General features: G+C 42.6%; 2 protein-coding genes and 1 long non-coding RNA gene across 6 annotated transcripts in view; 1 reads left to right on the forward strand and 2 right to left on the reverse strand.

Moving 5' to 3' along the window:
• Positions 1–8273, reverse strand: part of Rbm43 (RNA binding motif protein 43) — a 10487-nt gene extending 2214 nt beyond the window's left edge. The window contains exons 1-5 of one of the 4 annotated variants that reach the window (XM_052182465.1): positions 8166–8264; positions 5732–5871; positions 5179–5296; positions 2728–2917; positions 21–100 (exon numbers count right to left, since the gene is read on the reverse strand). In XM_052182465.1, coding sequence (XP_052038425.1) covers positions 21–100; positions 2728–2917; positions 5179–5181 — 273 coding nt within the window. In that variant the 5' untranslated portion in view covers positions 5182–5296; positions 5732–5871; positions 8166–8264. Of the gene's footprint in view, positions 1–20; positions 101–2727; positions 2918–5178; positions 5297–5731; positions 5872–7888; positions 8067–8165 lie in introns of those variants that run through there. The other 3 variants (XM_052182466.1, XM_052182463.1, XM_052182467.1) reach the window with 3 other exon arrangements.
• An 11754-nt stretch (positions 8274–20027) lies between these two features.
• Nmi (N-myc and STAT interactor) lies at positions 20028–47728 on the reverse strand. Its single transcript, XM_052182468.1, has 8 exons — positions 47408–47728; positions 34599–34688; positions 32903–32998; positions 30475–30637; positions 27192–27298; positions 26914–27100; positions 21554–21660; positions 20028–20322 (listed from the first exon to the last, which is right to left on the reverse strand). Exons 2-8 carry the CDS (start codon positions 34680–34682, stop codon positions 20122–20124), a joined length of 945 nt encoding a protein of 314 aa, XP_052038428.1. The 5' UTR covers positions 34683–34688; positions 47408–47728; the 3' UTR covers positions 20028–20121.
• Positions 47729–51208: 3480 nt separating this feature from the next.
• On the forward strand, positions 51209–52351 carry LOC127684161 (uncharacterized). Its single transcript, XR_007977738.1, has 2 exons — positions 51209–51559; positions 52256–52351. It is a non-coding gene; the product is annotated as an uncharacterized LOC127684161 (long non-coding RNA).
• Positions 52352–72089: the final 19738 nt, after the last annotated feature.

Below are 72089 nucleotides of genomic sequence, written 5' to 3' on the forward strand. Positions count from 1 at the left end.
ACCCCAGGGCCCACACTCACCTTTTCACTGAAGCGAGAGACTGTGAGCAGAGGCTCTGAGACTGGAGGGTGTTTCTTCTGTCTGATGACATCCTGTGCAACTAGGGAAACATTAGCATCATCAGTAGGTACCTTAATTTACAAATGGCGATGTTCGGTTCTATTGTTTGCAAAGTAAGATTTTTTTTTGGCAACATTTTTCTCCTAAACCTGACATTCAGATAACCTTTCCTTTGTGCTTTAAGACACTAAAGTTCACCATAAATGTGTCAATAGGATACTAATTCTATTTTTAAACAAACACAAATCCATACATGAGTAAAGTAAAAAGCAATAACCTAACGTCAATCCTCCAGGCCATCCATCAGAGGAACACTGCCTTTAAGAAACCCCACCCTGCTGAAGTTGTCCTCCTAACTCACTGCTGGCTCTTCTTTCGACATTGGCAAATCCAGACCTCGGGCCTCTTTGCTCACTATGACCACCCGCGGCTAATCTCAACCTCTAAGGCTTTAGACATCTCTACTCGCGTATCACTTCCAAACTTCTGCTCCTAGTTCACGGTCCTAAGAGCTGTCGCAGGAAGGGCAGCTTGCTTCTTGGTCAGTGTTCCGCGAGCATCCTGAAACATTTGTCCTTCATACTCTCTGGCTCCGCCCCAGTCTCTCTCCAGCAGCAGCCCAGGATAGATTCTAGTATTCACACTGCAACATTGTTTCAAAACAGCAACTCCATTCCACAGTCGCTCACTTAAAACCTTAAACAGCTCCCACCTCACCACAAACAACCCGGAAACCTCTCCTGGACCACAGGCTGCTCTGCACGCGTGGGTCCAGGCTCGCAAGCTCCCCACACCCATTACTTTGCCCACACTCATTCGATGTTCCTCCCTCTATCCCCATGAATCCCTTTCTATCCCCTTTGCCCCTCCCCACCACCCCTTTTGCTTCATTCTGGTCTCTGCTCAACTGTTATATAGAGTATTTCAGATCTGGGAACACATCTAGTTGGTACAGCACATGTCTTGCATAGATGAAACCTTGGGTATTATCCCCAACATATCTAGTATACACGAAACCTTGAATATAATCTGCAACACACACACACACAGAGAGAGAGAGAGAGAGAGAGAGAGAGAGAGAGAGACACAGTTTCCCAACCAGATCTGGTGATGCAAGTTTGTAATCCCAACTCTAAGGGGGATTACAAACTGGAGGCCCTCAGTTCAAGGCCAGTCTAGGCATCCTGAGCAATATGATAAAATGCCATCTCAAAAGGTGAAAAAAGAAAGAGGGCTGGAGAGACGATGTACCAGGACAGAGGACCTGAGTCTCGTTCTCAGCACCCACATCAGGGATTCACAATCTCCTGTGTGTAATGCAGCTCCAGGGATCCAGCTCCCTCTTCTGGGCTTCTCAAGCACCTCTGTACATATGGTATTCAGACACTCATGCTCACGCACACATACACACACCATAAAATAAAAAAATAATAGAGAGAACTTTTTTCAAATAAAATGTTAAAAGAGCAGAAGAAATTTCCCAACCCAGTCTACGTCAAGCAGTACCACCCATCACTTTTTATCTCTTTATTATTTGTACTTTTTCAAAACATTTATGTTAACTATAAACAAACATAAACATAAACATATGGATATAAATAAAGCACAAACATACATCTGTTGCCGTAATAAATGCCCAACCTCATTGATGTACGCCTCACGAAAACCAAAAAGGCTGCCTATTCCATTCATGGTCGGGCTCCCACCTCCTAGAACAGCACTTAGCAATATTCATCATCTAAATTATCACCTTATACCACCACTGCCGACATTTTAAAGATGCGGCGAGCCCCTGCCACAATCCCATACCTGAACACACATGGCCTTTTTCTCTAACACACATGCATGGAACTGTCACTCCTGATGAGCATGGAGCATGTCCTCTGGCACCTCCTCCTCTACTGTCTACGCCTCAAAAGGACTGTCCCTCCTCCAGGCTGTAGTGGCAAGGACAATCTGTAGCCACCAGCTGGTTATTTCAAGCTGAGGTGGAAGGCAGAAGACCTCAGCCCTATTTCAGGGGCAGGCCGCGGTACTCAGTTCAACGTTATCCATAGCAGAGCAGATTCTTCATTAGAATTTCCACTTGATGGGCTAGAGAGACTGCCCGGGGGTTAAGAGCACTGACTGCTCTTCCAAAGGTCCTGAGTTCAATTCCCAGCTACTACGTGGTGGCTCACAACCACCTGTAATGGGATCCGATGCCCTCTTCTGGTGTGTCTGAAGACAGCTGCAATATACTCACATACATAAAATAAATAAATCTTTTTTAAAAAAGGAGAAGGAGATTTTCCACTTGACAGTTTGAGGGAATAGAAATGGAGAGTGTAATTATATTTTGTTGCTACCCCAAGTCTTATCTAGGAGATTATATGTAATTTAACTTTATTTTACACATGTTCTATATCTGACTCCTAAGATATACACACACACACACACACACACAAAAGCAAAATACTTTTTAAAGCCTTCAAATTTTTTCACTCACTAACACATTTTCATGAACTATTTTCATATATTTTTGCAAATATAAGACTAGCCAGTTTTCAGAATAATTTTTAATGCTACTTCAATCACTGACAATCCCATCAATCATTTTAACAATACAAAATTTTAATGTCACTCAGAAAGCACTTCCAAGATGATAAAAACTTGGCTAAGAAATACCTTTCTTTTCCTTGAAGATGATATACGCCACTCCTTTGGAACGTGAGGGATATATCACTTCTTCCACCTGTCCACCCTCGTCTGGGAAGTAGCGCTTCACTAACTGGTCCTTTAAAAGGCCAACTGGAAGTCCAGAGACTACAACTGCTCTCTCAGAAACTGTGGGATCTTTGACCTTCAACGCTGATGCCTGCAGAAAAACCAGAGGGTACTGTTTAAATCTGGGTCTACTGAAAGGTAGCATTACATCCTTGAGATAAAACACCTCCTTCCACAAAGATGGCCGGCAGGAGTTTGTCTGCCTCATTTCATCTACCAACATAGACCTCAGTGAAATTTGAGAGTTCTATGCACAGTGATCCCTTTATTTTTCATTTTTTTAAAGATTTATTTATTTATTATATGCAAGTACACCGTAGTTGACTTTAGACATCAGATCTCTTTACGGATGGTTGTGAGCCACCATGTGGGTGCTAGGATTTGAACTTATGACCTTTGGAAGAGCAGTCGGTGCTCTTACCGGCTGAGCCATCTCTCCAGCCTCCCTTTACTTTTCTAAGAAGTAGAAAAGAGTGTTGAATATTTGATTTTAGGAAGGCCCAAAAATAATAATGTCACAAAAAAGAAGAAAAGAAGAGAAGAGAAGAGAAGAGAAGAGAAGAGAAGAGAAGAGAAGGAAAGAAATATTTTGTTTGCTTTTTGAGACGGGGTCTTTCTGTGAAGTCCTAGTTGGCCTTGAACTTGCTATTTAGAGCTGGATGACTTCAAACTCAAGAGATCCTCCTGCCTCGGTCTCCCACGTGCTGGGATTAAAGGTGTGTGCAACCACACCCAGAGAGATATACCTTTCTTAGTTTTAACAGTTTAAAAGTGGTTTTGGATACAGCTCAGTGATGGAGAACTTGAGTCATGTGTGCAAAGTCCTGAGTTTATAAAAATAACTACAAAAACAGTTACATTTGAAAGAGGCTATGCATTTCCTGGATTATGGAGACCCAAGTATGGAAGCCAGTGAGAAAGACTTGCAATGATCTGGTGGCTGCATAGACTACCAGGGATCCACCAGGGATCTGGAGCACGGAGAAACATGCTACTGCAGAAGCTGCTGCCCTGTGGAGTACACGGCAAAAATCCTTCATTCAAATCCACCTTTCAAAGCCACTTCTACTTAACGCCTTCACTTGTCTCCACCTCAAGTTAGGAAAGTGAATCCATCAGCCTCAGCCTTACCCAAGATGTGTGGGGTTAGTCAGGACCAGTTGCAGCAAAGTTCAGACATAATCCATCTTAACTAGCTGAGGAAGGACGTCTCCTGGGCTGGGCTGACGGTTAACAAACCACAAGGCAGTTCTAGGCTCTGGGCTCTCAATGCAAGGATTATCTCAAATAAGATCCGCCTGGGGAAGAAGTCTACTTCTAGCTTCCCAGAAGGACAACAAATGAATGGTCTACGTACACACGCACGCCGTGTTCCCTTCACCCTGACAACCTTCAGAATGAAAGTAAAAGATTAAAATCAGTTCGCTGGGACAGACTTCAACCGTTTTCAGGGAGACAAAAATGTACACAGGTGTATGTGAGGAGGAGACAGGAGAAACAACATAGAATAAGGAAAGGGGGGTTGTGGGGTAAAGGTGACAGTCTGAACAGCAGACCCTAGGACATGAAAAAGAGGAACACGCACAACAGGTCATGGGTGGCTACCAGTAAAATAATCACTCCAGCTTGTTCTGAGCACAGTCCAGCCCCAACTTAGATACACACACACACACACACACACAGAGAGAGAGAGAGAGAGAGAGAGAGAGAGAGAGAGAGAGATTTGAACACACAAACCCCCTAGTGACAGACACTGGGACAGACCTCAGTGAAAACTGAGGATCCTTTTCCTTAAGAAAGATACCTAAATTAAGTCTCTAGAGACTCTAGTTAGCCTGGGCACACGCGAGCACTGACCTCTCTTTTTTGGTATTTGAAGGGACCCCAACCTAAAGATCACAAGAGAACTAAATCTTAAGTAAAAGGGGAAGGAGAAAAACGGCATCACTAGAAACATTTCCCTTTATGTGGCAAAGAAAAATTACACATGACATGAGTCCAAAACGGGGAAAACACCTTCAGCCATCGATTAGACCCTGCCGGAACCGTATTTGCTCCTTAGGATGCACCACTGTTGAGTTTTAACTTTTAGACTAAATGTGCCGAGTCTTCGCAATGCCAAAAACTCAAAAATGACTACAAAAGAAAATGAAAATATCCAAAGCCATCCATGTAAGAATAAAGCCAGCACTAACAGAAATGAAAGGGGAAACAATGCAAGCTACATTACAGAGAATTATTGTCAAGTACATTACAGAAGGTTACAAAAACAGCCTGAAGAAAAATTTAAGTGAGATTACACAGTACGGCTCCCAAAGTTGAATCTGGAGGAAAGCAGTGTTCCCCACTTACCATGGTGGGGTTCAGGGAAGGACTAAGCCGGCAGCGGTGATGGCCCAGAAGATGCAGTCTCAGAATCCCTGCCTTTCACCCGGTTGCTGAGTCAAGATGACGAGATGGCGTGCAGGTCCTATCTCACAAGATGATGTTTTTAAGTTTACAATGCATATATGACATTCTCAGCACATGCACCCAATCATTTGCAACATTAATAAAAACTATTCATCGAACAAAACCTTCCACATCCCACAACACGTTGTGCGCAAGTGACCGAGCAGAAAAGAAAACTGCAGCACTGAAATTCTGTTCTCTTCAAAACCTACGTACTGTAGGGGGCTGGGAAAACAGGTCAGCGCTTAAGAGTGCTCGCTACTTTTACAGAGGACCTAGGTTCAATCCCCAACACCAGCATGGTTCAGTACTGCCTGTAACTCCAGTTCAAGGGGCTCTGACACCCTCTTCTGGCCTCTGAGGACACCAGGCACACACCTGATGTACATACATATATGCAGGCAACACACACACGTAGAATATGATAAAATAAATGTAAGGAATAAAAATATACTGCGCCGTCTTTCTGTCATGGAGCATTCCAAGGGCTTTACAGTTCGGTCATATGGTGGGGATGTCCAGCTCGAGGGTGAGGAGGACAATTAGGTCATTTCAAAGGAGCTTGGTTTGCATAAAAGAGTGTTCTTTATTGCTCTACAGAAGGAAACAGAACACCTCATTTAAAGCACACATCACCCACAATAAAATATTGTAAAACTACAGTAAATGCCATCCAGGATTAAGAAGCAGGATTAATTCTCGCTAAAGTACAAAAGGCCCCATGAACGAGAGGCCTTGGAGGCTGAGGTAGAGCTGCAGTCCACACAACAAAGTATCAAGTAAAAGAAGTTTTCAGGCTGGATGGTGGCAGTGCACACCTTAGATCTCAGCACTGGGAGGCAGAGGCAGGTGGATCTCCACGAGTGGGAGGCCAGGACGGCCTATAAAGCAAGTTCCAGGACAGCCAAGGCTACACAGAGAAACACTGCCTTGGACAACCAAACCAAAAGGAGGCGGGAGGGGAGGGGAGGAGGGAAGAGGGAGGGGGGGGAGGGAGGAGGGGGGAGGGGAGGGGAGGGGAAGAGGAAGAGAAGGGAAGAAGGGAGGAAGAAAGAGAAGGGAGGAGGAGAGAAGGAGAGGGGAGGGGGGAGAGGAGGAGGAGGGAGGGGGAAGGGAGAGGAGGGAGGGGGAGAGAAGGAGGGGAGGGGAGGGAGGGGGAGGAGAGGGGAAGAGGTTTTTGGCACACAAAGCTGGGACAGGGATGTAGGGGACGGGGCATGGGTCATGTTGATAGAAAACAGGACAAAGGGAGACCTCCTATAAAAAGTAAAAACTTCCTGGGTATATGACAAAGAAGATACTTTAATGGAAGTAAACGATTTGTCTTCTAGATGGTATAGTGAAACAATGAAAATACACCAGACCGGAGTGTCTCTCACTTAATAATTTTCCCTTACAAGAGGGACTTTTCAGATTTCCAGCCTGGGTGACTTCCTGGCTTTTTGTCTCTGCCGCACAGGCCCCTGACTGCCCACGCCAGCCTCCCCGGTTAGTGGCTTGTGAACTACCGTCCTTCCAGCCGTTCATCAATGTCGAGGACAAAAATCCATTTGAGCTCAGGAAAGCTCCACACCTCATCAGCATTAATGTGTGTCTTAATTCCAGTGTCTCTCACACTTTATCTTTAGAATCAAAGACGTTCCCTGTAGCCCTCGTTTTGCAAGACCTCACTTCATTCTATGATCTCTTCAATGTTCTGCACATTCCTCCTTAACTCACTTAGGTCTGAGGACATATGGCTACAGGTCGTCTCCTGAGACCCGTTATAAACAGAGAATTACCAGTCTCCTCTGTGCACAAGAAAGAAGAAAAACGAGTGTCCTGAAGAAAGGCAAACCACTCAAAGACTGTGAAACAAGGGAATTTCAGCAGAGGTGCGGTGGCTTTTCGTTTTCATGCTCTGCTTTAAGAGGCTCTGAGACGTGATGTCGGGCCGTTATGTAGGAAAGGAAAGAAGGAAAGGAAGGGAAGGGGAAGGGGGAGGGGGAGGGGAGGGGAGGGGGGAAGGAAGGGGGAGGGGAGGGGGAGGGAAGGGGGGGAGGAGGAAGGGGAGAGGAGGGGAGGGGAGGGAAGGAAGGGGAAGGGGAAGGGGAAGGGAGGGGAAGGGGAAGGGAAGGAAGGGGAAGGGAAAGGGAAGGGGAAGGGGAAGGGAGGGGAAGGGGAAGGGAAGGAAGGGGAAGGGAGGGGAAGGGGAAGGGAAGGAAGGGGAAGGGGAAGGGAAGGGAAAGGGAAAGGGAAAGGGAAAGGGAAAAGGAAAAGGAAAAGGAGAAAGGAAAGGAGAAAGGAAAGGAAAAGGGAAAGGAAAGGGGAAAGGAAAGGGGAAAGGAAAGGGGAAAGGAAAGGAAAGGAAAGGAAAGGAAAGGAAAGGAAAGGAGAAAAGAAAGGGAGGGAAGGAGGGAAGGAGAGGGAGACAGACAGACAGACAATGGTGTAAAGTAAAACTTAAGTGTGGCACTAAGAAGAAATATTTCATTTGCTGTTTTAGTTTCTATTTGCTTTCTCAATCACTTGTTTATTTTCACACTATACCTTGACTCTCACAAAGTAAAACACACACACACACACACACATATTCATCGGGTGAAACAAATACAGAAAAACACACACGTACAGTAACTGCTCCAAAACATAGTCATCTGGACAAAACCCGGAGTCCCTGGTCAAAGGCCTAGCTCCCAGGAAGAGAGGGACAGCAAGGCAGTGCCCTCAGCCGGACCCTTCTTTCTAGTTCCTTCCAGTAGTTAGCTATAGCCTCCATTTCGGTGTCACTGTCCTTGCCCCCGCAGTCCCGCCCAAACCACCTTCCGGACTAAACCCATGAGTCCCCTGCCTGTTCAGTGGGGGTGGGGTGCGAAAGGAGCCAGTGCTCCCACGCGTGGGAGCCAGACCTGCCGCACCCGCGATGGCCACTTCGGGGCGCGCGATCGCGCAGGACACGTGCTGCAGCAGGACCCTCGGTGCGCGCCTCCCAGCACCGCAACCCGAGGAAAAGCGACTTGCCAGGGCTCCGAGGAGATGCTCGGGCAGCGAGAGGCCTAAAGCGGGTGGTAAACAGGTTCTGCTTTCGGTTTCCTTTTCCCGTTGCCCTGGAGACTCAGCTTGGAAGGGCGGGGCCCGGCTGGGTCAGTCTCTCCGCGCCTTTGAGGTTGCTGCGCAAGACGACCCGAGGGCTTCTGGGCTTCTCTTGGCACTCTGGACGATTCCAGAGCCCCGCATCGGTCTCTCCAGCGCTTTGTCACGCCCGATCTCCCACACCTCTTTCCCGCCAGCGGGGTCTGCCCAGACTCATCACCTAAGGAGCGCAGAGCACACGCCCTCCTGCTCATGGTAACAATGTGCCACCACGTTGACACATTATGTCAACCACCTGGCCGCTGGCACTGGAGCCTGGGACACAAGAAATCTAGCCCAGTGAAATCAAAGAAATACGAAGGCAAAGGCGGAGCTTGAACTTCAGTGTAAAGAAACAGAAATTGAAATCGTGATATACCAGTTTTCAACCGGCTTGCTCAAATTCGCAGATACGACAAGCCCTTTTAGGTGCAAACATTTCTAAGGATTTGGGCATCTCTCAAGGACTCAAAACACTGCTCCCCACAGTCGCCCTTTAGCATACCCTATACCTGAAGCCCTCTGACCCCTTCCTGTACGCTCTCAGACCCTAAGCCAGTCTCCGAAATCAGGATTCCTCTTCCCCTAAGTGGGTCATATAAAACAGACACCTCTCATCCCAAACAAGCTATGAAACCTACTCCCGTCTCTGAGGGAACTCATTCCCACAGGAAGAAATGCTGCACAGAACAGAGATGAATCCAGACAGGCTGGGTTGGCTAATCTTGACTGTCAACTTGATACACTTGCAAAACTGAGGAACTACCTCTATACTGTAGGCATGTCTGTGGCATTTTCTGTCCTTTTTTCGTTTTTGTTTTTTGTTTGTTTGATTTGAGATAGGGTTTCTCTGTATAGCCCTAGCTGTCCTGGAACTTGCTGTGTAGACCAGGTTGGCCTAGAAACCACAGAGATCTGCCTGCCTCGGCTAGAATTAAAGAGGTGTGCAACCGCTATTAGAGATTGGCATTTTTCTTGATTGCTAATTTATGCTGAAGAGGTGAGCCTACTGTGGGAGCACCATCCTCAGGCAGGAGAAAGCGGGCAGACAGGAGGTGGTCAGCAGCAGCCCTGCCAGGCTCCTGCTTCAGGTTCCTGGCTTGCTGTACTGTAACCTGTAAACCAAAACAGACCTTGATCTTCCCAGGTTGCTTTTGGTCATGGTGTGTATCCCAGCAATAGAGAGACAATCAGAACACAAAAGCAGAACTTCTGTCCAGTCACCGTTCCCGAAACTGTCCAATCTTTATCTGCCTTGAGCATAAAAATTGCTTTCTTTGGGCCTCTGGCTGCCTCTTTCTGACGGCCTCTGTGTCACATTCAATACTGATAAGTTATTAACAAAATTAGTATGCTGTTCTGTTGCTCTTTTTTTTTTTTTCAGTATGTTTGGTAGCCGTGAACTTTACCGTGGCTAAGGTAACGGTCTTCTCATTCTAGCCTCATCAAAATACAACAATGTGCAAAAGCACAAAGCTGCAGTTAACCCTCAAACTTAGAAGTTCTATTCTTAGACATCCCCCCTCCAATGCTAGTGCATGAGTGACCATAAGAAGCTGTACAGAAATTAATGTATGCTGCTTGTAGTGCGGAATCCACTCAGCTTACCAATGAAAGGACCTACTTACATACTTAATGGTACTTCGAAGCTATGAAGATTTTAGGACAGAATGGGATAGCTCTCCATGTAATTATATAGTTGCTCACTTTATAGTTTATTTCCAGATCTTCCTGCCTCAGCCTTCAAAGTGCTAGGATTTCAAGCTAATGCCACCATGTTGACACATCCCCACTACGTCAACTTGAATGCCTAATAAACATCTAAAATGTAATGAGAGCAACCAGAAAGAACACTTTTTCCCCCTATATTTTGGATTGAAGCCAGTGCAGGTGCATGATAGGCAAGTGCTATCCACCCGACTTCCTGCTTCAAACTCCCTCGTCTTGTTTTCACTCCACATTTATGTTCTTGATACAGGATGGTATCTTCATTTTCTTTCCGTTTACTGTTATTAAATACCTGGGCATAATCAGGTTAATGGAGAAAGGTTTCTCCTGGCTCACAATCTCATCTGCAGGAAGTCAGGATGTCAGGAACTTGAAACGACCAATGGCACCACACCCACAGACAGGAGCAGTAAGCAATGGGCTAACAAATGCTTAGCTTGATTTCTCCTCTTTTATGCAATCCAGGATCCCTTGCTCAGAGAACAGCACTACCTATAATATAACCACGGGGACCCAGTAGCCTAGACAATCCCTCATTGAAACTTTTCTAGGTGATTCTAGCTACAGTGTGTCAAATTTGTTGTGGTAAATCCCCAACCCAAAAAATCCCGTGCAAAGAAAACACAACTCAATTAATATGAATATAAGTTGTGCGCCTAGATTGGGCGGATCTATCACAACACTGCTATATTCCCCAGGTATGAGATAGATCCCTTATACCTTGTGTGCTTCTGCTCCATTTTCCTTCTGCCTCCTCCTCCACCATCCTCTCTTCTCTCCATCTCCTCCTTCTCCCTAAAACATTTTAGCTCCACCTTCCCTTCCACCTTCCCAATCACCACTCTAGCCTTTATTTTACAAGTTAAAATGGGTAGAAGGTTCACCAGGAGTCACCTGAGTACAGCATTCACTCCTTGTCCCAGGCAGTCCCTCTTGGGGAAGTAGAATTAGCATCAAAATAGAAGCAGCAGCAGAGCAATTCACAACACAAATTGAAAAAACTAAACTTAATACATGATCATAAAGACCCTTTCTAAAGTTTTAAAATATTGAAATAATGTTTGACATTTTCATAAATGTGTTTGCATTTATGTTGGCAAAAAAAGAATCACAAGATGACACTGTAAGAAGTTTCCCCCTCTCCCTAACATACTTGGGAATAGCAAAAGGGAAATTTTCTTCTTTTTTCCAAGTCTGATCACTTATTAACCTTAAACAGTTGTTTTTTACTGGACTCAACATTTAAGTAGAAGCTCTCAGCCTCCTTCATTCTCAGACAAAAGTTTAGCACAGTCTGCAGCCTGCTCTTTAGTTTTGGTACCCTGTTTCTTCAGAACCTCAGGAGCTTTTGTGTGATAGGTCATGTAGTGTAACAAGATGCCAGGTCTCTGTGGCTTTGGTCTTGAGCTTCTCCCCTTCTCTGGTAAGGGTCATCCTGCCACCATACTAGTGGACAACGTCATCTCTAGAGAGATTGAGGTGTTCAGATTCTTCGAGCTCTTAGGGTCCTCAACTGCCAAGGTACAGTGGTGTCTCTCAGCATAGTAGTGCCCTTCTCTTCTCTTTCTACAATAACCACGTTGAGAACATCACCCACAACCCATCCCTGAACAGATTTGTGCTTCCTTTCTTTGGTCTCTCCAAGAGTGTCCCTTTCTCAACAACAAAAGAGGGTCTGCTGCGGCCAAGATACCCTGCTTCATAAGAAATCCTTGTTTATGGTTCCCCCCACTGATTCAGACCCCGTAGCCCTCCCATCCTTCATCTAGAACAGCACCAGGAATGTCTTCCACTATTGGCTTCTCGTAGAAAGTGCAAAGTTTGTGTTCACTGTCCATTATAGTGCACTTCTGACAGCTGGCGGCTGGGAAGGGGAGACTCATCTTGATCTTGACACGCAGCCCACAGCTCAGGAGACAGCACAGAAAGGGGTGGGACAAAGCAAAGGAAAAATTTCAATCACCACCTCTTTAATAAATTTTAGACATATTCTCTCTTTCATGTGAAAGACAGAGACAGAGACAGAGAGAGAGAATGTGTGTGTAGGACCAGTAAGATGTCTCAGTGGGTAAACATGCTTGCTGCCGAGCCTAACAACCTGAGTTGATCCAAGGGCTCCACATGGTAAAAGGAGATAACTAATGGACTCCACAAGTTATCTTCAGATCTCCAAATGTGCTATGTGGTGTGCATGGACACACACACACACAGACACACACACATAGATTCAATGTTGTTCTTCCCACATTCTCTAAAGCACTGTATATAGAAACTGAAAAACAAGTGTAACAGGTAGAGCCACCATAAATGGTAGCACCATTTATGCGGCTAAGGGTTAATGATGAGTTTAAGGACAGCCTGGGCTACATAGAAAGACTCAGTCTCAGAGGGAGGAGGAGGAGGAAGAGGAGGAGGAGAAGGAGGAGGAGGAAAAGAAGGAGAAAGGAAGGACAGGAGGAGGCAAGTAGAGGAGGAGAAGGCAGAAGAGGGAGAAAAGAAGGAAGGGAGGGAGGAAGGGAGGGAGGGAGGGAGCAGCTGAGCTTGCCTGCTCCTTAGTTCCTCCAGATTTTATTGGATCACATAAACAGCTTCTTGCAGGCTGACCACATCACTTCAAGTCCCCAAGCCTCTAGGCCTTTCCCAGATGCTTGAGGACCAAACAAAATATTTTGAGCATTAGAAGAGGCTGGAAACCTCTTCTATATAAAAACACAAGCTTGCAAGGAATCTTCCTAAAATTTAGTACAGCATAGGGACCAAGTAGAATGAATTAAACGTTTTTCAGTCTCCTGGAGAATGGTTTGTGGCAAATGATACAGAACCCATTTTGAAAGCTCTGGAAGTATAGCACCCTGGTGCACAAATGACATCACGGCCTCTCATGACAAGAAGTCGGAGGTAGCATGAACTCTGTTCTGCTATTTGCTGGAGCCCTTCCAGAACTAGCTGAATAACTTCTTAGGGCTAGCTGATCCATTTTAGAGATGATAGAAGGTTATGAAATAGCATACGCACAAATAAAAAAGCTCATGAGCATCCATCCTTCTGGTTGGAAGACAGAATCCCGTAAATCTCTTGGGATTCTGATGAAGCATCATCATTATTTCTTACCCCAATATGAGCACACACTATGGAAACAACACAGTTTTGGTCACACGTACTGCTCATCCATCTGTATCCATTTCCCCTTATTCCAGTAACTTCAATGGTGAACACATCAGAGTTGTAAACTTCTGGGATCTGGTAATGCATGTGTTGGTCTTTCAAGGAGGAAACTGAAAATACTCTTGTCCTTTTGAGGGCGTGATAACAGAGAAGAGGGAATGATGCTGAGAAAGACTGCTGGGGGGGGGCTGCTGGATGTCATTAAAGAAGAAAAATCTCATGAGGGCACAAAGCAGCAAAGCTACTGTTGGAAATGGTGAAAATATCATTTTAACAGGTGACAAAGTGGCAAACACCATTCTTCATTATGCAAGCAAATACAATACCATGTTGGTAAGGCTCAACTCAAAATAAGATCTCAGGAGACAATAAAAGTTGGAGTGATAGCTCTCCCCAGATTGATTCCTCTTACTCTAGAAGAAATAGAACATTTCCTCAAGGTATGTCGGTAACAGCATTTGCCTCCATTAAGTTAGAGATGCATGGGTGGTTGTTTTCAATCACGAAAAGTAAGGTGGCACCATTTCTACTATACTGTGTTGAAGTTCTATAGTTGATCTAATGGTGGATATAGGAAGAGCAAGAGATGATGGTATTAATGCCTTAAAGGTCTCACAGGGGATGAACATCTTGCTTTGGGGTGGAGGATGGTGCAAGATCAGAAACTGAACTAGCCAAACACATCACACCATATGGAGAGCCAAGACCTGGACTTGAACAGTATACTAGAAAGAAGCTTGTTGTAGCATTTGAAGCTATTACATAGACATGGTCAGAAAATTCTAGGGTTAAGGCCCAGGACATAATCTCTAAAGTCTGTGTAGTGAACCAAGAAGGAAATAAAACTGCTGGATTAGATCCTAAGGTGGAAGTTCTGCTGTAAAAGCCACATTGGAAGCTGGTATTCTAGATAAGTACTTGGAAAAATACTGGGCAATTGAGTTGGCTACTAATATTGCAGTTGCTGTACTTAGAGTGGCTGGGATCAATCATCATGACTAAACCATCTCAGGGGTGCAAGCCTCCAAGAAGAAAATAGACTGGGATGAAGACCAATATGACTGAACATGTTTTTTATGTAGATGAAGGATTTCTAGTTTCCTTACATTAATAAAAGCTTTGATTTTCCATTCTCTGGTGGATGATGAACAAATTTCCTTTTTTATCTGAAAGTTTTATGGAACCTCAGGGCATTTCAAAATAGTCAAATAATCTTTAAAAGAAACAGATCTGAGACACATCTCGATTTTAAGTATTACTTCAAACTTAGAGTGACTGAAATGAGACGGAAATGACATAAAGACGAACCCGGCCAGAAATAAACTCCCATTTACGTGACTCTGATGGTTTGGATGGGAAAGGCCCCCAAAGGTGGGTTGAAGGTTTGATGGTAGTGAAGGTTTGATCTGTGGTGGCAAACACAGCTCAAACAAATATAATGCCATGTTGGTAAGGCTCAACTTGGAAAGTGAGGCCTCATCAGAGGTAGGTCGACGAGGGTATGCTCTTTAAGGGACACTGGGACCCTGGCCTCCTCCCCTAGCTTTGCTTCCTGGCCACCAGGAATCCAGCAGTTTACTCTACTTCACTCTCAGCCATCGGTGCACTTCCATGCCACAGTCCCAAAGCAACAAAGCAAAGGGAACACAGACTGAAGTCTCTGACACTGAACTAAGGTTTGGTTTTCCCTGATAGAAAGTTGACTACTGCAGTGATGTAATGGTGACCTGTTACTGGTAAATCACCCTTTCTGGATATTCGAGGGAATGTTTCCAAGAGAATGTATAGCATTGTGATTCCAATAGAACAAGACTAAAGAAAGGCAAAGTTGTCACAGACCCCCTTTAAGACCAGAGATCTTACTACACAGCCCACTCTGGCTTTGAGCTCAGAACATTCCTGTTTCTGCCTCAAGTTCCCAAGGGCTAGGATCACCATTATACAGCACAACACTTGGCCAAATTCAACTTATTTTATTAACTATCTTTTCTTTTTTTCTTTTGTTAGAAAACAGGACATCTGCTTCCCGCCATTACACACTCAAGACTCAAGCGATATCATCTTCTTCCCTGTGCCTGTGGCTTGCAGATCATGGGGCTTCTCTCCAAGAGCCAAGCCCACATAACGAAGCCCTATCTATGGGTATCACAAGCTGCTGTTTCTCCGATAAACTATGTGGTCAAAAAATTATCAAGAAGAATCCCAAGACTATTCACTAGGGAAATAAATGACTTTAAGACTCGAGACATTCACATACAAAGGAATGAAGAAAAGTCTGAGGGTGTGGCTTAGTGTAGGCACTAACTTAGCCAGCAATCTCCCCCAAATTAAAGTGGACCTTTGCCTAAAAGTATATATGATAAGGGATTAATATAGTATAAAATTTTAAAAGTAAAATAACAAGTGGATTTAAAATTAGACATGCGATTGCAAAGAATGGAACAGCTATTCTGAGCACTTAACAGAGGACCTTGGGTTCAGTTCTTAGCACCACATTGTGGATCACAACCATCTGTAACTCCAGTTAGAGGGAATCCAATGCCCTCCTCTGGCATCCTCAAGCATGAGACAGAAACATAGGGCGCATACTTATGAGACCAAATCTTTTGGGTTAGACTCCATCTTAGAGAACCTGACAAGGTTGAACTCAAGTGAACTAACAGCCAGGTACCTAACGCTGGTTTCCAGGTTATTCCCCAACAAATCTGCACCTCCAGGTTACAAGCCTACCCCTCACATTTCACTTCCTAACAACCACCAATCAGGAGGAAAACAGAAGTTAAGTTTATGGCTTGGCTCCAAGCAACAACCAATTATGTTAAAGGCCATAATGCCCTTCTAATCAGATAATTATCAAGCTAGAAACCCACTTCTTGCCTCTATCAATGCTTGTCTGAAACTTGGCTCAGGGCTCCACCTTCCTGCTGTGTCAGGGCTGGTGGGAGCCCAAGCTCGAGCTTAAATAAAGAGACCCTAATGTGTCTGCACCAGAACTGGCTCCTTGGCAACCTTTTGGGGGCCCATGAATATTTGCTGGTACAACACTTACACACAGGCAAACCTTCATACACATAAAAGTAATTCAGAATATTTGAACCTGTTTCTAGTTAGGCTGTGGCTCAGCCCTTAGCCCACACCTTTAATCCCTCTGGGCTGGAATACAAATACACCCTTAGTACTCACCTTTAATTCCAATGAACATAAAATTAGTTAGTAGAAGGATGTAGCCATGTTTGAAAGGGATCTCTAATTGAATGGCAGAAAGAATGATGAATCAGAGAAAGATTTGTCAGGATAGGATATGCCCCACTCTCATATCCAAGAGGAAAGGGAAGTTACTTAAGGGAGAGACAAACAGTACAAGAAGGAGGGAGTCCAGCACAGGAATACAGTAGAGTTCGTGGGGGGCAGCAGCGAGGAGTTGACAGGAAGAGCAGAGCAGTACCGAGAGGGAGAAGGAGGCAGTTTTTACCAGCACAGAGGTACAGAGATTGCACAGCGATGATAATAAACTAGACACAGATGAAGACAGAACAAATCAGAGGATGAGAAAGTGCCAGAAGATCAGGATGGATTGTCAGTTAGCTTGAAGCCAAGAAGAGTAATTCAGTGAGAAGCTGAAAGAAGCCAGATTCAATCAGTCAGCATAAGGAAAAGTCCGCTGAGTTGAACTGGCCAGCGACATACAATTCAGAAAGAACAAGAAAGGGTGAGCTTATCGAGCAGTAAGTCTCAGAGGTTGAAAACATTCTAGGCCTAGATTAGATTATACGAAGACTAGGAGCTTCCAGGACTAGGCCTAGGTTAGCAGACAGAGGCAGCAAGCCTCCCAGACAACAGTTACAACAGGAGAATAAAACATTACTTTGCATAAAAGCAAATGAATGTAAATTTTTGATATAATAAATTTAGATAAAGCGCTTGAACAGTACTTTGGCAAAGATATGCAAATGGAAGGTAAATAAGGTCTTAAAAAGATGACATCATCAATTGTTAGGAAAGCACAAATCATAATTACAATGAGGCAATACAGCCTTTAGGACAGCAGTTGCTCAAAAAAAGAAAACCTGAAACACTTGCTTATTGCTGGAAGGGAAGCAAACAAGGAAGCTTCATGGAGACAGTGTGGCCATATTCAAATTATTGGAATTACAGGACGCAGCAATTCCATTTCTCAATACACACCTAAAACTGAAAACCTATTTTGCACCCAGGTGAAATGGAAGTTTCTGGATATGTCGAGTGATACAGACTCACATGGTGTTTTACTGAGGCAAGACCTGTGGGAAGACATGTGATGTTTAGAGAAAATATCAATAGAATTTAACAGACAGTTATGGCGTGCTTCCATAGTTATCCTTGCAACACTCCGTTGGTCACTAGTCCTCAGCTTCACTGATCTTCACTTCGGTGAGGGAGGCATGGCAGAGAACATCTCCTGCCATCCTGGCTGGTCCTGGCTGCTCCCACTGACCTGTGCTGATTTGGCAGAGGCCTGGCTGTTTTGTGCTGGATGGTGTAACTGTTGCTCATTCGTGTTTGGTATCCTGACACTAGTGAACTGGACTGCTGGTATCCTGATAAATGGAGATTAGAATCATCCCCAAAGTACCACTTCTCCACAGGTCCATGTCCCCTTGTCCTATTTACTTTTCTCCCCTACCTTTGGACGGTGGTCTAGAAGGGGGGTTGGAGGGCTTGAGAACCCTTATTAAAAGGAGGTTTTTTAAAAAAATGCAAGCCTAACCAGTTGCACACCTTTAATCACAGCACTCGGGAAGCAGGGACAAGCGGATTTCTGAGTTCGAGGCCAGCGTGGTCTATAGAGTGAGTTCCAGGACAGCCAGGGCTACACAGAGAAACCCTGTCTCAAAAACAAAACAAAACAAACAAACAAAAAATGTAAGCCTACATCCATGTTTCATAATATTTTCATCACGGGCACGTGGTAGAAGCCGCTCAGATCTCTACCAACAGACAAGTGGGTAAACAAAATGAAGTGTGTCTCTCTGTGCGTGTGTCTGTGTATGATGCTAAGGACTGAATCTGGAAGACCCTGATGTGTACTGGACATGTGCCCTGACACTGATTCAGCTACGTGAGACCTGTCCTTATCCATCCATTCTAAGGGTAGCACGGCCATGACCTAAACACCCTCCACTAGCCCGTTCCTAAAGTCTCTTCCATCCCAACACTGCTGTCCTAGACATCCAACTCGAGACCCTGTAACAGGAGCACCCTTACCCATCAAGTGGCAGGTTTAGCTATAAGAAAGTAGAAATTAGGCCCGTATCATGTGTTTGAAAAACAACTGGCCAGACTGTCACTTGGGACAGTTTGGAAGACAGATAATGAACTTAATTAGTTTCTAGACTTAAAAATAGTGCTTGGAAAACAGAAAATTAGTAGCATATGTCTGCTATTATTAAGTAGACTTGATAAAGTGTTATCGATCAGCGTACCTTGGCAACAGGTCCTGTGAGCCACCACCCTAGTCCCTGGCCCTCAATATTCTATCCATTACCTAATCTCAAGTATTTTATTTCAGTAATAGAAAACAGACTGAAACATTCTTCATATTTTTGAAAGCTATAAATGATCATATTTCCAAATAAGAGTAGAAATGAAATTTTTGATAATAACTACAAATATTTACTACAAATATATAGTTGAAGGCAATATCTCACAGAATATAAACGTGATGAACATTTCTGATAATAACCTTAAAACTTAACAGTAAAAAATCAGAAACAATAACAAAAAAAAATCTCCCCTTTGGCCATAGAACATTTTCTAGTATGAGTGGGGATTAAAGGTATGTACCGCCATTCCTGGCTTGAATTTAATCTTATTTTCAGGTCATGAAAAGTGTCAGAATAAAACGTGTGCAAAGATTCCTTGGCAAAAAGAATTTTACTTTCTCTACTGAGGAGCTTTAATGTTATCACTAAGGTTTCTCCAACTAAAAAGCTGCAAGAAGGCAAGGGCTGAGATTTGACTTCAGGTATTCCACAGTACCTAGCACCCAGGGGAGATATTCCAAAATTTTCAATCTCTTATGCTGATTCTTCCTAATAAAAATGTAAAGAAGCCAGGCATGGTGGCGGACATCGGTATTCCTACAAGTCCATGGGTTGAGGCAGGAGATCAGGAGGTCACAAGCAGCCTGGGCTACCCAATGAGATCCTGTTTCAGAGAGAGAGAGAGAGAGAAAGGGAGAGAGGGAGAAAGGGAGAGAGGAAAAAAGGAGGAGAAGAGGAAGAAGAAGGAGGAGGAGGAGGAGGAGAAAAAGGAAAAAAAAACAGGAAAGATATAGGCCTTTACAGGGCTCTTGGCACTCTGAGTAAAGTAGAAAACAGCCACCTGGCTTTGAGAACCTGGGGGTTGTGGAGTTTTGAAAGGCTATGCAAAGTGGGACATCCCTTTGAATCTAGTTAAGTCCTACTAAATCCACAGACTGCTAAACTGAACTGGAGTTCTTTTGGAAGATGATATGCATCAGATCTACATATCGCTGGGCAAAGGACCAAAATGGAATTGACTCATATGATTATGACAGAGGCAGACAGCAGGGGCAGGGGACACCCTTGGGGCTGAGTGTTGACACACTCATGCTGAGAGTCATGCACAAAGATTAGGAAAAACAAACTCCTCTCACACAGGCCACTCATGCATTTGTAAACACACAATAGAGATGAAAACAAAGAAGAATTTTAAGACTCAGGAATAAATTTTGCATCAAAGAATAGGAAGACACTGACAAATTACATTTTTTTTTGGTTTTATGGAAAACAATATTTTGTAAATGTTGGCAGTGATCTGAGCTCAAAGCTGTAAGTTTCATATGGTTTCTCTGGCCTCTTCTTCAAAATATGCTGTGAAGGGCTGATCTAGAGAACACTTGACCACCTCCACTTCTCCTCCTCCGTTGTTCTTCCGTTGGAAGTGGATGCTGAGTAAGTCCTCCCCAGTCTCCTCATCTATAGCAATGCCTTCTAATCCAGTCAGAAGCACTGTCTTCTTGGACACAGCTGAAAACACCTAAGGACGAAAAAAAATCAGCTTCTGAAAGAGCTGAATTATTATGGCAACTGAAGAGACACGTTCAAGCAAGGCAATGCCAGAAGGAGACCTGAGTTTAAGAAAGATGACTCAGCTGTACTATGAAAATAAAGGGAGGACCGCATCTCAAAGGACAGAAAGAGCAGTTCGAGGGCAGTCAGAGGTGTGACTGATTGGCACTACCAAGGATCGGATGAATGCTGGAGGATTTAAAAATACAGACTAAGATATGGGTTCTCAGCAGGTGGGGTGACACATGCCAGTCATCACGAACTCTGAAAGCTGAGCCAGTAGGAAGATGTGTTTGAGGTTAAAGTTACATGGCAACCCTGACTCAAAAGAAAAAATGTGGGTGAAGGGGAAATGGTAGAGTGGTTACAAAAAAAAAAAAATGCTTCCATGAAGGCCTGGATTCAGTGTTCAGAACTTCCCCACAAAATGTGTGTGTGTGGGAGGGGGGGTTATTAGTTTTCAGAAAGTAGGTAGGCAAAATAGGTAGGTAGATATTGCCATCCAGTATCTGAGGAGGAAAATGGGAGCAGGTTTAGAATAAGAGGAAGTTGAATGACAGTAAGCAAAATACTGTCTGAAGCCCAGTGATTGACAGACAACTGAAAAAAAAAATATTGCTAGGTAAGTCTCTTTTTATAAAATAAGGATTAATCAGATCATCTGACTGATTTCAGGGGTTCTGAGGGTGTGGGATTCTTGGTTGTTTTCATATTGGGAGAGAGGCTAGGGGCTTTTACATACTAGGAAGGTACTCTACTGCTGCGCTATAGCCCAACCCCCACCCCCACCCTGACCCCACCCCCACCCTGACCCCACCCCCACCCCTACCCCATGCCCTTTTTCTACTTCTTATTTTGAAACAGGATCTTAAGGATCCCCGGGTCATCTTTGAATTCTTTAATTTAGTCCAAGTTGGCACTGAACTTGAGATCTTCTTGCTTCAATCTCCTAAACAGCTGGGATTCCATGAAGGTACCACCAGGCCTGGCATCAGGTTTTAAATAAGCCACAGCTTGGCACTAATATATTGTTTATAAATACAAACTCGCTCTGAACCAACCACGCAAAACTAAAGGGAAGAAAGTGCTTTGTCAGCCCTGTGTGATAAGAGGCACATCACACACTGTTCGTTCTACGGTCTGTGTGGGCTGAGGTGAAGCACTGCACTGTCAAGCTGTGGGAAGGGAGACCACTCTACCTGGTACTTCTCCAAGTGCTGCTCTATAAATGGAGAAACAGCAACGTTATAACACTTCTGATTCATGTAGAGAGGATAGGTTTTCTTTTTCAAAATCTTGTCAGCAACTGAAAGCAAACAAAAAAAAAGGTATTTTACTTTAATATCATAAACAGTTTTAATTGAGGTTAAAACTTCCCTCTAAAGGAATACTATCAAAATAACCACTGAAGTGAGCAGTTCATGTCTGAGAAACTCTACAGTCCAGATTGAAGACTGCACAGCAATAATATTGAAAAATACAAAACTATACAATAAGGAAGCTGAACCTCCTGTCTTGAACAGACAAATAAAAAAGGAACAAATGTCGCATGAATCTATTTTATGAAGTACATAGAAGAGGAAAATATGTAGAGACAAAATATAGGGGGATACTAAGGACTGAAATAGAAGGTAGAAAGCATTAATTGCTTAATGGTAGAGTTTCTACTTACGATGATAAATGGCTTGAGGGTGGATAACAGCATTAGCTGCATCATATTGTGAATGCTTTTACTTAATGCCACTAATCTGTATGCAGTTCTGCTCAATTAACTTTGTGTGCACTTGTATGTGCGTGTGTGCATACACGCCATGGTGAACAAGAAGTCGGAGAACAGCAACATGGAATTGGTTCTCTCCATCCACCCTGTGGGTTCCAGACACTGATCACAGGTTGACAAGTCTGAGAGCAGACACTCACCAGCTGAGCCATCTCAAGACCCCTAAAAAGTACAATCAAAGTGTTTCAGGGGTAACGGGAGACAGGAGCAGAGGAGGAAGGAGGCAGGAAGGAAGGGAAGATCCTCAGGTGAACAGGCCTGCCTCAGCCCCAACTGCACTGGTTGTGACTTGTGCAGCTTTGGCTGTCTTGAAAAATGCAATTGGTTATGGTAAGGCCCTAAGACACTAGTTATGAAGTGACCAGAATATTTACATTCAGAAAACTTTATACTTTTCCAGAATGGAAGAAAGAATCTAAGGTACTGAAAACACAATAGAAGAAATTGATATATCTGTTAAATAAAATGTTAAATCCAAAAATTTCCTGAAACGAAACATCCAGGAAACCTGGGACGCTCTGGAGAAAAACTAAGAATAATAGAAATAGAAGAAGAAACCCAGCTCAAATATTTTAACAAAATCATAGAAAAAAATTTCCTAACCTAAAAAAAAAAAAGACATGCCCATAAAGATACCAAATAGATTAGACAAGAAAAGAAAGTTCTCTCACTACATAATAATCAAAATACTGAACAAACAAAACAAAAAAAGAATATCAAAAGCTGAAAGGGACAAAAACAAAGTAATATATAAAGGCAGACCTGTTAGAACTACACCTAACTTCTCAATGGAGACTCTAAAAGCCAGACAGGCATGGAGTTCTACAGACTCTAAGCGACCACAGATGCCAGCCCAAGCTACTATACCCAGGAAAACTTTCAACAACCACAGATGGAGAAAACAAGATATCCCATGATAAAAGTGAAATTCAAGCAATACCTATCCACAAATCCAAGCCTACAGAAGATACCAGAAGGAAAACCCCAACCCTAGGAGGTTAACTACACCTGTGAAAACACAGGAAATAATCTCCCACCAAGAAAACCAAAAGAAGGGAAGCATGTACACACACACACACACACACACACACACACCCATCTGTGCAAAGATTTTCTGTGCAAATGGTGTGGCCATTTTCAGCAAACTGATATGGCCATTCTAATATCTAACAAAATAGATTTCAAACAAAATTAAAAGGACACTTAATGCTGGGCAGTAGTGGCACATGCCTTTAAACCTAGTACTTGAGAGGCAGAGGCAGATGGATTTCTGAATTCGAGGCCAGCCTGGTCTACAGAGTGAGTTCCAGGACAGCCAGGGCTACACAGAGAAACCCTGTCTTGAAAAAAAAAAAAAAAAGACAGACAGACAAACAAACAAAAAAGACATTTCATACTCATAAAAGGGAAGATCCACTAAGATGACTTTTTAGTTTTTAACATCTATGTTCCAAATTTAAGGTCACCCAGATTTGTAAAGCAAACACTACTAAAGCTTAAACACATTGACCCTCACACATTGATAGTGGGAGACATCAATACCCTACTCTCATCAATGTACAGATCATCTAGACAAAAACTAAACAACAACAACAAAAACCACTGCAACTAACAGATATTATGATTTAAATGGACCTAACAAATATCTACAGAACATTTCACTCAAACACAAAAGAACATATTTCCTCTCAACACCTCATAGAACCTTCTCCAAAACTGACCACATACTTAATAAAAAAGTATATAACAAAAAGATAACAATAAAATTTGAATAATCCCTTCTTCCTATCAGACCACTACAGATTAAAGTTGGATTTCAACAGCAACAGAAACAACAGAAAGTCCACAAATTCATGAAAACTGAACAACTCTCTATTGAGTGACTGCTGGGTTAAGGAATTAAAAAAAGAAAGACAAAGGTAAAGAAGTAAAGACATCCTAGAATGCAGTGAAAATGAAGGTGCAACATACCCCAACTTGTGGGATACAATGGTAATAAGAGGAAAATTCATACCACTATGTGCCAAATAAGGAAATTGGAGAGATCTCATAATGGCAACTTAACAACACACCTGAAAGCTCTGAAACAAAATAGAGCAAGCTCATCTAAGAGAAGTCAATGGCAGGAAATAATTAAAGGGCTGACATCAGTAAAATAGAAACAAAGAGAACAATACAAAGAATCAGTGAAACAATAAGTTAGTTCCTTGAGAAAATCAATAAGACAAACCCTTGCCCAAACTGACTAAAAGGCATAGAGAGAATATCCAAATTAACAACATCAGAAACAAAAGGGGTGCACAATAACAGAAGTCACCAAAAAAAAATTCAAAGAATCATTAAGTCATACTTCACAAACCTTTACTTCGCAAAACTGATAAATCTAAAAGAAACAGATAATTTTCTTGATAGATAGATACCATTTAACATTGTTAATTCAAGACCACATAAATGGTTTAAATAGATCTATAACCCCTAAGGAAATAAAAGCCATCATTAATAGTCTCCCAACCAAAAAAAGTTCAGGACCAGATGGTGTTAGTGGAGAATTCCACCAGACTTCCAAAGAGCTAACACCAATACTGTACATATCATTCCACAAAATAGAAACAGAAGGAGATTTGCCAAATTCATGATATGAGACTTCAGTCACCCTGCTATCCAAACTACCCAAAGATTCAACAAAGTAATAGAACTATAGACCAATTTTCCTCATGTACATTGATGCAAAAAATACTCATAAACCGAGACCAAGAACACTTCAAAATCTCTACCATGAAAATCTGTCAGTGTAATCCATCATATAAACAAAGTGAAAGAAACACAGAGGAGAGGGGAGGGAGGGAGGGAGGGAGGGAGGGAGGGAGGGAGGGAGGGAGGGAGGGAGGGAGGGAGGGAGGGAAGGGAGAGAATTAATCCATTAAATGCTAAAGAACTTTGACAAAATCTAATGCCTCTTCATGATGAAAGTCTTAGAGAGATTAAGAGATACAAGGCATATTTCAAAACAGAAAAAAATATTACAGCAAGCCAACAGCCAATGTCAAGTTAAATGGAGAAAAACTCAAATGAATTTTATTAAAACGAGGAACAGAAGGACTACAATGACAGATTTTCATGGTAGATAATCATGATGTGGTCTTGGACTGGGTTTACAAATATTTCATTGAGTATTTTTGCATCATGTTCATGAGGGAAATTTATCTGTCATTCTCTTTATTGGCACTAAAGATGTCAATAAACATGTTTAGTGAATTGGCTGGATACAAGATTAACTCAAAAAAAAAAGTAGCCCTCCTATATACAAATGGCAAATAGACTGAGAAGAAATCAAGGAAGCAACACCTTTCACAATAGACACAAACAATATAAAATATCTTGGGATAACTCTAACAAAGCAAGTGAAAGACATGTATGATACAAATGTCAAGATCTCTCATGCTCATGGGTCAGTAGGATTAACAAAGTAAAAATGGCCAAACTACCAAAAGCAATCTACAGATTCAGAGCAATTCCCATCAAAATTCCAACACAATTCTTTATAGACCTTGAAAAGACAATACTCAATTTCATATGGAAAACAACAACAACAACAACAAGAACAAAAAAAAAAAAAAAAAAACCCAGGATAGATAAAAGAATCCTATAAACTAAAAGAGCACCCATAAGTATCACCATCCCTAATTTCAAGTTGTACTACAGAGCTATAGTAATAAAAACTTCATGGCATTTGCATAAAAAGATACAGGTTGACCAGAGGAATCAAATCAAAGACACACACCTATGGACATTTGTTGCTGGTCTAACTAGATGTCAGAATGTAGAAGGCAAATAGATTCATATTTATCACCCTCCACAAAATGCAAGTCCAAGACCTCAACATAAAACCAAATACACTAAACCTAAACAGAAAAGAAAGTGGGGACTAGCCTTGAATGCATTGGCACAGGAAACAGCTTCCTGGGTTTGTTGTTGGTTTTTTTTTCCCGTTGTTGTTGTTTGTTTTGTTTTGCCAAAAAAAAAAAAAAACCCTAATCAGTCCATGTTTTAAAGCATAACAGAATTTCTATTATTTGCTAATTCAGGAAAAGCCATAGAACTATACTAATGGGAACAGCAGAGCTGTGCACCATGGATCAGTCAAAATTGCTCCATTGCACACCACGGTGCCATTTTAGAGACGTTACTTATCTTCTCTAGACCTCTGTCTCCTGTCAGTGACATGAATGTATCACCTGTGTCAGAGTTATGATGGGAAAGAATCATGATGATTAAAAAAAAAAGAAGATACACATATATCCACTGTCCTGCCTGACGTGATCTCACGGACTACCATTCACTCAGTTGTTATTTGTAATTGTAACGTGCTCAGGAGCATTTAGGAAATTGCTTCCTGGATTGTGTGCATGTGTGTTGTTTTGTTTTGTTTTGTTTTGTTTTGTTTAATAAGAGTAAGGAAACCCCAACTGGGCCAGCAAGCCGGCTCAACAGGTAAAGGTCCTTGCTGCCAAACCCTTAGTTCAAGCTTCAGGATCCTCATGATAGAAGAAAAGAACCAATCAGCGCAAGCTCTCCTCTGACTTCTACACTTGTGCCACGGCAGATCCAGCATCCTCACACATACACATGCACATTAAGTAAATAAATACATCTAAGAAAATTAAAATTTTTAAAGAATGCTCAAAACCAGAAAACTTCCCCAATTAGCATGCTAATGCATTTCAAATATACAAACAGGCAGGTATAGATACCGCAACGGGAGGCGAGGTGTTTGCGTACCTCCAGCTTCCACAAAAGTGATGACAGCGCTTCCGGACTTCCTGTCATAGTCCACGCTTTCCACTTCGCCGCCACCATTCCTGGACTTACAGAAGCTCAGCTCCAGCTTGTCCCTTGTCTGCTCCTCAGACAGTTCATCAGGAATTCCCATAACATTGATCTTCATCTTAGAAATGTCCACATGAACCTGGGAAAGCGTTTCACAGTCACAGTGTAGGTAAGGGGGAAAAAAATGCCTGTGTCCGACAGAATGGCCAGAGCTTGAATGACGGTCTCACCTGGAATCTGATGCCTATGTTTAGTGGGACTGGATGTGCAGAGACCTTCACCGAGGTGCCTTCCATCTGTACAACATGCTCCCCAATGGCTATCACGTTCTGTGCGACTGAAACATAATTTTAGTATTCATTCATGATATCCTGAGAAAACTTATGCATTTTAAAAAGATATTGTCTTTTACATTTTCTTCAATTTTGTTTTATTACATTTAATTAATTGTGTGTGTGTGTGTGTGTGCTCTTGTGAGTGGGCATTTGTGTGAAGGTCAGAGAACTTTCAGGAGTTGGTTCTCTTCCTCCAGGTGCGGATCCTAGGGATGGAAGTCAGGTCTTCAGGCTTAGCAGCAAATGCTTTTACCTGCTGAGCCATCTTGCTAGCCCTATTTTCTTCGGTTTTAAAGGATCAAATCTTAACATTTTCCCCCTTGGGATTTCCAATTTATATTAGTCTTATCACCAAAATAGAAAAATTCAGTGTCACAATGAATAAGCAATAATGACAACATAGAAATTTTCAATTTCTAAATTTATCTTAAAAGATGAATCTACCTTTTTTTTTTCTTTTACAGCATAAGCCTAATAACTCTGCAGGTTCGTTATCCTTCTGGCCCAGCCACACAGGCTTCCTTTCCGCAGCACTCCAAGGAATCCCCTTAATGCAGTTAATTCTCAGTCAGAATGTCCTCCCCATTCTGTAAGCTATAAATACTTTTGGGGGCCAGTGTCATTTTGATAATTAGTTTTATCTAACTTTATTCTATGTCATGTTCATATATTACTAGCATCAAAGAAAATGACCTTTTTAGTCATACATCACTAGCAACCAAAAAAAATGATCTTTTTAGTCTCTGTCTTTCCAAAAAATACATTACTTTGCTTTTTCCCCCCAACAAACACTCTTTAAAACATTGAAACATTGTGAGCCCCATGATACCCACGTAGAACAATCTCGTTTCTCCACATAGATTGGAGAGGCTCTGTAATATAACTACACCGAAGTCAATGGAAGTTCTATGAACAACACCAGATTCGTTTAAAATATATGTGGTTAGGTGGGTGGTTGGTTGGTTGATTGGTTGGTTGGTTGGTTGGTTGGTTGGTTGGTTGGTTGGTTTTTTGAGACAGGGTTTCTCTGTGTAGCCCTGGCTGTCCTGGAACTCACTCTGTAGACCAGGCTGGCCTGCAACTCAGAAATCCACCTGCCTCTGCCTCCCAAGTGCTGGGATTAAAGATGTGTGCCACCACTGCTCGGCAGATGTTTCTTCTTAATTGCGTGCTATAACATTATATAACACTCCAGCTGTTGATATGTGGAGCCTCTTATTCTAACTTATCATGAAGAGATGTTTACTACCTCTATTATAAATGTTATGTGTGATTATGACACCAGGGAGCACACCATGGGCCAAGGAAGAATCAGGACTGAAGGGAGGGACCTTGTTGGGTGGGAATCCAGGATCACTGGACCACAATGTGAGTCTAGAGTTTAGTTGTTTGTTTTGTTTTGCTAATGGCAACAGATGACAGCAGAAACCCTCACTGAAGTAATTAATACTCAGATGACCCTCTCCTTATCCCCAAACCCCTAACATCTGGTGATCTGACTCAGCAGAGTGGGACCTCGGTATCCCAACTTTAGTGATTATGGTTGTCAAAGCAACTCCTGTTTACTTCTGTTCCCCTGGAGCTGCTTCTGGCATGGGGACTTCAGAACTACATGCAGGGAGCAAGCAGCAGCAAGGCTGCTTCTGAAGGGAAGCAAGCCCAGGTGATTCCCACACAGTGACTGCTAGACAGAAACCTGCTTCCATATCCTCCCTTATATCTGCCAGTAATATCTCAGTGACTGCCTATTTCCAGCAAAGCCTCCCCTCAGTTGTGGATTCCAGGGGGGACAAAATTACCCTCTGGGTGGAGGCCTCATCTCTATTTGTCTTGACTTACTAAATGCTTCCTTTTAACATTTATTCCCAGGTGATGGGTCAGACACCAGAAGACACAGGTCAAACCCACAGATTCTAAGGATCTGTTCCCGAAAGGGCCCTGAGGACCACGTGAGCCCCGTCGGAGCTTTGCAGTAGCAGTTTATCAGTGGCCTGCCCCCGCCCTCGGGAGTGTTGGTCCTATAGGAAGTGCTCTCAGCTCTGGAGTTCAGCAGCAGCCTCTCTTCTCTAGGCTTCTGTTCCCTTGTCTGGAAAACCCCTCACACAGCGGCAGCAACGGCAGCCGACATGGGTATTTGTTGGTTATGTTCATTCCGTGCACATTTCTCATTTCCTACACAAAGAGCTCATGATGTCAGGATAGCACAAAGCCTGCCGTCAAAATCTGAGGCTTATGAGGGATAAGAGCACATCGGCATGAGCTGACCCTCAACGCCTAATCACGCTCAAGAAAGGAGCCACGCTCTCCAGGGCTCCATCCTCCTTTTGACCAACATCAGGTCCCATCCAAAGCTCTCCTTCCTGGACTAATTACTGGTTAACCAATTTACTAAATCACTTTAACGTCCTTAGACTCTGTTTCCTTGCCAGTCAAATACATGCAACAAGTATTTTTGCTGTCCTGTGTTTATAGAATTATACAAGTATGAAATGAGATGTCTCAAAGGACATCGGGAGAAGTACAGTCTATACTTTTATACTTCTAAAATTTCATTTACTCATTTTTTTTTTTTTTAGCTTGAGACTGGTTCTCACTCTGTAACCCTGGCTGGTCTGAAATTGTGTAGGTCAGGCTAGCCTCAAACTCACAGAGGTAGGTCTGCTCTTGCCTCCTGAGTGCTATGATTAAAGCTGTACACTGTTATGCCTGTCAAGTTCTACTTCTTTATAGAATTATTCTAATGTTCTAATATGCTTATTATCATTTATACATATGGACTAGAAAGAGGCTGACATCAGCTATCCCAATTCCTGTATTTTATTTCGAGAGTCACTTCTTTTCGAATGTGTAATAAACATGTGACCTTTAAAATCACTGCACATATGGCATGTCAGTACTCCATATTACTGTGTGCATAATACTATATATTACATACACAAATACACACACATACATACATATACACATACACATACACATACATATACATATATAATCATGTAATGCTCGGTTTCCTTCTCTGAGACTATATCAAATCTGCCCCAGAATGCCACTATGAGGAAAAGGAGAAACAGCAAACACACAAGCTGTAAAGTGATAAGCAAACATCTAAGGAAGATCTTTGAAGATCCGGATGCTTACAAAAGTGACACAGTCAGGTTTTTAAGATCAGCCATACCTTCTTCCCTCTCAAAGGTGATGAGTGCTTGTCCTTTCTGTAGCTCATAGAGAATTTGTGAGCTCATTTGAAACGAACAGGAGCTATTTGAGAAATGTCCGCCATCCTCGGGACTCTCCACTGAGGTGAATTTAAGCTTTCTTTCTGGGACATTCTCTTTAATCTAATTAAAAAAGATGTCTTTGATTAAAACCAAAGCAAGAAATAACTTAAGGCCTTCCAATGACAGTACAATATAGTCATCCAATGATTCGCTCTCCGCTGACATTTGAGCTTCATGGGGTATTGGCTGTGGTCTTACTTAACACCTAATTGCCTCTTCCCATATGACTTCTCAGTAAGGTAATCAAATGCTGATCCTTTAATGTCATTTTATAGATGAAATCATAAGCATATAATCCTCTCACCTTCCCTAACCAATGTTTAAGCTGATCAATACCATACAATGTCCAATTCCAAAGTGCCCACTGTCTATGGAAATAAGTACCTTTTATATAACTGTGCCAGTAATGCACAACCTCAGTGCTATTGAGGTTGCTAAATTGCTAAAAGCTATGTTGAGTTTCACGTCGAGGAAGCATGGGAAGTGAGGTAAGCTTCAGGCTGTGCACACTGCGGGGCTTCGTGTATTCGTTCAGCTGCATACACGCATGGCGTTTACTAACTGTCACCCCATTCCTTCTCTCATTTCATTCCTCTCTACCGATGACATTGTTTCTTCAACCCAGCAAATCTCTTTCCCTTCACACCTATGATGACCCCTGAGTCTGAGCAGGGGTGAGAGGTCATTTACTGGAGCAAGGCGATTTATCAGGGGCTACACCACCAAGGGCAATGGCACCCCACCCCCACCAAAGATTAACAGTCAGTATACTCTCAGGGAGGGGTGGGGCCTTGTGGGTCCTTCCGCCATTGGTGGTGAATTGCTAACTGCCCAAACTTGCACAGATAATCACATCTCCACCAAGTTTATGATGGTCATGTCACATGCGGAAGACATCTTTTACTGTTTATATCCCCCACCTCTGGCTCTTACATTTTTTTTCTGCTCTCTTAAACCATGTTCCATTCCTTATGCCTGCATCAGGTAATGTAGATGTTCCATTTAGGGCCAAGAACTCGATTATTACGGGCAGATTTTTTAATAGAAAACCCAGATAATTTCACTTATTTGACTACTGATATGATATATCATATCCTGGTACGATATATATGATATGAAAATTGCCAAAGTTAAATTCTAGCTTCCCCTAAATCTCCAAAGAACTTCTTTAGTTTGTTTTTAAAGTTGTTTTTTTTTTTTGTGGGGGGAGGGCAGGATTTATGTAGCCCAGGCCATCCCTAAACTCAGGATTCTCCCAACTTCAGCCTCTCCAGTGCTAAGATTGCTGATAAGGGCAAGTCACCATATCTAATCTACCCATTAACTGTTTTCATAATTTAAGTTTATGTAACAATGAGCAAATATTGTCAACAGGAATTGTAACTCACAGAATAAAAGGTTATACTTACCTATTTAAAATCATTGATATCAACAAATGTAAGTGTGCATAAATGCACACATATCCATCTAACCATAGTTATTTTACACACTGAAAAAAATATGTTATAAGAAAGAAACTGCAAGTAGTGAGTCTTTGGGTGATTTTTTTTTAATTTACTATACCTTTACAAGAAATCAGTAGGGTTCTAGTTATAGTAGGCTAACTTCCAAACAATCTTCCAAGCCTGCAGAGAGGCAGTGTTTACTAATCATGTGGAAACACACAGTTTTCAAACCTTCTGACACCAAGTATTTTCCAGAGAAAGACAAAAATACATCCCACTTTGGGTCTACTGTAAAGTGGGTCCACTAGGCTGGTAGGATTCCCAGGGCCTTTTGATCCAGCTGGAGCCAAACAAGTAACCAAATCTTAACAGTCTTGCACCTGGTCACCCATCTCATAATCACAGAACATCCTATCTCCCAGAACAAAAATAGTGACAGTTTCAATGTTGTAGCAGCCTTATTTGTCAAGAAGAAATAGGGATAAGAGCTTAATATACAATTCAAAGATAGGAAAATTTAGGAGAGACTTCAAATGACAAAGATTAATACATTCCAAACTTGTTTGCTCTGAGACAAGGTCTCACTATATAGCCCTAGCTGGTCTAGAGCTTGCTATGAAGACCAGGCTAGTCTCCCACAGGGATCCCTGTGACTTACTCTCCTGAGTGCTAGGATTAAAGGTGTGTGTATCAACGTCCATATTATGCCAAACTCTTTAAACTGTGAAATTCATTTAAACTACTTTAGCACCTTAAGTGAAAACAAAAACAAAACATACTGGTGATAAGAAGCTATAATGCTTTACAGCTAATCCTGTATAACTAAATCACTTTTTCATGTACATGTCCATTAAATATATATATAAAATAATCACAGTACTTGGAATTTTCTGGCATCCGATTGTAATTCAGATTCAAGTTTCTTGATCTCCTCTTCTAGCTCGCTGTTTTCCCTCATAATTTCATGAAGTAATCCCTAAAAAACACCAAATAATAGGGAAAAGTTAAACACCTTTGAGCTTCTTTTTCTAAATTAATTAAATGCCAATCCCCCTACCCTAAGCCCAGGAAACCTCGGGACAGTCTGGGAAGGAATTTGCCCACATTAATAGTATATCTGCTCACCATCTTATTCCACATCCCAACGAGCCTTCAATTCCTACTAAGATATTTTAGCTCTATTATATGAACAAAGAAATTGATATCGTCCACATAGATACAGAAATCTTTATAATTAAGGCAAGGAATGAGACAAAAACATTCTGGACTTAGCTAAATACACCTAAGTTATCTGAAGCTATGATATGACTTAATTGTACTCTAATCAGGGACAGATTATACTGAGGCAGGTTTTTTTTGTTTTGTTTTGTCATCTGTGTTATGTTTTTCTTTTTAAGGTAGTTATTTATTTTTGTTTTTTGTTTGTTTGTCTTATTAGCAGTGATTCCAATAGTAGCCAGTTGTTTTAAAAAGGAAAAATCCCAGCCTTTCGGTTTTTACCAATGTAGATTCAGGAGCCAGATGCTGGAGTAAGCTTGCTCAGGGAGGCAGAGAAAGCACCCAGCTGGCCTTCCTACTCTACCAATGTCCCAGAAGAATGTCCCAGAAGAGCTACACTGTCTTAAATACCCTTCAACTCAAAGACCTTCATTTCTCTTTACTTGTGTTCACTCCTTGTGAGCTGGTTTCTTGCTTCTCCTCTTGACCTAGGATTGACTTTAATTGACACTTGGGTTAAAGGTGTGTGCTAGGGCTGAGCCACACCACAACAAGATTTTTTCCACTTCACAATCTTGGGGTTCACAATGTGATCAAATATCCTGCAACAGTAGCCAGCTGCTTTGACAGGCCAAACATATGCTTTGCTAACAGCTCTGAGCACCTGGGCCTCTGGTTCTACTCAGGCCTCACTGATCACACTTCACTTCCTGGTATAAACCTCATCAAAGAAGGAGGTGAGAAAACAATTTTTGTTAAGAAAAGAAACAGAAACACGACTGTCAGTGTGAAGCCTTTACAATACAACAAATGTAAGGATTTGAAAAGTCAAATAGCCTTACAATGCCAAAGACATAAAGCATACCTCATTTAAAAACAAATAAAGTGTTTAAGAATATGAGACTTTTAAAGTTGGACTAAATGTACTTTGCAACATGATATGTCCATAAGCGTACGGGAGCCAGGGAATGGAGTGTAGTAGTCTGAATCAGAAATAATGTCTTCCATGCTCAGGTATTTGAGCACTGATCTCTAGTTGGCTACGCTGTTAGTGAGGAATGTGCAGCCTTGCTGGTGGAAGCACATCACTGAGGGTGGGCTTTGAGAACCCATGGCCTGCCTTACTCCACGTCCCTTTTGCTCTCTCTGCTTTCTGTGTGAAACTGAAGATGTGGTTTCTCAGCTTCCTGATCAACTACTTTCTGTCATGGCTGCCCCGCACCACCACCATGGACTCTTCTTCTGGACCCGTAAGCCAAAATAAACTGTCTCCCTTAAAAACAAACAAGAACATTTAAAAGAACAAAGAAAGAAAGAATGGACATGAGCTGCCAGTGTCTTCTGCTTTCCCTTTTTACCTTGCTTTGTGCGCCTCTCAAAATGTCCATCTCTGATAAGCGCTCTTCGCAAACTTGCATCATGTTGTCTATATCATCATCCATGACTCTCTAATAAAAAAAGGTGGGGGAGGGCTTTTAAAACAGTACATACACGAATTCACAAAAAGAGAAATAACAGTTTTTACCCTTCTATGGAAGAAACTTGTCTTCTTTGCTTTGTAATTTTTTTCCTATTGTCAAAGGACTGCCATGTGACTTACAGCCAAATGTCATCTGTAATTTGGAGAACTTCACATCTCTAATTGTATGGGAGGGAGCTCAGGAAAGGTACTGCTAACACAACCAATACATCAGCTTTAGTAATTTTTTTAACCCAGTTTCTATAGGCGCTATTAAACTCTCTGCTAGATTTCATGCTATACTAGAACATAGCGACACATATCAATATATCGATAGTGTGAGACTAGAGATATGGCTTAGAAAAGAGATGCTTTCAACCAAGCATGGCAACTTGAGTTGCATCTCTGGAACCCTCAAGGTGGAAAAGAAAACTGACTTACACACTTACACAACTGACCTCTGCTACATGCTGTAGCACCTGCAAACACACATGTACACATTAACACCCAAAATAAATAAAAAGATGTAATAAAAAATAAACTGAAAGTTTGCTCAAGTATTCTGGCATCCATATTTCAGTATATTTGGAGAGGCATACCATATACTTTTCAAAGATTTTGAGTGGCCAAATTCTCAGTATCCTTATAAAAAGAAAAATCTGTTTTTAAGCTAAAATGAAAAAAATTTTTAAAAATATTAGCCATGCCTTAGTTTACCCAATGTGAATACAAGCTGTCAGAAAAACAAGGGATCGTGGCCCATCCAACACTTTCTAACTCTGTTCTCCAATAAAAAGAACTAAGAAGCAATGGCCAACTCTAAATATGGGACAGGAAATACACAAGATATGCCTGGAAAAGCATGAGATGACAGACAATTTAAAGTCACCTTTAGAAATATGACAGAGAAAAACAAGACCACAGTGAATGTGCATGCAGTGCTCAAAGAACCCTACTAATCAGGAACCTGACCAAGGGTGATACGTGGAGGATCCAAACAGGGATTTCCCCAAAACAGTCCTACAGAATTTAAAAAAAAAAAAAAAGAAGGAAGAAGCTACCAACTCATTCCACAAAGCCAGTATCACCCTGAAACCAAAACTGAATAGTTACACAAAGGAAATAAGAAAATCTGCAGACCAACAACTTTACTGAGCATACAAGCAAAACTTGTCAACAACGTATTTGCAAACCAAAGTCAAGCACATTAAGATAGAGTATCATGCATGATAGGTTGGTTTTCTTACTTCAGCATACACAAGCCATTAGATGTGATGCAGTATGTTCGTAAACTGATAGCCAGAAACCACACGGTCATCCAAATCAGTACTGAAAACCTTTCAACATAAAGGCCTGAAGAATCCAGGAATAAAAGGAACATGTCTCTGCATATTAAAGTTAAATGCAATACACCTATAGCCAACATTATATTAAGTGGAGAACTGGATAAGTGTTCTCAAAATATCTGGAGCCAAGCAAGGATGCCCACTCTCTCCGTTCCTCTTTTGTAAGGTGCTGGACTATGAGAAAGACAAAAAGGATACAAATATGAAAGCAAAAACCCAAAGAGTCATTAGCTGCACGTGACATGACCCTTTATTAAAAACACCCAAAAGACTCCACAGAAAACTCTCCCATCTGACACAGCCATTCTCAACCCATAGAATCTCTTGGGGAGTGGCATATTAGATATTTACATAATAACTCATAACTGTAGCAAAACTATGGCTACAAAGTAGCAACAAAATAATTTCATAGTTGGGGGTCACCACAGCATGAGAAACTGTATCAAAGAGTCCCATTGCAGCATTAGGAGGGTGGAGAACGACTGATCTGATAAGTAAGTTTAGCAAGACAACAGGATATAAACCATTGGCTTGCCAAGCACGATGATGCACACCTTTAATCCCAGCACACAAGAAACAGGTAGGGAGGAGCTCTGTGTGTTGGAAGCCAGCCTGCTCTTTGCAGTGGGTTCTAAGTAAGCCAGAGCTTCACAGTTAAGACCCTATCGTAAAAAGTAAATATTTTAAAATGTCAGCTTTTCTGTATACTAATAACAAAATGGCTAAGAAAAAGAGAAGAAAGAAAGAAAGAAAGAAAGAAAGAAAGAAAGAAAGAAAGAAAGAAAGAAAGAAAGAAAGAAGAGAGAGATGAATTCACAGCAGTTTTAGAAAAAATACCTAGGAATAAATCTATCAGCAAAGATAAATAAGAAATTTAAATATGAAAGACACCTCATGCTCATAGATTAGCAGAGTTAATATTGTGAAATTGATTGTGCTACTCTTAGACTCAATGCAAATTTTCACCAAAATCCCACTGGCAATCTCTGATGAAAACAAAACAAATGTCCTAACATTCACACAAGCATCAAAGGTCCCAAGTAGCCAATGAAAGAAAGGACAATACAGGAGGGGGCCCAGTCCCTGGTCTCAAGGGAAAATGACAAAAGCAGCAAGGCATTGGCATAAAAACTGTCCCATGCACCAATTGTGCACCAATTCCACAGAACAGAGGGATCAAAAGTAAGCCCACACTGCCACCACCAACTAATCTTTGACAAAGGTGTCAAGCATTCGTTTCAAAAGAGGAAAAGAAAGAAAGAAAGAAAGAAAGAAAGAAAGAAAGAAAGAAAGAAAGAAAGAAAGAAAGAAAGAAAGAAAGAAAGAAAGAGCTTCTTCCACAAATGTTACTTGGAAACCTGAATGGCCTTGTGAGTGAAATCGAGTCCTTCGCCTCACCCATCGATCACACAGTGATCGATGCAAAATAGATCAAAGGCCTTAATGTAAGGCTTGAGACAGGTAAAGGAAAACATGCAAAATGCTTTATGATTCAGTGCTGGAGTCAGGAAGATGAGGAGATCATGGCTAGCCTCGGGGCTGCATACATACCAAAATCAAGGTAAGTCTGGTTGGATGAGATCTTGTCTCATAAGAAAAATTTTAATTAAAAACGAGAGAGAGAGAGAGAGAGAGAGAGAGAGAGAGAGAGAGAGAGAGAGAGAGAGACTCTATAAAGGATTCCAGTAGCACAAGAAATATTCCTAAGAACTCACAAATAGAATTGCATTTACATGAAATTAAAAAGCTTCTGCACAGCAAAGGAAACAATTACCAGCCTGAAGAGACAGCCTAACAAACAGAAAAAAAAAATCTTTGGCAACTTAGTCTTAGTCAGGAGAATAATATCTAGAATACCCAAAGAACTGCAAAAATTAAATACTAAAGCCCCAAAATATTCAACCAATCAATGGGCTGATGAATAGAGCATGCTGCTTTTGAAAGAAAAAAATGCAAGTGGCCAAAATCTTATTGCAAAGGGGTTTAACATCCTTAAAGGTCAGGAAAGGGCTAATTTTAAGTGTCCTGGGTTGCTTCTCACCCCAGTCACCATGGCTACCATCAAGGGTGCTGGCAATGGCGTGGGGAAAGAGCACCTGTGGATGTGACTGGAAACTCCTGCTGTCACTTTGGAAGTCCTGCTGTGAGAGACTGTCCTGCCAGCCAAGCAACTGCAGTCTTGGCTTTCAGCTGTGCTACTAACAAAAGCTTGTCTCAACTGGACTTTCCAGCTTCCTACAGCCCTGGGGACGTGGGGGGCTGTCACAAAACCTCACCTGAGTGTCCAGGAGACCACAGAATAAATGGGCGGAGTTAGCTCCCTTGAGACCATGGGGAAGCCCTCAACTTTGCAGGGTAAAGGCTTTTTGGGTGTGGCCTGCTGGGGAAGAGTACCCACAACCTCTTACAAGGAACTCATTAGTTCTCCAGTGTGAACTTGAGCAGAGTGATGCTAGACTTGTTGCTTTCTCCTTTGAAGGAATTCAACAAATCAGTATGGATGTTCCTCAGGATATAAGTAATAAATGAATAAGTAAATAAGACTACCATATGACCCAGAAATGCCTCTCCAGGGTGCATATATGCACCCAAAAGATATGAGACAGCATACCACAGAGAAACCTGTATACCCATAATCTGCTACACAATTACAGTAGCCAAAGTATGGGCCCAAACTAGACAACCATCAAAAATGAATGGATGAGGAAAATATAGTATAGATACAATGGAATTGCATTAAGCTATAAATACAAATAAAAGTATGGCATTTACAGGAAAATGGGTAGAACAAGAGATGAGTATATTAAATAAGATTAACCACAAAGACAAATACTACAAGTGTCCTTTCATGTGTGGGATCGTGTGTGTGTGTGTGTGTGTGTGTGTGTGTGTGTGTGTGTGCTGCATATGTAGCAGAGGATGGCCTTAATATCAATGGGAGGGAGGCCCTTGGTCCTGTGAAAGCTCAATGCCCCAGTGTAGGGGAATGCCAATGTGTGTGTGTGTGTGTGTGTGTGTGTGTGTGTGTGTGTGTGTGTGTATGAGAAAGAGAAGGGAGAGAGAGGGAGTGAGAGAGACAGAGAGAAATCAACAGGGCTGAAGAGATAGCTCAAAGGGTAAGAATACTGGCTGCTCTTCCAGAGGACCCAAGTTCATTTCCCAGCATCTACATAGTAAGGGCATCCCACACCCTCTTCTGACCTCCAAGGGCATCACCAGGCATGTATGTGGCTCACAGACATACACACGCAGGCAAAACACCTAAACTCATGAGATGACTTTTTTCAAAACCAGACATGGCACTACGAGAGAGAAGGAAGTGGGCTAAAGGGAGGGCAGATGAGGGTTTAAGAAAAGAGCGATGGAGAATGTGTGTATGCGTAACATCATATATACATATGTGTGTGTCCATGTGTCCGTGTGTGTGTGTGTGTGTGTGTGTGTGTGTGTGTGTGTGTACATGCTGAGGTTGTGAGGAGGGGCCTGAGAAAGGCAGGAAAGGGAGAGGCACTAATTCAATAATGACTCGGAGTCTGGAATGGATGCCAGCTGTCAGTTCAAGTGCTCTCTCTTTTCCCGGGGATTCTCATGATCCTTCCTTCCTCTCCCTTCTTCCTTCTCATTCTTTAGCTTTTTTCCTCTCACGCTTTAGCCTTTCCCTTCTCAGTCTTTTTCCCTTCTCTCCTCCCACTCTTTGGCCTTTTCCTTCCTCATGCTGTCGCCTTCTCCCAACCAGAGAGCCTGAACCCAGTCTTTTATTTACTAAAGTTACATCACCAAGGCTTTGAACATTGTTAATAATTATTCTAGAAATCCTTGCATTTACATAAATTCTACGAATCCTGGGTCATTAATTCCAATCCCTGCTTCCTTAAAACAGAAACTAAAGACATAGCAAAAGTACATTTCCTTAGAGTCTTTGCACATCCTGTTCTTCACGGGCAGCTGGGCACAGCTCCTGTAGTTTCCTGGTACCCCAGACAGGTAACTTTAGTTACTGTAGTTACTTTAGTAACTACTGTCATGTAAGAAGAGAAAGGTGACAGACCAGGGTTGAAAAATTCCTTACAAAGTTTTAAATTTTATGCAAGTAAAGTAGTTAGTTTTCGCTAATATCTCTCCAGGCATTATCATCTCCAATGCGTCAAGAAGCCAAGAGAACAAAGTGCTAACTCTTCCTATGCTTACACCTCATCTTTTAACTCTCTAACCTTTGTTTTGGCATCCATGGCCTCCTGTACTCTCCTTCAAATACCATTCGTTTGTAGGTCATATACATACTATACTCTACACATACTATAAAATAGACCCATTATTTTCTTGTTTTTAATAGATTCCTTCTTTTCCTAGCCATATTTTTTTTCTTCTGGAGACCACTTTAACTCTCTCTCCTTGATGTTCCCAAGTTCACCCTAATTAATACAACAATCATTGGACCAGAGAGAAATGTATCTCCTACAACAGTCATTGGACCAGAGGGAAATGTATTTCCTCATGATTCCAAATTCAAGGCCAAGTCTGGTAATGAACTATTTATACAAAGGCTTTTATGGCCTCTGTGGTTATGTTGTCTATATCCTTTCCCAGGGCGCTGAAGGCTAAGCAGAAGGCCTGGTCCTTATCCACCATAACCCCATGAACACCTCCCTTCCTCATTCCTGAGAACCGCATCTGTTTCATTTATTATGACATGATTAACTCTGAGTAATGGGAGAAGTGCATTCCCCAGAAAGAGAGCTTGAGAGTCAAATACAAGAGACAGTAGATCAGTTTCAGGCCAACAGCACTCATCAGCACATGTGGGGATTATGAGCACCGATGACCTGGAGATGCTCCAGAGGCAGAAACTGGGTCACCCCTCGCCTTACGCAGCCATGCCGGAGTGTGTGTGTGTGTGTGTGTACATACATATATACATACACACAAATACATATGTATACATATATGTATGTGTATATATATGAAAATGTGTATTATGTTAACATATATACATATGTTATAAAAGTAGAAGGGAGAGTATTTGGAGAAGGGGGAATCAGCAAGAGGGGAACAGAAGGCCAGACAAAGCAGTGAGAGAACAAATATGAAGAGTACAGTAACACACATGTGCAGGGAGTAACACACATGTGAGATATAATAGAGCACCCAGAGGAAACTCCACTCCCAGGCTCTCTAACACACCCAGGATCATAGGGTCAGAGGTGAGGAGGACACATCTGTCCCAAGATCAAGAGTAACTGGAGTTAGCAGGACCCAGGCATGCATGCCAGACCAGTAGCACAGGTTCCTTCCGGTGTGGGCCTGTATCTTGAAGAGACCTAGGACGAAAACTCCGCAGCCAGTCCCACAAAACCCAGAGGAAACTCTACTCTCGGGCGCTCTAACACACCCAGGATCCCAGGATCCCAGGAGCTTGGTCATACTAGAATCTCAGAGTCCCAAAGGCAGTTTGACTACCAGAAACAAAGAAAATGCAAAAAAGCAAAAAGCTCCTAAGACAAAACATCCAGGAAATCCAGCTCACAATAAGAAGACCAAACCTAAGGATAATAGGTATAGAAGAGAGTGAAGATTCTCAACTTAAAGAGCCAGTAAAATATCATCAACAAAATTATGGAAGAAAACTTCCCTAACCTAAAGAAAGAGATGCCCATGAACATACAAGAAGCCGACAGAACAGGCTGGACCAGAAAAGAAATTCCTCCCATCACATAATAATCAAAACACTAAATGCACTAAAGAAAGAAATAATATTAAAAGCAGTAAGGGGAAAAGGTCAGGTAACCTATAAAGGCAGCCCTATCAGAATTACACCAGACTTCTCACCAGAAACTATGAAAGCTAGAAGATCCTGGGCAGATGTCATTGTAACAGACCCTAAGAGGATACAAATGCCAGCCCAGGCTACTATACCCAGCAAAACTCTCAATTACCACAGATGGAGAAAACAAGATATTCCATGACAAAACCAAATTTACACAATCTTTCTACAAATCCAGTCCTACAAAGGATAATAGATGGAAAACACAAACACAAAGAGGGAAGCTACACCTTAGAAAAAGCAAGAAAATAATCTTTCAACAGACCCACACAAACATAATTCCAACTCTAACAACAAAAATAACAGGAAGTAAAAATCACCTTTCCTTATCCCTTAATATGAAAACTAATATTACCAATATATCCTTATCAATTGAAATTCAAAAATATGAGGAATTAGAAATTTGTTGGCTGTCGCCCAGTGGTCTCTCTTATTTGGTAACTGGAGAGATATGTCCAATTGTACAATCCGTACACACTTTCTTCTTGTTTGTAAGTGACAGTGTCTTGCTGTGTACCACACAATGGCCTTCAAATCATGCTTCTCCTATCTCAGCCTCTCTATTAGTAGGATTGTTCATCTGATGTTTTGACACTAAACTATGGTTTTCAGAACAGCTTACACATTTCAAAATTATTCACACAGCCAAAAGAAATGTAGACAATGAATTTGGGGGTGGTTGTAAGAGAACAACAAAGAGGGAGACTGAATGTTTTGCTTGATATTTATAATTATTGTATCAACTTTGAAGAAATTGACCTTATAAATTACTCTTTTTCTGAGATGAATGCTTTTCAAAATCATCACAGCCAATGAACCAGAATTTTACCCTCACCTAATGTCTGTGCCATCCTTCAAGGAGAACCATTGCTCACTGAAACAGTTAATGAATGAGTTCATGGATAGACCATCTTAATACACACACCATTTCTAAAATGAACCTATTCCCTGTGGGCTGAGAATGATGACAATCACTCAATCAAATAGATTTTACCATAGCAGGAAACCTGTATCCAAATAATTGTGCCTACAATTCATTCTTTGATGCAGCAGAACTGTCAACTCTTAGCTTAGCTGCTATGGAGGTAAAATCCTTCTGTGATGTGAGGGACATTGAAGTACAGCCTTATTACAATGAACTCCAGTATCTAAAAATTGTTCTTATTTTTGGGTTTCTACCACAATAAGAGCCAAGATTTTAAGCTCTACTAAAAACAAAATGAACAAACAAACAAAAAGACTTTATATTTTATGTTCATTTAATAACATGTCCATCACTTTTATGATTAGTATAAAAATATATATTGTGTTGAATATAATAAAAAATAAAAATAAATAAAAAAGAAAGTATAATAGAGCAAGCTGTTTCTTTATATGTAAACTGAAAACTAATTCAACATAAATTTTAAACAGGAGTAATGAGTAATTTCACAATGGAATAAATCCAGCATAAATGATCAAAATGAGATAATCAAAATAAATAATAGGCTAAATCAAAATCCTGTGGCCCCTGATAGGCTGGACTAGACTGATAAGACGCCGTGACCTAATACACACAGTCTGAACAAAAGCAGGAAGAGGCAGCGGGGAAATGGAGTCAACTGCTGTCTATGCTACAATTTGCCTGTTTGGCTTTTTATTTAAGTGAATGTTTTTCAAGAAAGATAGGGAAATTTCCAGATTAAAGCAAACTACAGACACGCAATTATATGTAATCTATGATGTGCGCATTGAGACAAATGATAAAATGATTAGAAATTAGTGAATATCACAAATTAATTTTTTGATCATTCATACTGTTCTATAGTCCAACAGGAACTCTCACCCAACACCCTTTTAATTAAGAAATGCCCACTCAAGTAGTACAGGCTAATGGCTCAACAGCTTGAAATTCTACTCTCAAATAATCCAGGGAGAAAGATCATTTTATATGACATGCAACTTTTCTATAAATTTAAGATAATTTCAGATACATTCTTTCAAATTACACAGACATGTGCACACACCTGAGATCTAACAGTCTAACCACAACCTAACCCTCAGCCTTGTTTAATCAGATCCTTAACTCACAAGGATCTCTTCAAGGATCCTTCGCTGCCTCAGCCGCCACCAAACGAAATCTTTTGGTTCTTCAAGGGCCATGGCAAACGTCCAGAAGGTCCCCGAAGCCTTTTCTGACCCCCCAGAGGACATTAGTTCTTTACTGCTTACAGGGCACTTTAATTACATGTGTCATCTTCTTGGAGTCATCAACAAATATCTGAAGGCTGGGACTACAGGCCGGCTCTCCTGCTTGCATTAATGGCAGGAACCTATGCAACCAAGAACTGTGCATGTTATTCTATTTTTTTTTCCTTTTTCTTCTTTTTTATTTTTATTAGATTTTTTGACTTATTTACATTTTAAGTGCTATCTCCTTTCCTTGTTTCCCCTCCAAAACCCCGCTATCCCATGCCCCCTCCCCCTGCTCACCAACCCGCCCACTCCTGCTTCACTGTCCTGGCATTCCCCTACACTGGGGCATCAAGCTTTCACAGGACCAAGGGTTGATTGATACCCTCACTGATGTCTGAAAAGGCCATCTTCAGGGCTGGAGAGATGGCACAGCGGTTAAGAGCACTGACTGCTCTTCCAGAGGCTCTGAGTTCAATTCCCAGCAACCACATGGTGACTCACAACCATCTATAATGGGATCCGATGCACTCTTCTAGTGTGTGTCTGAAGACAGCTACAGTGTACTCATATAAATAAAAATAAATAAATCTTTTAAAAAAAAAAGAAAGAAAGAAAAGGCCATCTTCTGCTACATATGTAGCTGGAGCCATGGGTTCCTCCATGTGTACTCGTTGGTTGGTGGTTTAGTCCCTGGGAGCTCTGGGAGGACTGGTTGGTCCATATTATTGTTCTTCCTATGGGGCTGCAAACCTCCTCAACTCCTTGGGTTCTTTCTGTAGTTCCTCCATTGGGTACCCTTGTGCATGTTATTCTGTGTATTTTATATTGGATTTTTTTTCTGCCCTGGAAAATATATTCAGATAGATAGATAGATAGATAGATAGATAGATATGATAGATAGATAGATAGATAGATAGATAGATAGATAGATAGATATGAATTCCTCTTGTTACATTTCTGATGAAATTACAGCATTATAATTGTTTTTAAATATTGGTATTAAAACATCAATATTCTTTCTTTAAACTTTTTTTAAGATTTGTTTCTTTCTAAAATTTATTTATTTATTTATATGAGTACACTGTCTTCAGACACACCAGAAGAGGGCATCGGATCCCATTACAGATAGTTGTGAGCCACCATGTGGTTGCTGGGATTTGAACTCAGAACCTCTGGAAGAACAGCCAGTACTCTCAACCGCTGTGCCATCTCTCCAGCCCAAAACACCAATATTCTTAAAAGCTCTTGCTATAAGTAGTCTATTGCATAGCACCCCCAGAATATCTTCACCTTATTTCTCATCTGTATATTTTCCATTTCAAGCAATCTTATAGTAAGTAAGGAAAAAAAAAAGATCCCTTTAAAGGCATCCATGTTCTAGTCCCTTAGATTGCACTGCAGAGAAGACTTAAGGCTGCAAACTGAATTCAGGATGCTGACTGTCTGTAAAATATGGAGGTAGGAGCCAGAGAGACGGCGCTAGGGTAAAGAGCTGCTGAGTAAGCACTGGTACTTCCCATCCTGGGCAAGGTGTGAAGGCGTCCTCAAACTCATTGTCATCTAGCCAAGGTCCAAGTCCATTGAGAGACCGTGACTCAGAAATTAAGGTAGAGCAAAAGGGAAGACAACACCCAGACTTCCATCTCTGGCCTCCACAGGTGCATGGTGAGGTATGTACACACATGCATGCTTGTGTTTGTGTGCACGCACGCGCACACGCACAGGCGCGCACACTATGGAGATCAGCCTGCGTTGTGTGTGAAAATTTAACAAAATCCAGAAGGTCCTCTAGAGTAAAGGAGGGGATAACGCCAGAGTTAGACTGAGATAGGAGGCAGAAACACGATGAGAGAAGCAATGCAGGTCCTGACTTTGGAAATGGAGGACGGAACGCAGAGGGCTGAAACAGAAGGTGGACGGGGTTCATCTGAGAGTTCCGGAACAGAAGACAGCTCTGCTAGCCCCTTTACTTTACCCAGGGATACCGGCAGACGCCTGCAACTGACACCCAGGCACATACAGATACACACACAGGCACACATCTAATCTTAAAATGGTACTAAAAGTAATTATTTTTAATTGAAAAGTGTGTACATGCATGCACATGTGTGTAAAAGCAAGCAAAGCCACGAAATTTATTATGGCAGTAAACTTAAGAAAAAAAATCTCATTTTCCTAAGGATACTTATATCGTGGTGGAGGGATACACAGAGTTCCTGGCAGCGTAAGAAAGGAAGAAAATGGGCTGGAGAGATGGCTCAGTGGTTAAGAACACTGACTGCTCTTCTAGAGGTGCTGAGTTCAATTCCCAGCAACCACATGATGCCTCCCAACCATCTGTGAAGGGATCCTATGCCCTCTTCTTGTGTGTTTGAAGACAGCTACAGGGTACTCATATACTTTAGAGAGAGAGAGAGAGAGAGGGGAAGAAAATGTGGTGTATCCATGTTGTACAGGCCAGAAACATGTCAAAAGATGGATACAATTTTAACAGCTAAAAGCTCCTAACTGTATTTCTTTTACAATCAGGGGACACTTGATCGAATAAAGTAAGTGGTCTGTCTGGGTGTAGCCGCACAGGTCTGTAACAGGGGGATCAAGAGGTCAAAGCCAACACATTGTGAATACAAAGCAGTTGTCTCAAATGTTTTCGTTGGTATACAGAAGTTTGCTTTATAAGAAGAGAAGAAAACTTAAAAAGCAGAAACTGAACTGATCGATTCACAGTTAAGTTCTCTGCATGACAGGGTCAGGGAGAAGGGAACAGAATAACTGGCAAATGTCCAAAGGTTTTTTGTTTTGTTTTTGTTTTGTTTTGTTTTTTGTAGGGATTAAAGAAGTGGTGGCTTCATTCTCTAGCCCAGTAGAGAACCTCCTGTTTTCCCTCTCTCCTGGTTAGACAGGACACAGGAAAAGCTTCCTTCAGGGGCACACAGTTAGTTTAGGTGCCTCTGGAACAGGAGTCCTCTTAGTCCAAACCAGTGGCTCCCTAGAATTTATATTGAATATTCTTTCAGCATCTCCTTCCAAAACAAAATAAAAATAAGCTTACATATTCTGAAATAGTGAGGCATGACTACAGAACTCAGCACCTGCCAAGGAAAAATAAATAATCGTCTTCCTGGGAAATCCATTTTACTAAGAACATTCTGGAGCCAGTCCCAATGACTGTAAGTTTTCCTTTTCCCAGAAAGGGAAGCAACCCAAGGCCGGAGCGCCCAGAGCAGGCGAGTTTCCAGGCAGCACTGGGGACCCTGAGACAAGGGGCTGCAAGCCGCCGCCCTCGCGCGCGGGGTGGAGCAACTCTGAACGCCGGTGGTGGGAGCGCAGGGACACAGAGGACCTAATGGAGGGACAAGCACTCACCCGTACCGCCGCGCAGCTCCTGGAAGCCGGTGCCTTAGAATGGAACCCCACCTCGGAAAACAGAAACCTGGCCTCGGCGACAATCAGGGCTCAGTCACGGGCTTTCTTTCTTTCACTTTCGGTTAGTTTAGAACCAGGATGCTTCTGCTCCTTGCCCTGCGGACTTCGCCCCAAGCGCCATTGCTGCTGTTTCTATATTGGCAGTAATTCCAAGCCCTGCTTTGCAAAGCTTATTTGTGTGCATTACCCGAACGCACTGTTGAAAAAACTGGATGGAAACTAGAGCTCTCTATCCAAATCGTTTCTCCGTAATTTTCTAGTCGGTTATAAAGTTTGACAGGAGCACAAGATAGACCAGGAAGTTGGGAAAGCTACTTCCTGGGTTCAATGTTAAGACCCTTTAAAGTTTTCTTCTAAGCTTTGTTTTTTGTTGTGACGATTTTGTAAACAAACACGTTGCTAGCTGTGAGCTTTTCTTTTGCCAGAAAAAAAGCTGGCGTCTGTCAAGAACGGTAGTGTCCCCTAATCCCGCGCCCAGAGGTGGTTACTCCACAGCTAGGCTGCACTTGAGCACAGAGCCCTAGAAGACAGCAAAGACACTTCAGGGCCTTCTACGTGGTGGTGCCCTGTACCTGGGCATAGGGACCAATAGCTCCGTCTAAAAAGGACATATTGGAGAAGCAAAATTCTTTCCATCAAGAACAGTGATGGGTTAAAGAGGGTTGTTGATGGTGTTTGGCTGGTTATAAATATTTTACATTCAGAATACCATATAATTCTCACAATACCCTTATTTTGTTCTACAGCTGAGAAAGGTATAGTTTAGGAAGATTAAAACTTTGTTCAGAAAGGACAAGGGCAGAATTTGAATGCACAGATCTTAGTTTTGTTTGCTTGCTTGTTTTTCTCATTCAGATCTCCAAATATTAACCGCATAATGTATCCATCCTCTAATGCGGAGGCTCAGCCTTCCTCTAATACAGTTCTTCATGCTGTGCCCCCCTCCAAACACATTATTTCATTGCTACTTCAAATCTATAATGTTGCTATTGTTAAGAATTGTAATATAAATAAATATTTGATATGCAGGATATCTGATAGGTAACTCCTGTTGGGCCATGACCCACAGGTTGAAAACCACTAATGAGGGCTGGAGAGACCGCTCAGCGGTTAAGAGCACTGACTGCTCTTCCAGAGGTCCTGAGTTCAATTCCCAGCAACCACATGGTGGTTCACAACCATCTGTAATGGGATCCGATGGCCTCTTCTGGTGTGTCTGGAGACAACTACAGTGTACTCTGAGATGAAATAAATAAATCTTTAAAAAAAAAAAAAAAGAAAAAAAAAAAGAACAGTGATGGGGTCGCCCTGTTGGTGGTGTCACAGGCTTTAATCCCAGCACTCAGGAGGTAGAGGAGCACTCAGGAGGTAGAGGCAGGAGGATCTCTATGAGTTTGAGGTCAGAGTTCCAGGATAGCCAGGGCTACACAGAGAAACCCTGTCTGGCCCGGGAGGCGGGAGGCAGGGGTGAGGTGGAGGGTGTCGGAGAAGGCAATGATAGAACCCAGTTTACTGTGACACCAAGAGCCACCTCGTGAGATCCTGTCTTTAATAAATAAACAAACAAACAAACAATCAAAAAAAGGAGCCGGGCGTGGTGGCACATGCCTGTAATCCCAGCACTTGGGAGGCAGAGGCAGGTGGATTTCTGAGTTCAAGGCCAGCCTGGTCTACAGAGTGAGTTCCAGGACGGCCAGGGCTATACAGAGAAACCCTGTCTTGAAAAAACCAAATAAAAAAAAACAAAAACAAAAACAAAAAAAAAGGATTAAGGGTTTCTTTTGTGTTGTCGGGTCTACAGTGGCTGCTGCATGGGGAGGAGGGGGGATACACCCAAGAGTGGGCTCCCCTTACTCAGAGTAGAAGGGGAGGGCAGAGGAGATGTGAGAGAGTGGAACTGAGAGGGGGAGTTGATGTTGGGTTGTAAAGTAAATAAATAATTTATTTTTAAAAAAGAATAAGGGCAGTGCAGTGGTGGCACACACCTTTAATCCCAGCACTTGGGAGGCAGAGGCAGGCAGATTTCTGAGTTCAAGGCCAGCCTGGTCTACAGAGTGAGTTCTAGGACAGCCAGGGCTACACAGAGAAACCCTGTCTTGAAAAACCAAAGAGAGAGAGCGAGGGGGAAAGAGAGAGAGAGAGAGAGAGAGAGAGAGAGAGAGAGAGAATAAATGGTCTGGGTATTACTGAGGTTTTCTTCTGAATTTGAGTGGAATCATAAATATGTCAATTAAAACTCATAAGAGGTCATTCATTTGGACTAAGTTCCAGAGCAAAAGCGAAGTCACTTATGCTGAAATCCCAGGTTGCCAAAAAGTTATTCTTCCGAGAAATCAGATGAGAGATTACGGCCAAGTCCTTAAGCAAACCAGTTCTACGCGGCAGAATAATAGCTTTAACCTTTATGACACAAGAACTTTAAAATGGCCTTTGGGGTGCTAGAGAGATTGCATAGTGACTAAAGGCACTTGTTTCTCTTGCAGAGAAACTGGGTTCTATTCCCAGCCTCACACAACCTGCTGTCACTCCAGCTCCATAAAATGAACGCCCTCTGTGGCCTCTGTGGGCAGACAAGAGACACAGATACATGCAGGCAAAATGCAAACACATTAAACCAAATAAATCTAAAAATGTGTTTTTTAACAGCACATTTGTTTTTCTTAGGGGTGGGGAAATACATTCTTCAGCCACCCCCTTGGTTTTTTGATCTATAAAACAACTGCCCAACTTGCTAGAATCTAATTCTAGATTCACAAAAAAGTCAACTTGGTTTTTAAACTAAATTTGTTGTAATTTTTGTCTTTTGACAACCATGAGCTATTCAGTAAAATTTTTCATCTTGCCTTTGTTTTGGAAGGAGATACTAGGAGACATAAGAATGACTACAAAGATCTAATCTAACGCAGACTTAGTAAGGAGAAGCTAAGGGATGGGTGGAGAGGAAGCTTTGAGACACTAGCAGCCATTGCTATTGTCTGTGTTGGGGGGCGGGGCCACCGGAGCTTCTAGATGATCCCCTCCCATCTTTCCCTTCCATCAAAAAGTGGGAGGACAAGAAACACAGACATTAGTGGGCCACTGTATCTGGGCTTTTTTACCTGGGCTCTGGGATGGATCTAAGTCATCAAACATTTTACCTGCTGTGGTGATTTGAATATGCTTGGCTCGTGGGAAGTGCTACTATTAGGAGGTGTGGCCTTGTTGGAGGAAATGTGTCACCAGCACCATGTAGGTAGGCTAAGAGGGCTCCTAGCGGTCAAGCAGAGTCAGTCTCTTTCTGGCTGCCTTTGGATGAAGATGTAGAGCTCACAACTCTTCCTCCTCCTCCTCCTCCTCCTCCTCCTCCTCCTCCTCCTCCTCTTCCTCCTCTTCCTCCTCCTCCTTCTCTTCCTCCTCCAGCACCATGTCTGCCGGGAATGCAGCAGCATCTACTACACTAGTGCCTGCTGTGTAGGGATTTATTTCTGTATACCAACTGGATGCCATAGCATCACTGACTGATCTGTGCCTAATGTTGTTAGCCCAGTGTAAGGACTTCTGTTGACTTCTGTGAGTACATTTATGTAAGCAAATATAAAATAGCAATACGTAAAATAAATCAAATATAATGAAATAAATAAGTCCTAATGAAATTAAAATAATAAATTTAAAGAGTAACATCTTATTAAATCTTTCCTGTGTCATAGATGTCTACCCATAATCAGTCAGAAAATTCTGTTCTGTTAAAGTATATGGAGGTTGAAGTGTTGTCACTGAGCATAAAGGGAAAAACTGAGGCTCACAAACCTGAGACTCAAAATAAACAGCAGCTAATATCCAATCTCATGTGATATCACGTACTGAGGTGGTTTGAATATGCTTGGCCCAGGAAGTAGCACTATTTGGAGGTGTGGCCTTGTTGGAGTAGGTGTGGCCTTGTTGGAAGAAGTGTGTCGCTGTGGGAGGTAAGTTTAAAGACCTCCTAACCACAGGGGAGCTAGCCTTCTAGAGGCCTTCTGATGAAGATGAAGAATTCCAGCTCCTTCTGCACCATGCCTGCCTGGATGCTGCCATGCTCCAGCCTTGATGATAGTGGACTGAACTTCTGAATCTGTAAGCCAGCCCCAATTACATGTTGTCCTTGTCTGTTCACAGCAGTCAAACCCTAACTAAGACTGGTACTTAGCCTCCTGTAGATGACTCTAGGCCCAAAATTCAGCACAGCTGTAGAGCACTTTCCTAATACATGCAAAATTTGATCCCCAAACCTGGAAAAAAAACACCTATGAACAAAATCAAGAAAATTGGAAAGTGTTGCTGAGGTCTCCTGCTCTGCACACAGTCACCCTGTGCCCTGGTGTGATGCAAACATGCAATCCTAGCCATTGAATAGTAGAAGCAGGAGGATCTGAAGTTGGAAGTCATCCTCTACTGCATAGCAAGTTCCAGACCAGCTTGGGCCGAGTGACACATTGTCTCCAAGAAACAGTGGAAAAATACAAAGTATTAAGTTCTTTTTTAACTACAAAAAAAAAATCACAAATGGAAAATAATCAAGTAGAACATTCAAATTAATCATTGCAGCTTCTCAATGAGCTGAGTTTGTTTTGTTTTAAGCCTGAATAAACATTAGAAGGGACTTGTTCTGCTGGACAATCTTCAGTTGTCTTTTTTTTTTAGATTTTTTTTGTCATTTTTCTTTGCCTAAGTGTCTATATTCTAGAAATTGCCAAGAGACCATGTTTGGATTAGTGTTAGGGAAATTGTTTCTAATTATTTTCCTGAGTATCATTTTCCTGTCTTGAACAGAACTTGCAAGAGATATCAATGGTTTCAGCGAAGAAAGCCGTTCATCAATTCAGACCGTTAAAAACAAAACAGAAGAAATAGCTCGACTTTTTAAATGTAAGTTGAATTTGTTTTCTAGTTAGTGTCAATAAACATTCTTTGCATGTAAACATATAGTTTTTAGTAATTCATATTTTACTAAACTTAACTCTGCTTTCCTTCAAATATGTGTCATGGTTTCAAGAAAAGAAAAAAAAATGTTATTTGTTTGCAAGAAGACATCTGTAGACCAGCTCTTCTCAGACTTCCAAGTCCAGACAACCGGAACAGACCTGCTAGAATATCTGTTCGGATCCTGTAGGTTTGCGCTCAAGAGTGCGCAGGTCTAAGGCCCCCAGGTAGTGTAAATGGTGCTGGATTTTTGACCTCCCTCAGCTTAACCAGGCTGTGTCTCTTGCTGAAGCGAAGAATCAGAGGAAGTGGCCTGTTCATGGGAAGAATCTGTTTGAAGCCTGCCTCCATTCGGTCGGGAATCCCAGGGCTTTCTTCCTGTGAGCCCTTGTGAGTCCGCGCTGGTTGGTGGTGGAGCCATCTGTGGGAAGGGGGCTATTTCTAGGAACCTATGATGCCCTTTTCCTGAGGAAAGAGCAGCATCGGCCCTGGTTTCCTGTGGCCTCGCCTTCAGAGAGAACTGGCTCTTTGCCTGCATTTCCAGCGACATTGTGGCTACCCTGAGCCAGAAAGGGAGGAATAAACCGGGGGTGGGGTGGGGTGGGGGGTGAACGGTTCACAAGGACCGAGGAGTGGAAAGAGGAAGTGGGGAGAAGCCCAGGGGGGGAAAGAACACGACTAATGTGTCTTGGAACTTAAAAGGAATATTCTTTTCTCTTTAATTAATTATGCATTTCCATTGATTCTGAGCAGCTTGTCCTAGTGTGCCGTGTAACAAGATAAAATGATCTCATGCACAGGGCTCATTTTAATAACATGCACGGGGCTGTTTGATGATGTTTGATATATTAAAAAAAAAAAACAGTGTTAATTTATCCCCCTCAGGGCTTAAACTCCTCCAGGGAAATTATAAATAAAAGCAAACTTCATCCCCTAAGAAAATAAAACACAGAAGTATCCTTTCAGATTTTATCTTTTGCTGACTTTATAAACTGAAAGGGAAACAATATTGTCTTTGGGGATGTTTGACCCCCACTGTTTTTCAGTCTTCTGAAGTTTAAGAGCTTGGATTCTGGTGCCAGTACTCAGCGCTTTCTCTAGTGTGAGCAAACACTCCCAGGAAGTTGGCTGGTGACAGAAACTGCGTCACCTTAAAATGCCAGGAGAACTCAGTGAGTCTTTGCTTTGGCCTCGCTGGCTTTGTGACCGTGGTTGGACGCACCAACCACGGAACCGGGACTTAGTCAGTGCGCAGCAAAGCTTGCTCTGCTCGTTTTATTTCCTCGAATCTCCCTGAAAGTCAGGTTTTCAACCAGGAGGGTGCTATTCTTAGACTGCTTTGACAAAATGCCTGAGACAATCAACTTTAAGAGGGATGTTAGACTGATGTTGCCTTCAGTTCATGGTAGCCTGGTCACATGACTTTCTGGACTGCTGCAAAGCAGAACTTCAAGGTGGTAAGAGCACTCAGCAAAGGTGGCCACTTCCTCAAAGCCAATACTCACAGAGAAAGAAGGGTCCTCAGTCTCAACGACTTCTTCAAAGTACACCCCCAGTGACTTAACTCCTAAAACAAGGCTTCATTTCTTACAGGTTCCATATCTCCCCGATGCAACTACTGGCTGATAACCTGGGTTTTCAGTGACACTTCCAAACTAAAGCAAAATAATTATAACTATTGTTGTGATCATAAAAACAGAAAGAGGTTAGAGAATATGGTATATGGTGGTGTGGGGGGAAGGGGGTGCCCCAATGGGCCCATGCCGAGGCATCCCTTCCCCCAAGGAACCAGACACACACTGGCATAGTATAGAATAGAGTTTATTCAGGGCATGGGGAGGGGAGGTAAAGGGGTAGTAGAGGCAGAGAAAGGCAGAGAGAGGGAGAGAGTAGAAAAGCAGAGGACGGCCATGACCTCATGGAGAGAGGGGGAGGGGAGGAGAGCCCAAGAGGGCAAGAGAGAAGCTGAGAGTGAGAGAGGGAAGAGAGAGATGAGAGAGAAGGGGCTGAGCAGCCCCCTTTATAGTAGGCCAGGACAACCTGGCTAATGCCAGGTAACTGTGGGGTGGAGCTTAGACAGAACCCTAACAATTATTATAATAAGGGACAAGTTTATCTAACAATTATGAGGTGTTGTGGAGATTTTTAATTTTTTATTTGTTTGTGTGTGTGTATGTCTGCATGTATGTGGTGTATGTATATGTGTGCTTATGTGTATATATGCGTGTGTGTGTGTGTGTGTGTGTGTGTGTGTGTAAATGCAGACATGTGCCATGGCACTGGTGTGGAAGTCAGAAAAGAACTATTCTGAGGCTTCTCGGAACTGAATGCTGTTACCCAGTTTTGCAAGGCAAGATCTTTTAGCCACAGAGCCATCTTGACAGCTCTGTTTTGTCCTCACAAAACATGGGAGTTAAGTGAGTTAACATGGAAGCTGTAGTCACTCTGAGAAGCAGCGGTTGACTGACGTGTGCAGAGCACTGAATCTGGGGCCCCCAGTAAGGCATAGAACAGTAGCGGCCCCCTCAAACAGTACAGAACCAGACCCTAGCATTGCTAGCATTGCTATGTTTTTCCAGGTTTAAGCTAGGATTGGAAGAGCGGAGAGGGGTGAATGTTCTACAGGAGAAAATAACTAGAGGATTTAATGACGCTTGAGGCTTGAGTCAGCTCCTGTGGCGCACTGCACAGGCCTCCTGTGTGCACTGTAGTTGTGCAATGTGGCTAAGCAAGGCCACTGGGATGCCAAGACCTAACTTGGTTTGCTGCTGGTCTTAAATTGGGTAAATCAAATTAAAAAGTCTGATCTCTCTCTCTCTCTCTCTCTCTCTCTCTCTCTCTCTCTCTCTGTGTGTGTGTGTGTGTGTGTGTGTGTGTGTGTACTGGAAATTGATGTAGACTTTTCTTTCATTCTTTATCGATACATCCTGCCATCTTGATATCACCGGCACCGCAGGGCTATTTCCCTACTTTCCACAGAGCCTCTGCATGACCCCTGACCAAATCTGCCCTCCTCCCAGAAGCAACATGACCTGACAGCCCAGTGTTCTTAAAAAGCAACTGAGAATTGTCCAGCTTCCATGTGTATGTGGGCTTTCTGTTGTAAGGCAAAGGACACTGTCAAAAGGACAAAACAGCAACCAACAAATTGGGAAAAGATCTTCACCAACCCTACATCCAACAGAGGGCTAATATCCAATATATACAAAGAACTCAAGAAGTTAGACTCCAGAGAGCCAAATAACCCTATTAAAAATGGGGTACAGAGCTAAAGAAAGAATTTTCACCTGAGGAATTTTGAATGGCTGAGAAGCACCTTAAGAAATGTTTAGTCATTAGGGAAATGCAAATCAAAACAACCCTGAGATTTCACCTCATACTAGTCAGAATGGCTAAGATTAAAAACTCAGGAGACAGCAGGTGTTGGTGAAGATGTGGAGAAAGAGGAACACTCCTCTACTGCTGGTGGGACTGCAAGCTGGTACAACCACTCTGGAAATCAGTCTAGTGGTTCCTCAGAAAACTGGGCATCTCACTTCCAGAGGACTCTGCTATACCACTCCTGGGCATATACCCCGGCATGCAATAAGGACACATGCTCCTCTATGTTCATAGCAACCCTATTTATAATAGCCAGAAGCTGGAAAGAACCCAGATGTCCCTCAATAGAGGAATGGATACAAAAAATGTGGTATATTTACACAATGGAATACTACTCAGCAATTAAAAACAATGAATTCATGAAATTCTTAGGCAAATGGATGGAGCTGGAGAACATCATCCTAAGTGAGGTCACCCCTTCACAAAAGAACACACATGAAATGCAGTCACTGATAAGTGGATATTAGCCCAGAAGTTCTGAACACCCAAGACACAATTAACATATCAAATGATTCCCAAGAAGAAGGAAGGAGAGGGCCCTGGTCCTGGAAAGGCTTGATGCAGCAATGTCAGAGATTGCCAGGACAGGGAATGGGAGGGAGTTGATTGGGGAACGGGTGGAGGGAAGAGGGCTTATGGCACTTATGGGGAGGGGGAACCGGGAAAGGGGAAATCATTTGGAATGTAAACAAAGAATATAGAAAATTTTTAAAAAAGAAAAAGAAAAAAGGCAACTGGGAAATGCCATGCAGTTCTATTTTATTCCCGATGTCATAGGCAGTGGCCTTCCTCCCCACACCCTTACACTGGAATCCATGCCTGGTTGTTCCATTGTCACAGAGCTTCAAATGGTGGCGAATTTTCATCAGGCACCCATTTTCCTTTCGTCCTGCTCACCCTGGGACATTATCCTTCTAAAATGGTGCTTTCATCATGTCAGCCCACAAGTTGACCACTTACAGATGACAGTCAATATATAAAGTCCAAACACGGAGTGTTCGGTATGTTCTTTCCTAGTCCCAAGTACCTCTGTCACCATGACCTAAACATGCCTTTCTGGTTGTAACACCTATCACTTCCTTTCTGTGAACCCAACCGAGTTAGATAGCTCATATCTTAGTCAGGGTCTCTATTCCTGCACAAAACATCATGACCAAGAAGCAAGTTGGGGAGAAAAGGGTTTATTCAGCTTACACTTCCACATTACTGTTCATCACAAAAGGAAGTCAGGAACTCACACAGGGCAGGAACCTGGAGGCAGGAGCTGATGCAGAGGCCATGGAGGGGTGCTGCTTAGTGGATTGATTCACCTGGCTTGCTCAGCTTGCTTTCTTATAGAAAATAGAGCTGGAGAAGTGACCCAAGCTCTTGGAGGAGCCTAGAAGATCATGAATGGATCCCAGACATTGGACAGTTGGAGTTTGATTTTTGCTTTTGATTGTGACTCTGCCCTGATATTTTTCCCTCTTGAAGTAAGAAGATACTTCAGTGGAGCCCACAGTTAAGAGACTTTGAATTTTTAAAAGACTTTGAGTTTCAAAAGATACTGGATATTTTAAAGGGATTAAACTTTTAATATGTAAAGACTGTAGAACTTTTAAAGTTATTTAGATCTTGGGGGTGAATAAGAAAGTAAGGGTTGAGGCTTAATAGTAATGTGTTTGTGTGTCAAGTTGACAAGGGCTGAGTTGTACTGGCTGGTTTTGTGTGTCAACTTGACACAAGCTGGAGTTATCACATAGAAATGAGCCTCCCTTGAGGAAATGCCTCTAGGAGATCCAACTGTAAGGCATTTTCTCAATTAGTGATCAAGGGTGAGAGGGCGCATTGTAGGTGGTGCCATGCCTGGCCTGGTAGGTCTGGGTTCTATAAGAAAGCAAGCTGAGCAAGCCAAGGGAAGCAATCCAGTAATCAGCATCCCCCCATGGCCTCTGCATCAGCTCCTGCCTCCAAGTTCTTTCCCTGTGTGAGTTCCTGTCCTGACTTCCTTTGGTCATGAACAGCAATGTGGAAGTGTAAGCTGAATGAACCCTTTTCTCCTCAACTTGCTTCTTGGTTATGATGCTTTATGCAGGAACAGAAACCCTGACTAAGACAACTACGCAGCTCTAGAACAAACAAGGCCCCTTGTCCCTCCCACCTTCTTTAAGGCCCTCCCTCTGCCCTTTCTATAACTCAGCAAATGCTCAGACAATCAAGCTTTGAACAAACACCCATCACAGTCTTTTGTTTCTTTCTTTATTTTGGGAGGAGGTGTTTTTTGTCTTTTGGGTTTTTTGTTGTTGTTGTTGTTGGGTTTTTATTGGATTTGGTTTTTTCGAGACAGGGTTTCTCTGTCTAGCCTTGACTGTCCTGGAGCTCACTCTGTAGACCCAGCTGGCCTCGAACTCAGAAATCCACCTGCCTCTGCCTCCCAGAGCACTGGGATTGCAGGCGTGCACCACCACTGCCCGGCTACACCCATCACATTCTTATTTATAGTGGTGATGCCCCAGCATCATGTCAGACCCTCTGAGTGGTACTTTCTGGCCAGGCATGGTGTCTCATGGTGGAAATCCCTGCTGTAAGCAAGAAGAGGCAAGAGACTTCCTATGAGTTTGAAGTCCTCTTATGTTACATAGTGAGTTGCAGGCCTACCCAAGCAATGGCTTCAGCCAGCAAGCTAAGAGAATGGCCTGATTCAGAGAACCCTTTCTGGACACTGAGCATGCACCCATGTCAAACAATACACCTTCATAGAGGCCTTCACTCACTCCCTACCCTAAGTGTTCTGTGTTTCTTTCTTGGTTTTGGAAGGTGTTAGTGGTGGTGAGATCTCATTCTGTTATCCAGTCTGACCCGAAACTCACCACCATGTAGCCATGCTACCCTCGAGCTAGCGGTGATTCTCCTGCTTCAGCTTCCTGATGCTGGGATTAGAGGGGTAAGCTGCTACATGCAGCTCTTATCCTTTATCTTTTAACCAATTGAGTAAATGATTAGAAACTACAGATGTCCCAGTGACGTCATCCTGAATCACTGAGAAGAGGCACTGGTCAGATCGTGCATTGCTGAGGCAAAACACCAGGCCCAAGCAGCTTCTGGAGGAAAGGGCTTGTTATGACTTGTTACATTGTTCAAGGATATCCATCATGCTGGAGAGTCAGGGCGACAAAGCATGACAGCCGGAGCCGGTGGTGGCCGGCTACTGTGTGCCAGCGTCGGGAAACAGAGAGATGAGAGATCGGGCAATCTGCTCACTTTCTCCTTATTATTCAACCCAGGACCACAGACCGTGGGGTGGTGCTGTTCATCTTCAGGGTGAGTCTTCCTTGCTGAATGGAACCTGATACGCCCACCCTGACACACCCAGCCACGTGCTTCCATGGTGACTCTAAGTCCTGCCAAGTAGACAGTGAAGATCACCTATTACAGAAGGCAAAACTGGCATTTTTGAGTCTCTGATGTGAGCTATGCATTCTCTTCCTAGAAACAGCCACAAATCCATGAAAATGCCTGAAATATCAGATGTCTTCCCTATCTCTGTGCCAATCACAGATGTTTGGAACCTAAGCTAAGAATCGTAGCTTGAGTAGTGCTTTGTGGCAGTAAAATGCTTGCGGGGAGCTGACTTTAATGTTAACTGGGCTGCAGTAAGGGAGACACTGTAGCAGAATTTGTTCTTATTGACCCCTTGGAGTACTGCATCTAAATAAGTGGCGTTACCTTGGAGACAGAAAAGAGGCAGAATCCATGCCCTGGCCATGGACACTGTCTCCCCTAAAATGTCATGCTGCTATCTGAGGGCTTCACCTGAGTAACTGTTACCTGCTCTACCCACAGATGTCAAACTTTAACCGGGAGCCAGACCATCTTTCCTGATTGACTTAAGTCATAGGCACCACATACCAAAGTGCAGAGTGAGTCACAGCTAATAGAGAGGATTTATTAAACTACAACAACCATTTGGTCTCAGACAGGAGGAGTTTCATCAGAGAAGACAGTCTTACTGTGTAAACGTTGTAACGTTGTAGACATGATACGTAAAACAGTGAGATCATCCCCACCAAAGTTTGTGGCATCGACTCACACTGGGTTACTCGGGTGAGTCAAAGAAACGGGATTTCCATTTGCAGAGACTCCCAAAAGGCTTCTTTGTAATCGACTCCGTTCTGGAAGAAAGAAGAGAACTTATTTACAGGGAAATGTCTCTTCTGCAGTGCAAACATGAAAGAATAGAGAAATGACACTTTCTCAGATTCCATCCGGTTGGCTTCACTACTTGGGAAAATGGTTTGTATGTTTTTAATCTTTGGATTGGCTTCCATGGCTTGAAACTTCTTGGAGCCTGCCACTATGATGAAAATGTTATTGAGGAGAACTCGAGAAGAAAACAAGAAAAAACTAGCTCAGTGTGTTCTTATGAAGATTACAGCCCATCTATGATTTGGGGGGGGGAGTATATATCAAAGTATTATTACATGGAGGCACACAAAAGTCACTGTTTTCCAGAAAATCACCAAAGAGATTGCATCAGTCTGCTGACACATGTGGGAGACTGTGTGATGGGGGAGGAGGGTCGTGACTCAGAGGCAATCCTATTTTATCTTCTGTGGCAACAGTAATAATGTAGCCAAGTGTCTGGAAGGGAGAAAGTCCTCTCTGCATCATTCCACATGTTGTAGTGGAATACCTACCTGTAGTTATACCTGTAATATACATGTATACTGCCCTTACATGTAGTACCTGTCCTTACACATGGACACACTTACACAGTAAAAATACTGTGACAGTTCAGGGGGACTCAGGTACAACAGGGAAGGAAGAGAACTAAGGGAAACATCTTCCCTGGTCCTCTTCAGCAGCTAATTGACAGTATATCCTCAGAAGCAAGGTGCTGGCAGTAGGAGATGGGTGGAGATGGCTCCCATGCAAAGGAGAGTCGGGCAAAGTCTCTTCCCCACCTTTGGTTGTTTCTGGACTTTGCAGCCACAGCTACATGGGAGTAAAAAGCACTTACATCTTCTCACTCCACCGAACACCATCTGGATATCATGGATGGAGTGTTACTATAGCAACCTTAGTTAGCGTTACTCCTCAAACATGACCTATAAATACCTGTAGAATAAGCTAACAAGAGCTTACTTACAGCCTTAACTTTACTCTTTTCCCATTTAGCCCCATCTCTAGCCCTGAGATGCTTTACTTCTTGGGAGAATGGAAGATCTATCTAAGAATCAAAAGTCTCTAAGAACTGTAGGCTGCCAGATGATAAAATTTTAAGATGCTAACCCACCCCCCAGAAGTCCAGCTCCTTAAAAGAACTATTGGCTATACAATGATGACACAGACAAATTCAGTTCAATGAATGACGTTGTCATCTGTTAGAGACTTACTTGGTGTTTATGGGATTTCAGAGAAGTAACCATGGACTAAGGCTGTGGGATGACAGAGTAGTGGGTGGATCCGTCATTCACAGAAAGTTAAATGTGGTATGATTCTGTTTGTAGGCAGTGCCTAGGGAAGTCGATTCATGGATATGGGAAGAGCAGCTAAGGCTGCTAGGGGCATAAGAAAGGGCGAGTGAGCAGTTGCTTGCTTCAGAGTTTCATTGTGCAAGACCAGAAGTCCAAAGCTGAACTGCGTAACAATGAGGGTGTGTTGGATACCACTGGACCATTTTAAGTGGTTCATAATGGAGTGACAATGTAGCTCAGTGATAAACATTTGTCTGGTCAGCAGAAAGCCGTGGGTTCAAACCTCAGCACTCCTCAACAGCTAAAAGTTGACACTAAAGTGGATTGTGCGTGCCCCGTTGATCATTTCCTGTAGATATGAAAGAAAAGCAGTTGGGGTGCAGGATGGGAGCGGGGACGGGCAAAAAGGAGGGAAAGTTTCTGGCTACATACTCATCACTTAGGGAAATCAACGCCTCTGGTTTTCCCCCACAGTACACGCAACACACCCAGCTCCTGAGCACAGACAGAATCAACCAGGCTGTAAATCGACTTTCTGAACACAGCGCTCTGGCCCGCCTGGCCATCATGACAGCCCAAATCTGACTTTCTGTTCTAATTTCTGAGAACAGCCTATTAGTCATTTCAGTCCAATTAGTGTTACACATTTCCAATTCCTGTCTTCATTCACAAAACCTCTGTAATGAGGAAATCAGAGATTTCCAAACTGTCTATCAAGCGCCTGAGTTTGAGGCCAGCTTGGTCTACGGAGTGAGCTCCAGGACAGTTAGGGCTACACAGAGAAACCATCTTGAAAAACCAATAACAAACAAACAAACAACAAACAAACTATAAATATAAAAAAATAGGTACTTTATTTCCATATTAAGGAACCATGAAACTTAATTGACTAAAAACTAGAAGACACAAATAAAGGCAGAAAATTAGTCATTCTCCAACTTTATTTCACAGTTGTTAGTTAAGATAGTCTTGGATTTTGTTTGTTTGTTTGTTTGCTTGCTTGCTTGCTTGCTTGCTTTGAAAGAGACACACCTTGTGACTCAGGCTACCCTGAAACTCACTATGTAGCCCAGGCTAGCCTTGTCAAATATTAGCAACTATATTGCCTCAGCCTCTCAAAAGCTAGAATTGCCAGCAGAACCACTATGCCCAAGCTTAGGTTTGCTTTCTTCCTTAGTGAGTTTTCACTCATTTCCCCTGTTAAGTTCTTAGAATAATTTTCCTTTATTGTTTTTTCAAAAAGATGAGCTATCTCAGCCTTTTACCCACTGCCTAGACTAACGACCTGAGTTCCATCCCCAGGATTCGCATGGTAAAAGGAAAGTAATGGCTCCCACAAAGTTGTCCTCTGACCTCTATATGCATACCATACACACACACACACATACACACACACACACACACACAAACAAACAAACAAACACACACACACACACACACACACACACACGCACGCACGCACGCATGCACACGCACATACACACACAGCCAATTTCAATTTTATTTTTTTATTTTAAAACTATGTCTTATTGACTTTGTGTCTGTGTGTCCCTTGGTAATGTGGCTCAGAGGTTGACTGCTTGCTTTGTGTACAGAAGGCCCAGTATCAGTTCACAGCACTGCTACAATAAAAGATAGAATACAATAAAGTCTCAGGGAAAAAATATAAAGAGAAGAAATAAATTAAGTCTATAGCAATTCCACCATTGTCCCCACTTCTGGTATTTCTATATACACAGAAAAGCTCCCAACATAAATGTATTCAGTTTATTTGGAAATAAAGTTGTAGAATGACTAATTTTCTGCCTTTATTTGTGTCTTCTAGTTTTTAGTCAATTAAGTTTCATGGTTCCTTAATATGGAAATAAAGTACCTATTTTTTTATATTTATAGTTTGTTTGTTTGTTTGTTTATTATTGGTTTTTCAAGATGGTTTCTCTGTGTAGCCCTAACTGTCCTGGAGCTCACTCCGTAAACCAAGCTGGCCTCAAACTCAGAAATCTGCCTGCCTCTGCCTCCCAAGTGCTGGGACTAAAGGCATGTGCCACCACTGCTCAGCTGGAAATAAAGTATAAAGTATGTTTATCTATATACGCGAATAGACTTAAGATACTAAATAGTTACCAAGGAACACACACACACACACACACACACACGTCAAAAGGAAATTCTAAGAGTTATGTTATTGATGTTATATAATGTTAGCTATGTTAATAATGTACAAAGGAGGTTGGTAATGGAATGGATACACCTGTGAGTTTTGTTTTCTATGGTTTTCGGTTTTGGTTTGAGTTTTCAAACAAAATTTCTATAGCTGGCCTGGGCTCCCTGTCCCCGACCTCTTTGTTGGGATTAAAGGTGTGTCCCACCACACCTGGCCTTCACCTGTATTTTGAAGTGTGAACTCACAAGTGTTTTAGGAAAGTGAGCGAGAGTCGAGTGTTGGGAAAGAAGCTAGCCCCTCAGGACAAGGTGGAAAGTAGAAACTCACATCAACTCATGGCATTTAAACTTCATTCTAAGAACTTTAAGAAAGTAAGTCATCCGGTGCACGGAATGCCAACACTAGAGAACTTGAGGCAAGAGGATCTGAGTTCAAGGACAGCCTGGACTTCATAGAGAGATACAAAAGAAAGAGGAAGGAGAAAGGAAGGAGCAGCAGGAGGAGTTTCAGGTTATTCAAAGAAGCAAAGAGCAAACACTCTCTGGCTTACATATATGAAGAACATCCTCATCATAAAGTAAAAAACAACGAAAGGAAGATGCTGAGAGCAAGTCAGTCGGAAAATGACAACAGGGCTCGGAGATCTGAGAAGGAAGGGTAGGGTGCAGCAATGGTTAGAGTAGACTTGGGCGTCTATTCTAGGAGGACAGAGAACTGGTGAAGTCTCAGAGCATAAAGCACTTGAGTTTGTGATTAACGGATGGATCAATAAATGAAAAAGAAGTGTCTAAGTTCACTCCCAGTCCCTGGGGTTACTAATTTTTTTGTCATCGCATGGCTCAAGAAGAGGGGTAGGTTTGGGAAGCACAAACGTGAAGTATCTGCTGGATAAACAAGTGGTTATGTCTAACGGGCTAGAATCAGGAGTCCGAGGCTTTATGGACAGAGCTGCATACAAGAGACTCTCAACCTTCTACAGAAGGAAATAAAATGAAATAACAGAGAACAAATTAGCAAGAAAAATGCTAATTTGTGGCCGGGTGGTGGTGGCACACGCCTTTAATCCCAGCACTTGGGAGGCAGAGGCAGCCAGCACTTGGGAGGCAGAGGCAGCCGGATTTCTGAGTTCAAGGCCAGCCTGGTCTACAGCGTGAATTCCAGGACAGCCAGGGCTACACAGAGAAACCCTGTCTCAAAAAACCAACCAACCAACCAACCAACCAACCACCTAACCACATATATTTTAAATGAGTCTGGTGTTGTTCATAGAACTTCCATTGGCTTCGGTGTAGTTATATTACAGGGCTGCACAGAGAAACCCTGTCTCAAAAAAAGGAAGGAAGGAAGGAAGGAAGGAAGGAAGGAAGGGAGGGAGGGAGGGAGGGAGGGAGGGAGGGAGGGAGGGAGGGAGGGGGAGAGAGAGAGAGAGAGAGAGAAAGGAAGAAAGAAAGAAAGAAAGAAAGAAAGAAAGAAAGAAAGAAAGAAAGAAAGAAAGAAAGAAAGAAAGAAAGAAAGAAAGGAAAAAAGAAAGGAAAAAAGAAAGAAACAAAGAAAGGAAAAAAGAAAGAAAAATGGGTCTGGAAAAACTCAGAGAATTTGAGTTCATTGTGCAAACACTAGAAAAAGGCCTAACAGGAAACTACGAAAGATTAAACAGGCAGGGAAAGGGTCAGAGGCTACCCCCCCACACACACACACACACGGAGTATGCATGCATGGCAACAACTATAAAAGCATCTACAACAGCCACAGTGACCATAACTACAATTCACCATGAATAACTACAAGCCAGACAAACATGATCAGCATTTGGCCTCAAGTTACCACATAGATTAGATTTTCTTATCTTCATCTCATTTCAGAGACCAAGGCGTCGGATCAGCGGGTGAACGGCAGAGCTGAGATTCCAGACCACCACTGCAAGTGACTATGCTGTGACTGTGTCCTTGACTACCAGGGAGCAGTGAATCACCGCTTGCCCTTCCTCCACAAAAGAAGTATTGTGAGGTCTCTGAACTCTCTGAAGATGAGGAGCTGGAAACTAGCAGGAAAAACTGGTAGTAAGCATTTTCACCGTTGGATAATTGGCTCATTTTCCTATTAGAAGATGAATAAAATATTAATGGAAAATGGGGACTTGATCTAACTTTCTGTATTTCTATCAGAGCGAGGAGAGAGAACATTCTAAGTAGGAAGAATTTAGGACATCGTAATTCATTGAAGTAAAATTAAAATCCTGAAAATGGTCAGCCGACCTCAGATTCCTGTGACAGGTGCTGTGGCAGGCAAAGAAGGAAGATTCTAGGCTATCGTTATGCTATGAGGAAGGCAACAGTCAAAGCAACTCAAGTGAGAAAAAGATTTTCAGATGTGGGTGGAGATAGAGAGCATCTAGATGCATTTGTGAAGGAGATAAGACAGCCAAGGCTGATGGGGACTCTCTGGAGCAAAGGTGAAGAAGGATTAGCCTTGGAGAAGAGGAGAAATAGATGAGAAGCACTCACACAATTGCTCTCTCTCTCTCTCTCTCTCTCTCTCTCTCTCTCTCTCACACACACACACACACACACACACACACACACACACACACACGCCACATACACATACATACACAGACACACATACACACACATGCACATGTACTCGCACATACATACTCACACACACACACACATACACACACACACACACACACACACACACACACACACACGGAGGAGGGGGCAGGGAGGGAAGAGAGAGACTATAAATAAACAAAGCAAAATTGTTGTCAAGAGCTGGGCAGTGGTAGCGCACCCCTATAATCCCAGCACTCTGGGAGGCAGAGGCAGGTGGATTTCTGAGTTCGAGGCCAGCCTGGTCTACAGAGTGAGTTCCAGGACATCCAGGGCTACACAGCGAAACCCTATCTAAAAAAACCAAAAAGGAAAAAGAAAGAAAAAAATCCTTGTCAAGAAGGAGTCTCCGAAGCAGATAGGTAGCAAGGCGTGAGAGCTCTACACAAGATGGGGGAGGGGAACAGCAGGCAAACGTGAGGGTGCATTCATCACTCAGGGTTATCCACAAGGAAAGCTGTTTGAGATCGGCTGTGGAGGAGGCTGGCCGTAGCTTCAAGCGATTCTCCTGCCTCGTCCTGTGGAACAGCTGAAACAAGGGCAAATGCATACTCCTGTGTCTGTCACATCTACCGTTTTCATCTTCTCCTCCCCCTCCTCATTCTCCTCTGCTTCTGTCTGCTCTTCGGGTCCCCCATCTTCAAGTCTACTGTAAGCAAACACAGCACAGCAGACAGTGGTGCTTGGCTGGGCTGCTGGCTTAACTTTAAGATGTCTGCTCTGTCTGACTGAGTGGCGCAGGTAGCAATGGGACAGTGCTCAGTGCGGAGCTAAACTCGGCCCCTTCCTGCGTGCAGTTCCTGACCTTAGAATTAATTCCTGAGGAGGGCTGAAATGTGAGCGAGTACTTCTTTAGTTTTTAAAAGGAGAGGGACTTGGGCAGAAATGCGTTGAAGTTCACCTCCAAATTGTTCATTTTTGTTTACGAGGACTTTAAAATCTCTGTTATGTAGGGGAACAGGGAATCTGCAGAGAAAGGAATATGGAGAAGAGAGTTTAAGGGAAGGTTTGGAGAGTTTGTGGAAACGTGAGAAACGGCAGCTGAATGCCACATTGAGGAACACAGAACCAGAGGACAGTCCCCGTATCTGAGTTTGGTCCAGGTTTGGTTTGGCTTGGGGTTTGTAGCGCCAGCAGGTCTCAACCTTGTGTTGCTCCGACTTTAGCATCTTAAGTGCTAGAGTCAGAGGTATATGCCTCGGTGCCCAGCTCTGACAATGGCGTCAGATATCACTCTGATTTAGCTTGTTCAATGTTTAGGACCAAAAGGAAAGCCTCTGCCCTTTGATGGGTCACAGAGTCTTGCTGTAGGCATGGTGGAAAACTAAGGACTAACAGTCCATCACAAGCCTAGTGAGGGTGGATAAATGCGGCCAGGCTTGGTAGCACATCTCTGCAGTCCTAACGCTGGAAAGGCCAGGAGTTCAAGGCCAGTCTCCCCATCTATTGAGTTTGAAGCCTGCCTGGGTTACCAGAGACTCAGCCTTAAGATACACCACAAGCCCGCTCTTGGGGTAAAGCGCTTGAGCTGAGTCTGATTGACAGTTCTATCACCAGGACCCACATAGGGGAAGAGGAACACTGACATCCACAAGTGGGCTCTCACCTCTACCTGTGCACCGGGCTGTGGGCTTGCAGCACACACACACACACACACACAAATGTCTTTGTTTTGTTGTTTTTTTGTTGTCGTCTGTCTGTTTTGAATGATAAGGGTATCACTATGTGACCTTGGTTGGCCTAAAACTAGCTATATACCCTAGGCTGGTCTCTACTCATAGTTCCACCCACCTCTGTCTCCCGAATGCTGAGATTAAAGGCATAGACCAACATACCTGACCAACATAATAAATAGAATTCAAAGTTTTAAATAAACAAACAGGAAAATAAATGGCCATTACTAAAACAAACAAAAAATAAATCGTACAATGATATCCTCCTCCTAGTATTCCCACATAAGGTCAGGTTTGATCTGTGAGGTCAGCAGTAGACAGCTGATGTCTCCTCTTAGATTAGTTCATAAAAGACTAACTTCCTACTTGGGTACTGTGTGTGTGTGTGTGTGTGTGTGTGTGTGTGTGTGTGTGTGTGTCTGTGTGAGTGTGTGTGTGTGTGTGTCTGTGTGTGTCTGTGTGTGTGTCTGTGTCTCTGCCTCTGTTTCTACCTACCCACCACCCACAGTCTCTGTCTCTGTCTCTCTCTCTCTTTCTCTCTGTCTCTCTTTCTCTCTCATTCTAGGGAAACCAGCTGTCTTATGAGAATGCTCAAACATCCAAGGAAAAACCCCACTGGCAAAGAACAGAGACTCCTAAGCCACGGCCTATGAGGAATCCACGCCAATCATTCACCGTGTGCGTAAGCTTGGAAGTGGGTTCTCCAGGCCGATTTCGGCTCTGACATGACGCCAGCCACAGCCTATGACTTCATCAGAGACCGTGAGCCAGATCCACCCATTTACAACACTCCTGGATTTCTGGCCTTTAAAAACTGAATGAAGTAATGCATGTGTGTTGCTACAAAGCTACTACATTTCAGAGAATGATTTTAAGGTCCTGATAAATAACTAATGAAATCCCCTTATCTAAAAATTGTACAAAAATTTTTACAAACCTAAGTTTCCAAGGTGCAATTGGATAGCTACAAAGCCAAAGTGTTATGTATGGCCCCACAGCCCCCAAAAAGGAGGAGATATTTCTTATTGCAAGAATTATTAGCCTAGATGCTGTAGAGAGAGCAGAGAAGGATCACAGATGAACTAGCACTCACCAAAGTCTTACTGCTATTACCCCTTTGCTAACATGCTGGAGGAACAGCCGGCCATGTGATGAGAGCCAGGCAGCGAGAAGATATTTGTTTGTGACTGGTATGAGGCTGCAGCACGTTGGCTTAATACACAGGAGCCTTAGAAACCATTTTGTCTGGCTATGGTTCTATCAGACACACATGAAGGTTTTCAGGGGTCTTTACAAGGGCTCTTATAGGCAGATTCAGTCTACACTCTTTGTTACCTTATTTTGTTTTTCTCTTCTAGAGAACTGTATTAGTTTTATGACTCCTGGCATTAAATATCCAACAGAAACAACTTAAAGGAGGGTTTCTTTCAGCTCTCAGGATCAGAAAGGTTCAGCTCATGGTTGAGCCCTGACAGTGGTGCAAACTGTGGGACTATGTGCAGAAGCAGAGGCTCAACTCAAAGCAGACAGGAAGCAGAGACAGGAAGGATCAGAGTTAAGCTGCCCCAAGGACCCTCCCACCCCAAATTCTTCCTGTAGCTAGGCCACACCCCCTGAAGTTTCTACCTCCCCCAAAACAGTCCCACTAGCTGGGGACCAAAATTAAAAGTGAGTCTGAGGGACTGTTAAAACTTTCATAGGCGTCTAGGGATCATAAACAAGAACTCAAGGCAGCAGTAATGGCACATGCCATTAATCCCAGCATTTGGGAGGCAGAGGCAGGAAGATCTCTGAGTTCACAGCCAGCCTGGTCTCCAGAGAGAGTTCCAGGACAGCCAGGGTGGCACAGAGAAATTCTTTCTCTAAAAATCAAACAAGAGACCTGACTGCTTGTGCAAAGGCCCTGCACCCATATGAAGGCTCACAAGTATAGCTCCACTTCCAAGGGCTCTGACTCCCTCTTCTTACCTCCACAGGTACCAGGCACACATGTGGTGCACTTACAAATGTGCAAGGAAAACACTCATAAACATAAAATAAATAAATCTAAGATTTTAATGTATATATATTCATGTTTACATATTAATCTTACACATATACAATATTAACATTTATTTATACATATATTAATTTACACATAAAAATTAATATGTGTAATATTTAACTATTTAAATAATGTAGTATTTAATTATTTAAATATCAATTTGGGCCAGCAAGGCAATTCATCAGGTAAGAGTGTTTGCTTCAAGCCTGAGGAAACCTATAGGGTAAAAAGGCGAGCTATCACAATCTTCCTTTGGTGTCCATGTACAAACTTACTATGTAGCCTATCCCAGAAATCCTGATCTTCTTAAGAGCCTCTGACTCCAAAATGCTGAGATTATTGGTGTGTGTCACTGTGCCCGGCTATTGTACTTTCTCTATAGACACACACACACACACACACACACACACACGATATACACACATATATAACACACACATACACATGCATATACCTGTACAAGCACAAAGTAAAAATAAACTTAAAAATATATAATAAATCACTTTAAGTGGTTTGAAAGCAGTCTGAAACAGAAAAGGATCAACAAACTTGAATACAACTCAAAATACTAGATCACCTAGCACATGTAAGACCCTGGGTTCTGTGCCCAACACCACAAAGATTAAAAAAAAATTAGAACAGATGATCAAAAATTGGGTAAAAATGGTCTAATATGTCTGCTCTTGGTTGGATCCTCACCATTTCCTGTGAGGAGAGAGAATGGAACAAAAGAAACATGTGAAATGGCTAATGGTCAATAATTGTCTCAAATTTCTTTTAAACCCCTACATATTCAGGGAGTTCAGTAAAGTCCAACAGAAAAAAATTAGAGAAAGCAAGCTACATAGCAAGTTTGAGGCCACCTTGTACCACATAAGACCCTGTTAAAAAATACATACATACATTCATATATACATACAAACATACATACATACATACATACAAACATACACACAGACACACAAACATACATATATACAAACAAACAAACATACATATATATATATACATACAAACATACATACATACAACAATACAGACATATAAACAAGCCTGAGACAATGTCTCACACTAAAATTCCAGTGACTAGGATAAGGAGGCAGGATGATTGTCCTAAATCCAAGGCCAGCCTGGTCTACATATCCAGTTCTACTTCCAGGCCAGCCACAGGTAACTAAACTCTGTCTCAAAAGCAAAGAAAAAAATCTCACATTCTAAAAACAGTGTAATGTTGCAGGACATTTGATCACACTGCAAACCCCAAGATTGTGTTGATTATTGTAAAAAAAAAAAAAAAAAAAACTGTTTATACTTGTGGTGTGGCTCAGCCTTTGCAGCACACACCTTCAATCCCTCTGGCTGGAATACAGACACACCCTTAGTACACACCTCTAATCCCAAACAATGAAGGCAAAGTTTGCAGAAGGAAGTACCCGTGTTGAGAGTGATGTCTAGTTGAGTGACAGAAAAGGTGATGACTCAGAGAAAGATTTGACAGGACAGGACACACCCAACTCTCTCGAGAAGAGAGAGGGAAAGGAAGCTACTTAAGGGAGAGACCGCACCGGAAGAGTACAGTGCAGGAATACAGCAGAGTTCGTGGGGAGCAGCACTGAGAGGGAGAGACCAGGAGAGTTGTTCAGAGACAGGTTGCAGAGGGAGAACAAGCTAGACACAGGTAAAGACAGAACGAGCCTGAGAATGAAAAGGAGCCAGGGGATTAGAACATATTGCCAAAGTTAATATGAGGCCAAGCAGAGAAATTAAGAAGAAAAAGTTGAGAAAGGCCAGATTGAATCAGTCATCTGGGAGAGGAGTTTGACCCAGAACAGCTGAATTGACCCAGCCAGCCAGAGTCCAGAAAGAACTACAAAGGATGAGCTTATTCAGCAGTAAGTCTCAGAGGCTGAAAGGTTCTTGGCCTAGATAAGACGGTACTGAGGCTAGATACCTCCAGGACTAGGCCTAGGTTAGCAGACAGAGCCAGGAAGCCTCGAGACAACAATTTCAGTGTAGGGCAGCTACTGAAAGCAAAATCTTTTTTCCCTCACTTTGGTTTTTTTTAAAGACATGTTTCTCTGTGTAGCACTGGCTGTCCTGAAACTCTGTAAACCCGGCTGGCCTCTAACTCACAGAGATCCACCTACCTCTGGAAATGCTGAGATTAAAAGTGTGAGCCATCACAGCCCAGCCTTGAAAATAAAATCTTGCCGAGCGGTGGTGGCGCACACCTTTAATCCCAGCACTTGGGAGGCAGAGGCAGGCAGATTCTGAGTTCGAGGCCAGCCTAGTCTACAGAGTGAGTTCCAGGACAGTCAGGGCTACACAGAGAAACCCTGTCTCTAAACCGC

Source organism: Apodemus sylvaticus, chromosome 5, assembly GCF_947179515.1.
Source record: "Apodemus sylvaticus chromosome 5, mApoSyl1.1, whole genome shotgun sequence".
In the NCBI taxonomy this organism is placed as follows: domain Eukaryota; kingdom Metazoa; phylum Chordata; class Mammalia; order Rodentia; family Muridae; genus Apodemus; species Apodemus sylvaticus.

What these genes read in the sequence shown, in the direction of transcription:
- Nmi (XM_052182468.1), bottom strand. Translation starts at nt 34,682, where the DNA reads ATGGATGATGATATAGACAACATGATGCAAGTTTGCGAAGAGCGCTTA. An exon ending in CGGATGCCAGAAAATTCCAA is followed by an intron (nt 30,638 to 32,902) that starts GTACTGTGATTA and finishes TTTTTTAATTAG; the next exon opens with ATTAAAGAGAATGTCCCAGA. An exon ending in CACTTTTGTGGAAGCTGGAG is followed by an intron (nt 21,661 to 26,913) that starts GTACGCAAACAC and finishes GTTTGCTTTCAG; the next exon opens with TTGCTGACAAGATTTTGAAA.